This window comes from Talpa occidentalis, unplaced genomic scaffold (genome assembly GCF_014898055.3).
Source record: "Talpa occidentalis isolate TD23 unplaced genomic scaffold, MPIMG_talOcc4v2.1 talOcc4.2, whole genome shotgun sequence".
Classification (NCBI taxonomy): Eukaryota; Metazoa; Chordata; class Mammalia; order Eulipotyphla; family Talpidae; genus Talpa; species Talpa occidentalis.
The window spans coordinates 17,379,747-17,449,676 of NW_023602073.1; the positions used below are offsets into that span (position 1 = coordinate 17,379,747).

At 43.7% G+C, this 69,930-nt stretch overlaps 9 protein-coding genes across 9 annotated transcripts in view; 3 read left to right on the forward strand and 6 right to left on the reverse strand.

The window, feature by feature from the left end:
- Positions 1-5,926: 5,926 nt before the first annotated feature.
- H1-1 (H1.1 linker histone, cluster member) lies at positions 5,927-6,710 on the reverse strand. The gene has a single exon (XM_037520754.2). The coding sequence runs from the start codon at positions 6,653-6,655 to the stop codon at positions 5,999-6,001; it is 657 nt and encodes a 218-aa protein (XP_037376651.1). The 5' UTR covers positions 6,656-6,710; the 3' UTR covers positions 5,927-5,998.
- A 2,349-nt stretch (positions 6,711-9,059) lies between these two features.
- On the forward strand, positions 9,060-9,554 carry LOC119251782 (histone H3.1). The gene has a single exon (XM_037519048.2). The coding sequence runs from the start codon at positions 9,078-9,080 to the stop codon at positions 9,486-9,488; it is 411 nt and encodes a 136-aa protein (XP_037374945.1). The 5' UTR covers positions 9,060-9,077; the 3' UTR covers positions 9,489-9,554.
- A 7,373-nt stretch (positions 9,555-16,927) lies between these two features.
- Positions 16,928-17,340, reverse strand: LOC119251781 (histone H4). Its single transcript, XM_037519047.2, has one exon. It carries the CDS (start codon positions 17,297-17,299, stop codon positions 16,988-16,990), a length of 312 nt encoding a protein of 103 aa, XP_037374944.1. The 5' UTR covers positions 17,300-17,340; the 3' UTR covers positions 16,928-16,987.
- A 3,956-nt stretch (positions 17,341-21,296) lies between these two features.
- LOC119251763 (histone H3.1-like) lies at positions 21,297-22,193 on the reverse strand. Its single transcript, XM_037519033.2, has one exon. The coding sequence runs from the start codon at positions 22,185-22,187 to the stop codon at positions 21,558-21,560; it is 630 nt and encodes a 209-aa protein (XP_037374930.1). The 5' UTR covers positions 22,188-22,193; the 3' UTR covers positions 21,297-21,557.
- Positions 22,194-22,837: 644 nt separating this feature from the next.
- Positions 22,838-23,384, reverse strand: LOC119251773 (histone H2A type 1-B). The gene has a single exon (XM_037519040.2). The coding sequence runs from the start codon at positions 23,323-23,325 to the stop codon at positions 22,933-22,935; it is 393 nt and encodes a 130-aa protein (XP_037374937.1). The 5' UTR covers positions 23,326-23,384; the 3' UTR covers positions 22,838-22,932.
- A 6,956-nt stretch (positions 23,385-30,340) lies between these two features.
- On the reverse strand, positions 30,341-30,837 carry LOC119251778 (histone H2B type 1-B). Its single transcript, XM_037519045.2, has one exon. It carries the CDS (start codon positions 30,770-30,772, stop codon positions 30,392-30,394), a length of 381 nt encoding a protein of 126 aa, XP_037374942.1. The 5' UTR covers positions 30,773-30,837; the 3' UTR covers positions 30,341-30,391.
- A 219-nt stretch (positions 30,838-31,056) lies between these two features.
- On the forward strand, positions 31,057-31,550 carry LOC119251771 (histone H2A type 1-D). Its single transcript, XM_037519039.2, has one exon. It carries the CDS (start codon positions 31,095-31,097, stop codon positions 31,485-31,487), a length of 393 nt encoding a protein of 130 aa, XP_037374936.1. The 5' UTR covers positions 31,057-31,094; the 3' UTR covers positions 31,488-31,550.
- An 8,640-nt stretch (positions 31,551-40,190) lies between these two features.
- H1-2 (H1.2 linker histone, cluster member) lies at positions 40,191-40,976 on the reverse strand. Its single transcript, XM_037519032.2, has one exon. It carries the CDS (start codon positions 40,942-40,944, stop codon positions 40,303-40,305), a length of 642 nt encoding a protein of 213 aa, XP_037374929.1. The 5' UTR covers positions 40,945-40,976; the 3' UTR covers positions 40,191-40,302.
- A 16,615-nt stretch (positions 40,977-57,591) lies between these two features.
- The window catches only part of HFE (homeostatic iron regulator), a 14,373-nt gene continuing 2,034 nt past the window's right edge, over positions 57,592-69,930 (forward strand). Inside the window, exons 1-6 of the mRNA XM_037519029.2 lie at positions 57,592-57,792; positions 64,671-64,934; positions 65,140-65,439; positions 66,196-66,471; positions 66,597-66,707; positions 67,618-69,930. The exon at positions 67,618-69,930 is cut by the window's right edge and continues 2,034 nt beyond it. Of these exons, the coding sequence (XP_037374926.1) occupies positions 57,717-57,792; positions 64,671-64,934; positions 65,140-65,439; positions 66,196-66,471; positions 66,597-66,707; positions 67,618-67,658 (1,068 nt within the window). The 5' untranslated portion in view covers positions 57,592-57,716 and the 3' untranslated portion in view covers positions 67,659-69,930. The remainder of the gene's footprint in view (positions 57,793-64,670; positions 64,935-65,139; positions 65,440-66,195; positions 66,472-66,596; positions 66,708-67,617) is intronic.

Here is a 69,930-nt window from a genome sequence, read left to right on the forward strand (position 1 = left end):
ACTGGGAGTAAAGATGGATTTTAAAATAAAGTGTTGAGACAATGATAGACAAATAGATCAAAGATTTAAAGTAGAAGCACAAAAGCCCAGAAGCACTCAAGAAAACAGGTGAAATGCCCTGATTCTTGAAGTGGAAAGACCTTCTAAGTATTACTCAAAAGCCATGTAAGAAAATATTGATAGATTTAATTACATAAAAATTAAAAAGTTGCATAGCAAAACTTATCATAAGGAAGTTAAAAGACAAGTGACTTTCTGAAAAAAATATACTTTGCCACTCATATTACAAGGAGTTGATTTCTAATTATATAGAGAGATTCTGGATCTGGAATAAACCATTGTCCCTCCGCACTATATATCATGTATCTGTGGAAAGAAATGAGGAAGACTCATGTGTCCTGGTCCAGGCACAGCTCCAGGACAGGCTCAATGGTGAACAATGAGAGAAAGTGTGTATGTATTATCCCATGAAAGAGGGAAAAGAGTGTATATATCTATATCTATATCTATGTATAGATAGATATATTTTCTGTTTGTTTGTTTCTATTTATATAAAGAAACACTGGAAGGGGAGAGTGTGGATGGGAACAAAGGTGTGAAACTTGATATGTTAGTGTCATGTGGCTTTGATTTCGAATCATATTATTAATTAAAAATGAATTAAATAAAAAGATAGGAACAATGATAGGGGAGTTCTAGTAACATTTTGTCTTTAGTTATTTATATATTTTTAAGATCCAACTATTATAATTTTACCACAGCCTGTAATTTGCAATGCTACTTTTTACCCTTAAAATGTAGAAATCCTACTCCTGGGAACCTATTCTGAGACAAACGTGAAAATGACTGTAATTTATGTTAAGTACAGTTTAAAAAATCCAGTAATAGGTGAATAAGTAAAATAAAAGATGCAGCAAATATGGAATATTATGAATAGTGGCTAGGACTCCATTTTATGAAACAGTTATTTAGTATTTAACCCTCTGTTTTAATCCATTTCTGTTTTTATATGCAGAAAATATTTTTTCTAATTTAGATTTATATGTGCACATTGCCAAAAAACTGAAAGATATTGGGTGAAGGAAAAAAAAAAAAACCTAAATTCCCCTCTCCTCTATCAGTATTCCCCTTTTTTTTACTTTGACCATATATATATATATATATATATATATATATATAGGACATAGTAAAAGGGAAGCATCAAGATGAGAGATTTTCTCTCTCATCTCTTTTTTCCAGCTACATGTGATTGTTTTATGACTTAGAAAAATCCATTATTTGTCATGTATCCCTTTGTAAAGAGGCCTTACTGATCTTCAATCAATCCTGGAAGTCACGTACCTTTTGTACTTTTCTCAGTCTCTCTCTCTTCTTTCCTTTTAAAAAACCCCGCCATCAGGAACAATCAAACCTATGAGGAGTGAAAAACAGAATTTCTATGTCACTGCTGTTATTACCTGTTTGTCTCAGGGAGATCTGAGACCATTAATGTGACTGATTTCAAGTCTCTAAGCTTTCAATGAGGTGTTAGATCAAATATATTTCTGTGGCCAGAATATTAATTAAAACAATACATTCTTAGAACTGTAACATACCACAAAGAGCATCTTATCTATTGGTTTTCAGACATTTTTGACTCTTTTTCATGACCAAGAATGTGCATTCAAAAGCCTAATAACACAAGTGCCTTGAAAGAGCAATTAGCAAAAGCTAATTCCAGGAAGCTGTATAGTCTATGATCTATTTTATTCCTTAAGTCATAAAAACCAATGGCCTCATTCTATCCCTCTGCTTTTGCAAATGGAAGCACAATAAGGTAGACTAATTACTGAAGCTTACCAGGTCTCCTCTGCCACAGATGTTGGATACCTCAGGACTCAGTCCTTTTACCCCTTTCTATTTACTCTTCTCTACCTCTGTCACCCCATGGTGACTTTATCCAGTCTCATGGCTTTAAATGCCACCCGCATACAAATGAGGCCCCAGTTACATGGAGAGCTCCACCTCAGTTCACTTCCATCTTCCCCAAACTACTCTAGTCAAATCTACCAGTGACTTTTTTTACTGCTAAACCAGGGACTATTCCCAGGCATCTACTCACTTCATTGAATCAGCAGTATTTGAACCCACCTCATAAACTCTGAAAACTTCACAACAGGGTATCTAATTCACTTTCTTTCAACTCCACCACAGCACACCTGCTTCTCTCCCACCAATAACCATCTTAGAAAAAAAAAAATCTTTCTTCTAGCCCATTCTTTCAGTCATATTAAGTTTGAGAGCTAAAAATCTAAGAAACCAATGGATAAATTAAAAAAGTCATATGATTATTCAATATATGAAGAAAATCTAATCACCATTTCAAAAATGTAGAAAAGGTAAAATAGAAATGAAGGTAACCATTTAAATATTATATAAGGGAGATTTCAAAAATTAGTAACAAATGGTATCTTAAAGGATAAACACAATACCATGCTAAAATACAGAACTAAAAAGGGGGACTAATTGTTGATAGTATAATAGGTAGCTAAAATTATTACTCAACTTTACTTTGGAAATTCCTAGCAAAAGCAGTACAAAAAGAAAATAAAATGCCTCATTTACATTGAGGAAAACGAAAAAAGAAAATCGTTTACTATCTATGACTAGAAAAAAACTCAAGAAGTTCTAGCTTAAAGAGTAAAGAATACAAAGTAGATTAATTATAAATATTAAGTCTACGAATACAATTAATCAATACATTTGTTCCTAGCAGTAAGATCTAAAAAAATGAAAATGAGAAGTCTTCCATACACAATAGAAACAAGCCTATAAAAAACTAATTAGAAATAGAATTATGAAAGGTATAAGACTTACATGAAGAGATCAGTAGAAAAGGATAAGAATACAGAAATAGATCTCATTATGTAAGAATTTAATAAATAGCAGAGATGCCATATATCAGTTCAGTGGAAAATAGCACTTAACAAGTGGTATTAGGACAATGTGTCATCCATCTGGGAGAATGTGAACTCTGATTTTATCTTAAACTACATACAATAAAGTAGAGATGGATTAGAGACTAAATTATTTTTTGTTTATTTTTTCTTAAAGATTTATTTGTTTATACAAGAACCAGGGTACAGGCCAGATACCTGGGAGAGTGAGAGGATTCACCAGAGACAGAGTGGGGAACAGAACAGGCAGACTGACTGAAATACACTGCTGAGGGGAGCAGGGGGCGAGACAACCCTAACTGAGAAGCAAAACAATCATGTATGTGTACTGCTAGATGTACTTAAGCCTGAATGAAAAGGAAAGCAGTTTAGGGATGTACTATTTCTAGTTTGGGGAAGGAGGAGCAGGGATAGGAAATGTCTGTCTGGCAGACATTAAGGGATGGAAAGAACTGCGCCATGTGGGTATCTCTGCGGCCGGCGGGGGTCGGACACACGCTGAAGAGGATGCAGACAGCTTCATAGCGCAGTGCTCAACTGCCTGCTCCACCAGAGAGGCCCTAAATCATTTTTTAAAAGCAAACATTTTAAGAAGAAAACCTAGGAGGCTGAATGAATAGTGATGTAGGGTTAAGTTTTTTATCTAAGAGTGAAAATCAAGATGCTACAAAAAATACATTTGTGGTTAGAACATTTAATATTAAAACTTCTATATCATAAATTACGTATATTTAAATGGAAAATACACCACACAGAAAATGTAGGAAAAAATGCAAAAAAATCAGAAAATTTTCTCTATTAGATAACAAAATCAATGGGCCAAGAAAAAAAAAAACAAAAAAACTGTCCAATGGAAAAAAAGAGCAGGAGGTAGAGGCTGGAATCCCTAAAAGAGATATGCCAATCCAAGTGCCAATAAATCTAAAATAAGCGTTCACAAAGGGCCACAGAAATGCAAGTCAAAGTGACAATGTGAAATAATTTTACACCCTTCAGACTGGCAGAAATGAATGAGGCCCCATTCTAATGGTAGGAATGGAGGAAGGAGAGCTGTTTCCAGTGCACCTTGGTAGCTACTGACATTTGAAATGTTCTGTTTTAGTAATCTCGGCATAGGACTCTTGTTTATTGCACCATGGGGAACATTGGTAAATGGAATAGAAAGCTTATCCACTGGAAATTGATGAATAAATTGTTACTTTGCATGCACTTTAAATTATTTTGATTTGTAAGAATCTTCAAAGATGTTTTGTAAGCAAAGAGCATTTGTAAACAAAGCAGCATTTTGTAAACAAGCCTAACTGAGAAGCAAAACAATCATGCATGTGTGCTGCTAGGTGTACTTAAGCCTGAATGGAAAGGAAAGCAGTTTGGGGGTGTACTACTTCTAGTTTGGGGAAGGAGGAGCAGGGATAGGAAATGTCTGTCTGGCAGACATTAAGGGATGGAAAGAGCTGAACTAAAAAATGGAAAAAAGAAAGACTATTATTAGAGTTCAGTGCCACAAATCAATGTACTTAAAAAAAAGTAGATTAAAGAATTTTAGGACATATATTAAAAAAAAATTCGAAGTGATTGGAGCTGCACTAAAGTAGAGCAAATCTTTTTCTTAGGTGTGAAAAAAAATGACTACTAAAATTGAATCCCGAAATAAAAGATTCAAAGCTTAAAGGGGCAATTTAGGTGCCGACTTTAAATTTTTTTTTTTTTAAAGATTTATTTATTTATTTATTTATACAAGCACTGGGTACAGTCAGAAGCACGGGAGGTTGAGAGAATTCACCAGAGCCAGAGCGGGGAGCAGAGCAGGCAGAGGGGCCGAGGTACACTGCTGAGGGGAGCAGCGGGCGGCAGGAGAGGTCTGGCACCATGTGGGACCCTTACCCGGTGGCCGGGGAGCAGCGGGCGGCAGGAGAGGTCTGGCACCATGTGGGACTCTTACCCGGTGGCCGGGGAGCAGCCAGGGATCGAACCGGCGCTGCAGAGGCTACGGGCAGCTTCGCAACCCAGCGCTCAACCGCTGCGCCACCGGGAAGGCCCACCAACTTCAAATTCTTAATGTCGTGTAGCGCCACCAGAGTTGCAAACCCTGCACACGAGAAACTACGGTTAGGCCTGGAGTGGGATGTTTTTTGAAAAAAAGATTTATTTTTATTTGTTTATGCCTGCAAGAACCGGGGTGTAAGCCAGAGGTGCGGGGAGGATGGTGAGGAGCCTGAGAGGAATCACCAGAGATAGTGAGGCGCACTATCTCACAGTAGATAGGCGGATCTACTGAAATACACTGCTGAGGGACACAGCGGTGAGTCAGGAGAGGTCTGCTGCGCCATGTGGGCATCTCCCTGGCCAGGGATCGAACTTGTGCTGGAGGCTGGAGCTAACTTGATAGTTAACTCCAACCCCTGTGCCACAAGGGAGGCCCCTGGAGTGGGATTTTTCAAAGTTCACCAAAATCAGTAGTTCTGTTTATATAAAATCTATTAAGAACTTCTGGTCTTTATAGTTTTCCAACTTCCCGGCACCCAAGCTCCTCGTCCTGACCCTGCCCGCGAGGACGCACCAGTGGGTTCCCCCACAGACACCGGCCGGGACGCCCCGCGCTGGCGGTCCTTGTCACCCCAGCCGGCCGCCCCACATCTGAGGGCGCGGCCACGCCAGGTGCTGCCGGCCACCCCAATGTCAGCGATACCAACCCCCGCAGACCCCCAAGCCAGTGCTGACCTTGGGGACACAGCAGGACCGAGCCCCAGGCGCGGCTGCAGGCACTTTACTACCTACTACCGTTGGTGGGGACTCGCCTTCCCTCCCCCGCCCCCTCGCTAGCTTGTGGGGGTCTTTGTGAGGGAAAGATCCCCACCCCAGGACACGCTCGCGGTCACCCGAGGCAAAAACGCTCACTTGGTGGCCAGGATGGAGGCGCCACCTAGGCCGGACCAGCCTGAGAGGCGGCGCGGAACCAAGACCGGCCTCAGGCTACGCCAGGAGTGTGCACTAGCTCTTTCCTTGAGAGATGTTGGTGGCTCTTAAAAGAGCCGTTGGGTTGTAGGAATCTTCCAACTAGCTTACTTTCTCTTGGGCGCCGCCTTCTTGGGCTTGGCGGCCGTTTTCGGCTTGGTCACCTTCGCCTTGGCCGCCTTGGGCTTCACAGCCTTGGCCTTGGCGGGGCTCTTGGCGACCTTCTTGGTCTTCACAGCCTTGGGCTTCTTGGGGCTCTTGGAAGGCTTCTTGGCCACCGCGGGCTTTTTGGCCTTTTTGGGAGTCTTCACCCCCTTTTTAGCGGCAGCCGCCCCCGTGGCCTTTTTAGGCTTCTTAGGAGCGCCGGCCGCCTTGGTTTTCGAAGCCACCTTTGTGGCGCTGGGCTTGGCGTCCCCGGAGGCCGCCTTCTTGTTGAGCTTGAAGGAGCCCGAGGCGCCGGTGCCCTTGGTCTGCACCAGGGTGCCTTTACCTACGAGGCTCTTCAGCCCCAGCTTGATGCGGCTGTTGTTTTTTTCCACGTCGTAGCCCGCGGCCGCCAGCGCCTTCTTGAGCGCGGCCAGGGACACGCCGCTGCGCTCCTTGGAGGAGGACACGGCCTGCACGATCAGCTCTGACACTGAGGGGCCGGCCGGCTTCTTTTTGGCGGCGGCCACGGCCTTGACGGGCTTCTTCGCCTTCTTGCCGGCCATGGGCTTCTCAGGGACCGTGGAAGCGGCGGGAGCCGGCGGCGCGGTCTCAGACATGGCGAGACGAGAAAGTAAACTGCTAGCGCCTAACTAGGCAGCAGGACGCCGAAGACCCCAGCGCCGCTTATTTATAGGGCGGGGTCGCGCTGTGATTGGTGCGCGCCAGACACGCCCCCTGGCTCTAGCGCCCCCAGAGGTGAGTCCCGCTTCTACCAGCCTCAGGCGATCGCCGCGGCCGCCGCGAGCTGGTGCCTCTCGCCTGGGCGTGCGCGCGGATCAGCCGCCCGGGTGAAGACCGAGCAAGCAGGAAAAGGGTCGCCCTCTGCCCCCCCGTTCACACTGAAGGGGACTATTTCCCTTTCAAAAGCCACGTTCCTTACGGGGGGGAGGGAATTGCTTGTAAATAAAGCGATCACATTATCCAAGGAATTTTCACCTCTAATTTGGGGACATTCATGTCTTAACTGGTAAATGTGAAAGGTGATCTCTTCAACCTCGCGGGGCAGAGACGAAAGCGACAGGGTTGTGCAGGGTTTGCCGTCTTGGACAAATTCTCCTCAGTGCGTTGCCCGGCAACACCGGAAAGCGACGTCTGCAGATCTTTTATATATTTTGGTCACAAGAGAAATTTAGAAAATTAATTTAGCTTACACAGCAATTAAAACAAGCTTCGCATGTGGAAAACTTAGTGTGCAAACAAGTCCTTAATGTGCTCCTTAGTTTTGTTTATTCAGTCCAATGCACTTCATGAATTTTGAACACTTTCCATTCCTATAACACATCCCAAACAGGTTGCGCTCCGCCAGCATATCCACTTCAACAAAGATTCATGAAGCTCAGGAGCTAGCATAGGGGAGATTACATGCTGGGTGGGCTAAACGGTTCCCTGACACGAATTTAAATTATTTTAGGAGTTAACCGAGAGGGCAAAGCACCGGGGTAACATTCTAGGGCAATCTTCATTTATCTGCCGCTGCAAAGAGGACTTAAAAGCATCAACAGCATTATAAAGTTTTCACACTATGACTCTAGTTGTAATTAAGGAAGTAAGCACTCGTTCACATTCCGGTTTCAGGTAAACGTCTCGAGTTGCTGTGGGAAGCTGCTTCGCGACAGGGAGAAAGAGTGACGTAGCATTCCCGCGCGCGCCTGCGGCTTTCAAACAGGTCCGCAGTTCTAAATCCGCGGTTACACTTTTCCCTAAAATGACATTAACAGCGATCAGTATCCTCTCCCCAGATACACATTTTCTCTATCTTCGCTACCATTTCGACCATTTTTTGAATGTTTTCAAAAGGCAAGGCATCATCTGACAACTTGGAAGAAAATCTGCACGTTTTAATTTCAAGAATGGTCACCTATAACAGGTAAACAGTTTCTAAGGGAGATCTCATAAAGTGAACTTTTTCTGAAAGAAAAGGCATACAGATTAATGTACTAAATAAAACAATGCATCAAGAACACAGCTTTTAAAACAAGTCCTGAATTTGGGAATTACTTAAACATTTCTGCTTCCTGTGGAGAAGTCAGGCTTTATGCAAATGAAGGATACTAGATGTGCTTTCTCATTGGCTGTTTTATACAATTTACTCATCCAATCAGAAAGTAGAGTCTGTGCTCCCTCTTTGCAGTACAAAAAGGTAACGTGGAGAAAGCTATTTATCTAAAAGGTTTCAAAAACTTGTAACAACAGATCTTGTGTTTGTAAATTGCTTTTTTTTTTTTGGCCCACAGTCCAGTTCCCGGGTGCAGTCCGTCGCCCGCCGCGCCAGGGCTATTCTCACTACAGTGTGGTGCTGGTTCCCTTCTTGCCTGAGAGCAGTGTTGGAGAAGCCAGATAGCCGCCGCCATTTTGCGCTCGGTTAAAATGGCTCTCTAGGGAAAAACATAAGTTTCATAAGGCTCCATGTGTACAAGGCAAAGCACATCGTTTAGAAGGTACCTGATTGCAAGGGATTTTGTGTGTGTGTGTGTGTGTGTGTGTGTGTGTGTGTGTGTCTGATTATACTGTTTGCATTATGTATTGTAGGTTTCAAGGAAATTCCTTAGTCATTTTAAGAGTTACAAAATCTTGTTTTTGGAAAGGCTTTCGGAAAGGACATTGAGAGAGTGTGTGCAAAATACATTCAGGAATATGGGGACAATACCTGTTTTTTTCTCCAAGAAAAATTACAGAATTGTAGTGCAATAATAATTATATTCATGGCGGTAGGTTTATGAAAAGATAAAGTATTGCATCAAGATTAAATCGATTTTGGGCAGGATCAAAAGCAAAAAATTTTCTTAAAAGAAAAAAAGGAAAGAATAGAACGTAGTAGCCAATGAAACTGCTCAAATGCCGGGAATTTTGAAAATAGGCCAATCAGGTTGGATCCTCCTGTTTTTTTCTTCCAATCACTAGACGTAACGTGCTCTAAATACTGGTAAAGATCCTACCCGAGATATTTAAGCATCTTTTTATGTGATTCTATCATTAGTCATGGCTCGCACCAAGCAGACCGCTCGCAAGTCCACCGGCGGCAAGGCGCCGCGCAAGCAGCTGGCCACCAAGGCGGCCCGCAAGAGCGCGCCGGCCACGGGCGGCGTGAAGAAGCCCCACCGCTACCGGCCGGGCACCGTGGCGCTGCGCGAGATCCGCCGCTACCAGAAGTCCACGGAGCTGCTGATCCGCAAGCTGCCGTTCCAGCGGCTGGTGCGCGAGATCGCGCAGGACTTCAAGACCGACCTGCGCTTCCAGAGCTCGGCCGTGATGGCGCTGCAGGAGGCGTGCGAGGCCTACCTGGTGGGGCTGTTCGAGGACACCAACCTGTGCGCCATCCACGCCAAGCGCGTCACCATCATGCCCAAGGACATCCAGCTGGCGCGCCGTATCCGCGGGGAGAGGGCGTAATTGCTCTGCCGGGTTTCATTGAAAGTTCACCTAACCAAAGGCTCTTTTCAGAGCCACCCACGTTTTCACGCAAAGTGGCTGTAAAGAGCAGCTTAATGGCGGCTTATAATGGGCAACAATGTGCTTTAAAAATGAAAGGTTGTTCCGTATCAACAGCACTTTGATTCGGGCTGCATCTGCCGAATTAGGTTTACATGCGAGTAACTAGGAGTGGGTTTGAAGGACGCGAAAGCATTATTAAGCGTATTAAACAATGCCCCTTGCTTCAGTTAAACACGAGCATGACTAGTGTAAAGGCCCTAGAAAACAATTCGCTGTGGATTTAAAACCGAAACCCATTTTGTCATTAAGCTGCAAGTAATTTATATTGATGTATTGGCGATTACAGGAATTTGCTGCGAAGCGAATTTTTTTGCCTTAATTATTTAATGTACTTAAAAACATTATTTAATGTCATGTTTGGAATCATGACATGAGTTTATTCTAAGCCTAATTTCTCCAAGCAGTTAAAACAACCAAGCACAGCGGCGGCAGAGGCGGGACGACCCCCCGCGAGTTCCCGGATCTTGGGGGGCGGGGTTAGGGGCGGTGACTGTGGCGTCATATTTCCCGCCGGCGCGTTTTTTTCTATTCTCTTTATCTATTGGCTGGAAGCGGGCAGTGGGCGGAGAAAGTGCGGAACTGGGCGGAGAGTAGTTATATAAAGCTCGGCTCTCCGTTTCTTTGTCACTAGCTGCTCACTCGCTTCAAGACTGACCATGTCTGGCCGCGGCAAAGGCGGGAAGGGGCTCGGCAAGGGCGGCGCCAAGCGCCACCGCAAGGTGCTGCGCGACAACATCCAGGGCATCACCAAGCCCGCCATCCGCCGCCTGGCCCGGCGCGGCGGCGTCAAGCGCATCTCGGGGCTCATCTACGAGGAGACCCGCGGGGTGCTCAAGGTCTTCCTGGAGAACGTGATCCGCGACGCCGTCACCTACACCGAGCACGCCAAGCGCAAGACGGTGACGGCCATGGACGTGGTCTACGCGCTCAAGCGCCAGGGCCGCACCCTCTATGGATTTGGCGGTTAAGTTTTCCGATTTAGCTGCCAGGATCTTTTATTTCTCAACCAAAGGCCCTTTTCAGGGCCACCCAACTACTCGAAAAAGGAGCTGTTTTTGCTTAGCAAAGGTACTGAGCTTGTACAGGTTTACGCTGTATTTAAAATGGGCTGTTAGGCAAGTCTCGTTGCAGAAGCATTTGGTGGGGTGAAGTGAAATTATGTACAGAGCCTGGTAACTGGCAGTGTAGGCCCCAGTCGACTCAATTCTGCTTACGGGTAGGGGAGGAGTAATTACAATACGGAAAATGGAGATGAAAACCCAAGTACGGTAAAGAACTTAGTAGCCTAGCCAGGAACAAAGAGAAGCGCCGCCCAATCAGCCAGACCGCCCCGTAATTGTGAACCAATGGGAGCTGATGATCTCATGTGGGCCAGATGGGGGAGGGAGGGTGAGGGCGGTTCGTGGATGAGAAAGCGGGTGAAAAATCACAAAGCCCTGGGTGTTGACAATGTATAATTTGTTCTTTTTACCAGTTAAGGCTTCTGAATAATAGTGATTTGTCTCGGTTAACAATCTCTGAAATAGTGGAAAGAGAAGGAATCCAGATTCAAACTTTCCAGGAAAACACAGGTACTGGATTTACAACATGAAAATTGGCTTTATGGTCCTCTTTCAATGTCATCACAACCTTCAGTAATTAGCCATCCTTTATTTCCCCCTTTACAGAGGCATGGGAAATAGGATGATAGAGACGTTCTAAAATTAGTGCTGATGGTTGTGCAACTAAGTAAATAGTACTAAAATAAAATTGACACTTAAATGTGAGTTTTATATGTAAGCTGTCTTTAAAAAGTTCAATTATACGTTTATGGGGTGGTCAGTATTCTATATAGGGTGGTAGGGAAAGTCAACGTTTGTATGTTATATGCACATATACATGTATATAACATAATATACAGGAGGCTTCCCTGACCACCTATTTGGACCCCACACATGTGGCAGACGAGGTTAGTAGGTTAGATTTGGTCTGTAAAGGGCATCTCCAGCTAGACTTGGATATATGGGCTTGGTTTAGTTGTGTCCATAGTTGTGTCCATAGAAGTTTTTTAAAAATATGCCTCTGGTCCAATTATGTGTTAAAGGTGTATATCCAAACTTCAGAAATCAACTAGAGAAGACTTGAATTCATTTGGTGGTGGCTAATAAAGTTTATTCTCAGCAGAACAAATTTTCGCAAATGCTTGTGCTGTTGGTTCATTTTAGTATACTTTTCATAGAGTGCTGCTTTCATTGAGCCTCTATGTTGGCTTCAGTGTATCTGCTAGCTTTTTGAGTTCTATTCTCCACCTGATAACTGTCCTCCAAGAGGTCCTGAATAATTAAAGTTACCTAAGCTGGCTCAATTTAAACTGATAATGCTTCAGAGTTACATACTAAATGGCCAGAGGTGCAAAAATGGGCCTGGTTGGGAGGGTGGCCATGTCCTTGATAGCCAGTGTTCCTTTAAGAAATACTTGTTTACCTCATGCCAGATATTGTGGTAAACATTGGAGTATATCAGTGAACAAATTAGTCAGGGTTCTCTGTCCTCATTCTAGAATATATGTAAAGAGGTGTGTGATTATAGGTTTCCTATATGGGAAGCAATGTGTGTTGCCACACCATAATCCTAATTAGCTTCAGCTAGAGTTGGCCTGGCATCTTTAGGGCATAGCCTTGTTGGTGTTACAGGGAACATTATCCCTACACCACTGGGTTCTTCGGGGGCTGGGTGAACAAGTAAACATCAGGCAGATTAGTGGAGGAAAGACAAATTTAATAACATACATTGGAGAACTTACATGGCTGTAAATTCTGAAGTAAAATGGGACAAGCCAGGAGTTGAATACAGTACTGAGGAACCTGGGGCATGAAGGAGAGAAGAGGGGCCTCACAGGATGAGGAAGTCAACAAAACCTTACCTCTGGATGTGTATCAGTGATACCGAATGCCGGCCTTAGTTTCCCTCAGCCAATAAAAGAAAGAGTTTGAGGAGAAGGAAAGTAGTTTAATTTGCTGACAAACTGAAGAGGGCAACAGACTGAAAGACTGCTGTTCTGCTCTTTGGCAGAGTGCAGGGGTATTTATACAAAGGAGTCAAACAAAAGGAAGATGGGCAAAGGTCAGCATGTCCTTTTGATGCAGGCCTGTGAAGATTTCAGGTGGGCGCCAGCTTGCTTTGCTAGTACCTGATGTTTACCATCCATATTATCCTCTTAGGGATGTTCTTCCTTTTCCTTAGAAGGCAAGAAGACAAACTTATTAAATGCAACAGATAGGAATGCTTATGTGATGGGGCAGGAAGACAGACCTGTACTGTTTCACTATATCACCTTAAAATAATAAACTTATTTCTGGATATACTGCTAAATCTGCATTTTTCAAGTAATAGTAACAGGTTCACAGGACCTCGACTGAACTTAATGCCTCATCCCAAGCTGACACACATTGGAAAAGACCTACTCTGGACATCCTGGACCTTTTTAAGGGGAGGCTAATCTCATAATAGTATCATACTCATATACTCATAGCCACCACCCTGGGTGGAAATCTCAGCCTTTCTCAATCCTACCACACGTGAAATCCTTGTTCTGAACAAAGATAATGCCCAATTTGTCACTTGTGCATCATCCCTTAGATCTTCTAGAGAAAAACTGTCATGCTGATAGATTCAGGCAGTGTCAGGTCAAGGAATTCTAGATGGGGAATCGATCATGGGGGCGGTGGGGACCTGGTGGGCCTGGGGGTGGAGGAGGACCTGGGTGTGTAGAAAGTTCACACAAGCACTCATTAGACAACCTCTGTTGGTGACCTCTTGGAGTCATCCCTATTCCAGGTGCTCAGGGTACCCCAGGGACAAAACAAGGTCCCAACTTTCAAGGAATTATATTTGAGCTGGAAACAGAACAACAAACAAAATATACACATACATAGTTAGAAGTGGGAATATATATGTACTATTTTTTAAAAATGGCAGAATTTCAGAGGGTGACCAGGGAAGATCTCTTTCATAAAGGGGGTGTGATTGAGCTGAGGCCTGAATGAAGTGAGGTCTAAAATCAAGTATAGACTCATTGAAATGTAGCAGAATGTCACCCCAAATGTGCCAGTTTGGCATAAAGATTAATTTGAATGGACACTTGAAAATCAGTAGGTGCAAAAAAGTCATTCTGACCTTTCTTTTTCCTCCATGAAATTAGGAGATAAAATCCGCATATAAAAGATGTCTTTCCCATACAGATGAAAGTAATGTTCTTATCACCAGGAAAGGGGAGTAGAGGCCCAGAGCAATCTGGCAAACCAATTTGTAAACTAACCCTGATCTTTCAAGTTACTTCTCCATGATTAGTTACCCTAGTCCAACCCCTGGCCTTGTATTTTCACAATTTACTGCTCTTGGTTCAAAGCGGTATATAAATGCTCAATTCTAACTATTCTTCAGGTCTTCATTTCCTTGTGAGTGTATCTGTGTCTCATAACACACACACACACACACACACACACACACACACAATGTTTTTCTTCTATTAGCTTGTCAATTTAATTCTTAGACTCACCCTGCTGAAAACTCTAAGAGGAGAGGTACATTTTTATTCCCTATAGAAAATAAAGTACAAGGTCTCCCTGATGGACAAGGGGTTAAGATGCAGCACTATGAAGCAATTCACAGCTACTGCAGCACAGAGTTTGAGCCCCAGCCAAGGAGCTACCCACATGGCACAGCAGACCTCTCCTGTCTCCCCTGCTGCTCCCCTCTGCAGTATATTTCAGTCCATCTGCCTGTTCTGCTCCCCTCTCTGTCTCTGGTGAATCCTCTCACCGCCCACACCTCTGGCCTGTACCCCAGTTCATGTATGCATAAATAAATATTAAAAAAAAAAAAAAAGTAAAGTACAAAACCTCTGACACTGGTACATGCTTGGTCCATTCCAGAAATAGCCAAGAGGTCGGTAGACAAAGAAATGTGATGGTGAATGAGGTCAGACAATGGCCAGGGGTGACCTTCTAAAACCAACTCATCCTGTTTGCATGTAACTTTTCAAGTTTTAGCACTGAGAGTTCTACATCCACAGAAACCCCTCACTCAGGCAAACTGGATTGTTGGTCATCTTACATCTGCCCTGTCGCTTCAGGGTAGAGAAAAAGATGTAGGGGATATCAAGAGTAGAAGCAGAAAGACTACTTAGGAGTCATTATCATTCTGGACAATAGGTGATCTGATTGATTTTTTTAAAATTTATATTCGAAAGGGCAGGTTTATTATAAAAAGAGAAGGGAAGGAAAGAATGTTTGCATAGACAAAAGTGGGCAGAAAGAACTGCTCCTGGAAGGGACAGGTTTGTTACAAGAGATGCCTGTATAGTCCCAGGCGGGCAACCTTGGAAGGAAAGCTGCCTCTGCCTCTTTGCAAAGGGAGAAGTTTGGTGAAGTGAAGCACCTGCATAGTCAGGCCAGCAGCAGAGTCGCTGCCATCTGAATGATTTTGAAGATAGAACTGACTGGGTTGGATGAAAGTTTTAAGAGGTCAACAGGACTGCGAGGTTTCTGAACTCAGCTACTGGGAGATTGGAATTCCATTAATTTACGTGAAGAATACTGCAGAGAGAACAGATTTGGTATTTGTGTCAAGATATCTATTTCACACAAGTTTGAAATGCCCATTAGATATCCAAGGACAAATATCAAATACGCAGTTGGATAAGTCTAGAGATCAGGGATGAGATTTTATATCTCAAACATTATTTTTCTTGGAGTGTATGTATGTTTTGCTATGAAGACTGAAGTGGGTGGAAGGAAACATGGATTTGAGAAGAGATTAATACCATCCTCTACAAACAACCACTGGGAATGAGAAACTGCTGGGAGCAGACCTAACAGGCCATAGCATTCTCTCCTGTTGAATATCAACTGTTTCATAGAACATATGGAGACTAGACAAGGCCAACAAGAACAGAAAGGGTCCTGAGAACTAAGTCAAGACCCTGGAGAGTACATTATGGAGTACAGCTTCCCCGTTTCTTAGCAAGGCTGTGAAGTATCCTGTTGGTTATATCTGTACTCAAAATTTATATGCTGAAATCCTAAGTCCCAACGTGACAGATGGTATGAGGTGGGGTCCTTGAGAAGTCATTATGCTAGGAGTTTAGAGCACTCATGAATAGGATTAGTGCTTTTTTATGAGACCCCCCCGCCCTCCCCAGAAAGCTCTCTGGTCCCTTCCCTTCTGCTGCAGAAGGATGCAGTGAGGAGAGGAGTCTACAGCAGGAACTGGGTCCTCACCATACACTGACTTTGCTCTGTTTGAATCCTTTGGCATTCTGACCATGGACATCTCAGCCTCCAGAACTGCGAGAACTAAATGTTATTTAAGTCACCCACCCTATGGCATTTGTTACAGTAGCCTGAACTAAGACAATTTTATGAATACATTTATTCAACTCTTTCTGATGAAAATTTATTGTCTCTCATTTACTATTATAATGTGCTGCTATAAATGGTTTTTAGTTATCTCCTCTAATCCCACCATAGATAAACCAATGATCACCAGAATCTTACTTTTCCACTTTTCCTCTCTAGTATCTGAGACAAGTTAGCAGAATAACAAGAAGCAAACTTCGTTTATACTACTTTTATGAAGCATTAAAACAAAGCTAATTAATCAGTGGGCAAATAAAGGTATGTTTAAAGAGGTATTAAAACCTTTTTGTAGTTCTACTGTAATGTTTAAAGAATTCATAAAAAAACAATCTTACAATTTACAGCAGGCAGAGAAAAGAAAATGAGCTGGGACAGTGGTACAGACTCCTGAGAGCCACTATGATCAAAGAGAGGGGAGCTTCTCCCCCAAAATCTCAAGTTAGGAAATGTCAGAGGGCCCGGAATTCAAAGAAAATTAAAGATTTGAACTATAACTCACTCCCCTAATCCAGTGACTAGGAAATTGCAAACCCTACTTGGCCAGAGTCCCGAGCTTTAGGACGCAAATCAGCAAAGCCAACCTACCTTTAAAACCGAGACCACCGGGTTTAGAAGGCTGGCAATCACCGTGCCTGGACCCAAGTGCAGACATCAAACACAGGGGCGTGGGGCTTTCTGTAAAAGTAATTATGGCAATGTCCTACCTTAGCTTCCCGGGAAGAGCCGAACGCAGGAATGCAGGTCCAGACGCCACTCACGGGCTTTCGGGCGTCACCCTCCGTCCCCCTCCAAGCAGCCCCTGCACCCTGATTGGCCGATAGCGGCTGACGGTGACTGGCTGAAAAACTCCGCGCGAAAAGGGCCAGTAACTGCTCAATTGTGAGACAAACCGAAACTGTAACTATACTACTCACCCACACAAGTCACGCACAGCTCTTTTAAGAGAAAGTGGGCGGCTCTGAAAAGAGCCTTTGGGTTGAAAAAGGAAGAAAAACAGATTTAGCCGCCGAAGCCGTAGAGGGTGCGGCCCTGGCGCTTGAGCGCGTAGACCACGTCCATGGCCGTCACCGTCTTGCGCTTGGCGTGCTCGGTGTAGGTGACGGCGTCGCGGATCACGTTCTCCAGGAAGACCTTGAGCACCCCGCGGGTCTCCTCGTAGATGAGCCCCGAGATGCGCTTGACGCCGCCGCGCCGGGCCAGGCGGCGGATGGCGGGCTTGGTGATGCCCTGGATGTTGTCGCGCAGCACCTTGCGATGGCGCTTGGCGCCTCCCTTGCCGAGCCCCTTCCCGCCTTTGCCACGGCCAGACATGATTACTGCAACACCGCTAAGTCGCAGCAAGTGCCGAGACCGGGTGCTGGGTCACGTATAAATACAGGCCGTATCGGACCTTATTGAGAACCGAAAGCGCCGGCGCGAAAGGCGGAACCGCAGCCTGTCCTCGCTCCGCCCCTGTGAGCACAGAACAAGAATTTTGTAGGAGGAACATGGTGTAAGTAGGTTCACTTGTGACCGCTCATTTTTTTTTTCTCCTCCCTTTGCTGTTTGAATCTGAAGCTGTATCTTCGGGTGATAATTTTAACTGGGATTTATGTCTTATGGCAGAAAATCTCTGTGCTTTCTCATTCAGGAAGGAATGAGTGTGAAATGTAGTTGAATTTGCCACTCCAAAACACGACCATAGGAATTCAGACTTGGTCTCTCAAAATACTTACTAATTTGGTCTCAAGGGTGGCACAAGGAACCACCCAATAGTCCAATGAACCACCCATCAGAATTATTTTGAGCTTATTACTTTTAAGAAACACCAGGCACAGGAGAATCTAAAAACAGTAGAATCAGTCTTTTGTAAGACACATTTATACTTTTAAAGAACATTGCAAATTTTGTGTCTCCCTCTATTCTAGGAACATTGTGAGTCACTGAAACTTACTGTAAATGGCAGGGTCTTAATTTTCCAACAGCCTTACCCTGCTTAACATGCATTTCCTGATTACCTCGTATACCTAGCTACAGTACTGCTGCCCCTAACATCTTTCTTTTGTCTTTAATTGAAGATGGTATTTAGAGTGGGGTCTTGAGTCAATTTGGGGAAATTTTACTCAGTTTTCCTGGTTATCTCCCACCTGTATGTAAGGTATATGTTAATGCATTTTTAAAAAAAATTAATATGTCTTATTACTGCGTCTCAGTTAACAAATTAGAGGGTAGAGGGAAGTGTATTATACCTTCTTTACACTGTGTGACCTTGAAACCTGATCTTCCCCTTCTTCCTCTGCAAAACTGGGAGAACCAGAGTAGTTATGGGAACTTTTGTGAAGATTTAGCTAATGTAAGTGATGAAACAATGTAGAAAATTTAGGGTAAAAGGTCTCACAAGGACAAACCCGAGATCGGAATGATTAATAGAGCATAAACTACCTATGGAAGTTTCCAGAAATCTAAGGTGAGGTTGTTATAGGACAGGGAGAGGGGCAGCACAAGCCCCACAAACCTGCCTATTCTAAATGGGTTCTGCCATCCGCCGCATCAACACAAAACATAGGAGACTTTAATGGGAAGGAACTTTAATTAAACTAGGAAACAACACAGGTAAGGCAAAGAGTCTAGTTTCTAAATGAAGCACCCAAAGTTACCCATCCCCTCGTGGGTAAAAGTCCATCCATATGGGATTGGCCCAGAGCAAGGCCCCAAGGCCTGCCACAAGTCTAAAGCATCTTCCAGTGGAGACCCACAGAAAAGGGTCACAAACAACTGGACAAGCCCGGAAGGAAAAGAGCAAAATCAACATCAAGATAAAAGCTGCCATTGTCACCTCCCCATGGGTCTCACCCACATCTGTGTCACCCCGTCCACGACCAAAAGACAAGCGCAGCTTCTTCACGTGTCTCTAGGCTCCATGTGCCTCCTCCAGGTCTCCTGGCTCCATCCTGCTTCTTTCCTCAGTCTCTTCTTCAGCTTCTCCTCTTCCTGCTCAGCTCCACCCTCCCTTGGGTGGGGCAGGGAACCTCCCCCTTTCCTGGGGACTACCCTGTTACAAGGTCAGAAAAGAATATCATCCAGAGATGAAGGCAGAAAAGATTATTGATCTTAGAAGACCAACCCAATCTGACTACAAGGCAATAATTTCCACAGTAATTCCATCAAAGAATATTATACAATAATAACCTTTGCACTGGCAAAATCTAGCAGATAGAAAGGAACTCTGAGAAACTGCACATAAGGAGACTTTTAAAGCCATAAGGGAGCAGAAAAAGGAAGTTATACTTGACAAAAAAGTTGGTTGTTTATGATAAATTTACTTTTCTTTAGGGGATGTGGTGGGGCTCTATCAGGCAGATTACCTAACTAGTACTGACGGCATGCTTTCTGATTGACTTGTTTAAATCCTTTCTGGGAGAGATGGAGTTGTAATTAAGTCTCAATTTGGTGACATGAGGCTTAGCATAAACGACTCCATTTTGGGCCTGTCCCGGTCTTCTGGCTTTATCTCCAGTAACTCACTAACTCAATTCCACTGATAGGATTGGAAGGACTGCTAAAAGTTTACATATGAAAAATACATGCTGAAGTGGCTTCCTCCTCCACTCTGAGTCTGGGTTGTTTTTAGTCAAGTCTGTAACAAGCCAAACTAGTTCTAGACTGCAACTGCATTAGCTGTACACTTAGAATGTTGCTTAGCATCACTCCATGGTGCTTGTGAATGGAAAACTAACAGAAAAACCTTCAAAAGCCATTGAAAAATACAGCGTGTACTTTCAATACCTCCTTTTCCTTTTCAGCTCATCACTCCCTTAATGTAAAGTAATAGAAGACTGATGCGCTGATATTAAGATGTTAGTAATATACTCCTGGCAAAACTTGTCAATATATATTTTCTTCACAAATATGAATTTCTTCCATTCTTTAAAAATATCCGGTTTTATTAATAAACTGAGGAAAATTTAGGGAATTAAGTAATGTGAAATGAAAAGGAAATTTAGAAAGTCAAGTTTGTTTTCATTTTAACTTTTGAAAAATGCAGTGATATAAGGGAAAATTGTACACAGTTCAGGAAAATTAGCAGCATTTCTAAAATGCTGTGTCAAAAAATCATCTCATATCCCAGGTTTACCTCTATCTTTTCTGATGAGATGATTTGTCTAAAATGGCCCAATATTTGGTAAAGCTTGGGTTTGAGCTCTGAAAGATAGTATCCCAATGCCTGTGCTGCCAGCTTCCACAGTATTTCTCTAAGAGATGAAGCTAATCTGTTTTTTCCTAGACACTGGGGAGTTGTTTTGTCAAATGGCTGAAGCAAATGCAGACTTTAAGTTCACAGATTTGGGGTGGGTAGGGAGGAGGAACAGCCAATTTGAGTCACATTTTACTCATACTACGCACTCACACCCATCTGACCTTGTTAGTAGTAGGCCCTTTCATTTTTTAAAAACTATCTTAAGTCTTGTACCTTTAAACTACTCTTCCTATGGATACAGAAAATATTTGGGGAAAAAAGTCAAACACTGAACATAAGAGCAAACATAACAGTAATGATGAAAAAAAAAATTGCACTTCAGCTGCAAGTAAAAGCAAGGGCCCAAAGTAACCTAGGTTTAAGTCAAGGGTATGGGAGCTTCTGACAGACACTTCTCCGGGTGACAAAGGACTGTTCCAACCTGGAAAAATGTTAACAGTGAAACAAAACAGGCATATATTGAACCTTAACTTTTAAAACTGTAAATATTTGGTAAACTAAAAGCTGATTTAGGGGCCTACCCGTGGTGCAGCGGGTTGAGCACAGCGCTGTGAAGCTGTCCACAGACTGCAGCGAGGGTTTAACTCCAGGCCAGCCAGGGAGATTCCCACATGGCACACCGTACCTCTCCTGTCTTGCAAGCTCCCCCCCTCAGCAGTGCTGTTGGTCCTTCTGCCTGTTCTGTTCCCCACTGTCTCTGGTGAATCCTAGCCCCTCCCCCCACCCCGCATCTGGCCTGTCTGTACCCCAGCGACTGTGTAAATAAAAAATAAATCTTTAAAAAGAAAAGAAAAAAGCTGATTTAAATTTAAAGCCCAGGGATGCAAATAAACCTAAGGCATACAATTTTTTTATTTTATTTAAAATCATCCCCATGATTCTACCAGGTTGCAAGATTCACATCTCTGAGGTTATTGGGCACCAACTGAAAAACCTTAAGGCACAAAGGTGTGGGTGAGGAATAAACAGGCATTTTAGAAATGAAGGATGATTTGTACTTTAACACTAGCTTTTATTAGTTATCAGGCTAAAGCAATTATTAAATGTAATTTTTCCTCTCATAAAGACAATGCCAAGTTTATCAATGTCTTTGGAGTACTGAAACCTCAACTTCGCCAAAACCAATGTAAGGAATATGATTGCAAGCGGGCACATGAAATATAAGCAAGCAACATAGCATCCCATTCCATGGCTCATGCTACCGAAGCATACAACAGGACAGATTACAAACGGGGACACTTAACCAAAGAAATCACAGCTGCTTTTGTTGAAATAATTGGGTGGCTCTGAAAAGAGCCTTTGGGTTTCAAGCTGGCACTCACTAGGTTCAATTTACGCCCTCTCACCGCGGATGCGGCGCGCCAGCTGGATGTCCTTGGGCATGATGGTGACGCGCTTGGCGTGGATGGCGCACAGGTTGGTGTCCTCGAACAGCCCCACCAGGTAGGCCTCGCACGCCTCCTGCAGCGCCATCACGGCCGAGCTCTGGAAGCGCAGGTCGGTCTTAAAGTCCTGCGCGATTTCGCGCACCAGCCGCTGGAACGGCAGCTTGCGGATCAGCAGCTCCGTGGACTTCTGGTAGCGGCGGATCTCGCGCAGCGCCACGGTGCCCGGCCGGTAGCGGTGGGGCTTCTTCACGCCGCCCGTGGCCGGCGCGCTCTTGCGGGCCGCCTTGGTGGCCAGCTGCTTGCGCGGCGCCTTGCCGCCGGTGGACTTGCGAGCGGTCTGCTTGGTGCGGGCCATCCTTACAGCACGGCAATCGTCTTTACTGACGGGTGTGAAAGACACTGAGCAGCCACCTTCATTTATAGCCCCAGAATAACAACTATTGGACACAAGGACATTCAAAAATCCCCGCGCTTTGCCCGGATTGGCCCATCTGCTGGGAGTGCCCGGATTAAGAACTGCCTTTGGATTGGTGAATGGGCCCTCAATCCTACCCTTCACCAGCATTGACGTCATTTTATTTACCCTGCCCCTTCGCTGTGGACAGAAATCCTACACTGCAAGCTTCGATCTTAAAATTTAAGGCTAGGTAATCACTTCGCTTCGCGGAAATTCCCAATGGGTGATTTCACTATTCTAATGAATAAGCTAAGAAAACTATTGATGGGTGCTTAGAAACATTTACGTGTTTCCTCAAGGGATTTCAGAATTTTCTTGGGTGTGGCACGAATACTGTGCACAAACAGTAAAATTATCTTGATCTATAAGTGATAAATATGGGATTTCAAAGTTTCTTTGCAAAGGTGTTTTCATAAACTTCAATGTAGAATTAGCTTTCATGAGAATCTAGAATTAGACGAGTATTCCTAAACATGTTGGTTAATCCTTCAAAACTCAGTGACCGCCACTTTCATGCTTTCCCATGGGTCCATAAAGTGAACCTGGTGTTGCAAGAAAATCTTTATGGATGGAACATTAAATTGTTCCTGTAACTGGGACTAAAACCCACAGGTTAAGGACTGTAGTAACCACACTTCTGTTATTAAACTCATGGAAACCCCCGTTCTTTTTCACCCTGAGGGTTTTGCAAAGTATGCATCTCACTGGTGTTTTACCATTAGTGACATGTCACCATAAAGCCCCGAGAAGCATGACAGCATGACAGCTCTGATACTGGAAAAGGTGGGTGGCTCTTAAAAGAGCCTTTGTACGTTATGAGAACTTTTGATGCTGGAGAACACAAAGCACCGTGTAAAAGACTTTACTTGCCCTTGGCCTTGTGGTGGCTCTCGGTTTTCTTCGGCAGCAGCACGGCCTGGATGTTGGGCAGAACGCCACCCTGCGCGATGGTAACGCGGCCCAGCAGCTTGTTGAGCTCCTCGTCGTTGCGGATGGCCAGCTGCAGGTGGCGCGGGATGATGCGCGTCTTCTTGTTGTCGCGCGCCGCGTTGCCCGCCAGCTCCAGGATCTCGGCCGTCAGGTACTCCAGCACCGCGGCCAGGTACACCGGCGCGCCGGCGCCCACCCGCTCGGAGTAGTTGCCCTTGCGCAGCAGGCGGTGCACGCGGCCCACGGGGAACTGCAGCCCGGCCCGCGAGGAGCGCGTCTTGGCCTTGGCGCGAGCTTTGCCTCCTTGTTTTCCACGACCCGACATCTTGAAAAGAGAAAAGTATTAAGCGCCTCAATAAAGAAGGTAACCTGAACACATCAGAAGCGCGTGTGAGCGCATTATTTATACTAACTGGAGGTAGGCTGTGAGGCATTCTCTTATTGGCTAACAAGAATAAACCAATGGGAAACCAGAACTTGCATTCTTCATTTGCATATAACCCTTAAGTCTCATGTGAGGGGTTTGTTTCCTGTATCTAATCTGATCTAATGGGTTTATGCTTTTTTTTTTTTTTTTTTTTTTTTTTAAAAAAAAAGGTTTATTTATTTATACAAGAACCGGGGTACAGGCCAGATGTGCGGGAGGGTGAGAGGATTCACTAGAAACAGAGTGGGGAGCAGAACAGGCAGACACTGCTGAGGGAGACAGTGGAGACAGGAGATGTCTGCTAGGCCGTGTGGGTTTCTCCCTGGCAGGCCGGGATCTAACCTGAGCTGCAGAGGCTGCAGGCAGCTTCACAGTGAGGTGCTCAACCGCGTGTGCCACCAGGGAGGTCCTAATGGGTTTATACTTTAATCCTGTAAAGTGGATCAATTTGAGTGTTTTGAAATACTATTTTTAAATGAAATCAGAAGTAAAAGTGATGATCTTTGTTGTAACTTTTGGTCACTGGCACTTTTTGGGTAGTGTGACTCATGATTTTGGGCAGGAATGAACTCAGAACAAGTTCCACATAGGTAGCGTTTAACAGGTACTGTGGTAATTTGAGAGATTGCAAAGCTGACAAACCTACAGCTATTATTTACCTTCCCCTTGAAACATATGAGTTAGAGACCAAAGACTCCTAGCTTATGAATGGAAGTCTTTCTCATCATTACTCAGTATTATTCCCAATCCTCCTACCTTCCCTCTTTTTTCTCATTTGCCCAAAGCACACGGAAATTCTAGTTATTCCAGAATACTACAGTCACCCTCCATATCTCACCGCATCCCTCATAGTTAGAGGACTAAGAATATTGCAGCATACAATCACAAGGAATTTTAAGACTCTTAGGAAATGAGAGACCATTCATCCCATAGCAGAAAAATTTTCGAAATTACTGTGTACATTTTAAAATACTATACTAACGTTACCACCGAGTATTTACCTGGTTGTAAGCAGTCACATGGAGGAATATAAAATCAAGAGTGCTGAGAGAAATCTTGTTGTTTTCCTATGATCTCTGAGATAGCAGTAGAAGGTGCCCATAAGTAGGTAGGCAATTATTGGGGGACTTTTGCAGGCTCACGCCTAAATGTCAACTGATTCTAGATAGAATGGTGGAAGGAACAAGAGCTGAGTGTGACAAAATCGGATCCTAAACCATCTCTGTCAGAAAACTTTGTTTTCATCCAAAGAATCTGGACATGTATTTTTTCCTTTTGCCTTATTTAGAGGGTTTTTTTTTCTTTTATTAATTTTTCTATTAAAAATATTCAAACTCCTTTTCATCTTCTATCAAAATTTTCATCACCACTTATAGCAATTAACATCAATAACCACTGACAGTGTCGTTGAAATGTTGCTACAACCATCATGAAGTTGTTAAAAAAAAAAAAATTCCCAGATGCCATCTTAAAGACAAGACTTTTAAAGAGGAAGACTTAAATGACTGATGATGAAATAGTAGTGCATAGTCCTGCATCCAAAAATAAAGCTTTAATCAATACATTAATGCGCAAGGATGAGAAGAGTGAATCTGAAGGATCTGTAAATCAGAAGAATCAAGAGAGCTTGAGTTGGGAGAAATGCACCCAGCATTTACTCGACATATAGTTACCAAGCACCTGATAAAAGCCAGAATGTTCTAGGTCCAGGGAACCTACCAGTGAGTGAAACAGACATCTACCAGTGCCATTGTGATGATTTCATAGTGGTAAGAGGTGCACAGAAAACTAAATTCATAGTAAAAGCTTAGAGTATATTTTTTGGTAAAGAGTGCTATGAAGGGGAAAAAAAGGAAGGAAGGAGATTATGTGACACAGAGATGGGCAGGGGAAATGTCACCAGGAGAGTGTCATTTTGTAACAGGGTGGTCCCCAGGAAAAGGGGAGGTTCCAGGTTCCCTGCCCCACCCAAATGGAGGGTGGAGCTGAGCAGGAAAAGAGGCTGCAGAGGAGACTGAGGAAGGAAGGAAGCAGGATGGAGCCAGGAGACCTGGAGGAGGTGCGTGGAGCCTAGAGACACATGAAGAAACTGCGCTTGTCTTTTGGTCGTGGACTGGGTGACACAGATGTGGGTGAGACCCGTGGGAAGGTGACAATGGCAGCTTTTATCTTGATTTTGATTTTGCTCTTTTCCTTCCGGGCTTGTTTGGTTGTTTCTGACCCTTTTCTGTGGGTCCCCACTGGAAGATGCTTTAGACTTGTGGCAGGCTTTGAGGCCTTGCTCTGGACCGATCCTATATAGATGGACATTTACCCATGAGGGGACGGGTAACTTTGGGTGCTTCATTTAGAAACTAGACTCTTTGCCTTTCCTGTTTTGTTTCCTAGTTTCATTAAAGTTCCTTCCCATTAAAGTCTCATATGTTTTGTGTTGATGCGGCGGATGGCAGAACCCATTTAAAATAGGCAGGTTTGCAGGGTTTGGGTTGCCCCTCTCCCTGTCCTGTAACAATTTCAGTTCAGACCTGAAGGAGGTACGAAGTAGGAAGAATAAACACTTCCCCAAAAAAGCCAGAGGCATTCAAAGCTGGGAAATGTGAAGTCAAGGGCCCCCAAAGTAGAAATATTCTCATTTCCTGATCAAGCTGTAAAACATTTTGGATGGAGCACTGGGTGTCTAGAGGGCTAGGTAAAATAGAAGCTGTTGAGGTGCAAAGGAAATCACTCCATTCCCCTCAGGGTTCTTCTAGGCAGGCAAATAATCTAGCATCAGACAGGTTGATAAGAGAAATAAAGCCAAAAAGAAGCCTAAAAGTAACACATATGTGTCTTGTATACACGGGAGAGAAACAGTATGACTGAGTATCTCACCCAGGTGGCAGTAGATGCCATCCTAAATAGTTTAACTAAGACAAGGAAGGTTGAAGGGAGAAAGGGAAAAGTCAGTTATGGCAATTACTAGGGAAACAAATAACAGGTATGCAAATATAGTTCTGTTTTGGGGGCATGGAGATGGCAAAATAAATCATCCCTTATGTATGCAGATTTTACATGATTATAAATTTTAAAGAATAATGGAGCAGGTGAGAAATATTTGTTCCGTGTTTTGGGAGCTGGAACATGAAGGACAATGAAAAGAGACTTCACATGACAGATAAGAAGGGAGTGGCCTCATCTTTACTGACAAAAATGAGATTCTCAGAGAACATGTTTACTGATAAACCTAGAACTGGAAGAGATTCCAAACTACATTCTTCCAGGTCATAAAAGTCAGAGGAAATAAATATTCCAATTATAAAATGAGCAGAAGCTTAGGACATGATGATTTGTTTTTAAATTTGGGGAGGGCAAAGTATTTGGGCAACAACAGAAGATTCTCTTACCCTTCAGGGCCCTCACTGCTCTCAACTCAAAACAATTGGTCTTTTTAAAATGATGGTCATAGACATTGAGAGGCTCACAGTGCCTCCATTGACCTCTAGTTCCCACACTAGGATGACTAAAAGACTACTCTTGGCCTATTGAGGAATGTCTAGCTGACCCTTTTGGAGAGATTGACCCCACACTCCCTTCTCCATTGAAAAGAGTAGGGCTTCCAGGGAGAGGTCCTTACAGAGAAAGTATAAACATAGACTGTAAATTCTAGCCAGTCTTTAGCGCCCCTCCCATAAAATAAACTTTTTGCAGAAAAATTTTTTTGCAGTGTAGAGTTTTACTCCCTTACAAAGTCAAGATTAAAACCTACTTCAAAAAGCCAGAAGCAGGATTGAGATGGTCACAATATCAAGAATCTAAATTCCATTGAACCACGGATGAGAATAAATCTAGTCACCCTGAGTCTTGCAATTCAATGGGCATTTGGCATACACTGTGAAAATGGTTTGATGATGAAATCTTGTCAGCAAGTTCTCAAAATCAGTAAATTCTAGGTACTTCACTTTGACAAATATGTACAAGACAGAGGTTGGGTAGGGAGATAAAGGGGATAAACTCTTACATATAAATAGGATAGGAACAGTAGTTGTTCCCCCAGTAACAATTCAAACTTCAGGAGCAGTGAAAGTAAGACAATCTGATGCCCATTGGTCTGTATGATGAGAAAAACATGTCTGCTTATAAATCACAAAACTATAATGTGACTTCAATATACTTGAGGGAAAACTAGCAATGAGGTTATTGTTGAAGAAGCCTGGAAGACACCACCCTAGAATATATTGCTCTATCATATTAACAATTAAAAAGAAAATTTACCTGAAAATCAGTGGCTACAATAGAATATCAGCTTCTTTCTTTTCCTTAAAAGCATGAGATGAAATTCCCATGTGAAAAATGTCTTCCCTATACCTGAAAGATGGAAAGGTGGGGCTGAGAGTAATCTGTACAAGCTAACCTTGTTAAACCATAGCTCAACCCCTTTGCCTTGTTACAATTTACTAGTTTGTCCAATTCAGTTTATAAGCACTCAAGTAACTGTTTTTGTGGGTAATTTTTCTTGTGAAAACTCCCGTCTACATGTAAAAAAATAATTACAATTTGTATATTTTTGTTCTTGTGTAGATTTCCTTCAGCCCAGTGCAATGTGTGTGTGTGTTGACTTCCCCACACCAACAAGCAGTGTTCCAGATTTCAACTCAATTTTCACACTATCTGCCCAGATCGAGAACAGATTCTACAAGGGCATAACATCGCAGACTGTTCTCTACTTCTTAGGCCAGTCATAAACCCAGAATCATCTATAGTAACCAAGGTAGGCTGTGTGAAATTTTCCTACTGGCTATCATTAACTACCCAATAGGAAATCAGAAACTGCATCCTTAATTTGCATATGTAGAAAGCTATTTTCTGGGCATCTGACACCTGACTGCGGGTTAGAGATTCCCATAAATGCCTTCTTATGTTCAATTACATTTTTAGAGCAGCTCACAAAACTCAAGAGATCCGGTTGCTCACCAGATAATTCATTTATTACAAAAGACAAACAAATGTGTAAAGAATTGACAAGATAATGGGGTTGGGCCTAGAGGTAATAAAAAGTGAAGAAGTAAAAGACTTGTTCCCTTGGGGCACAAGGAAGATTTTATTGCCCATGTCTCAGGTGCGAAATGATTTAAAAGACTGACAATATCTATCCACTGTTCAAAGGGAATTTGTACAAGTCTGCAAAACAGTATTGATTAGCGTGTAAACATTCATTGAAGGAGGCACTTTAGGAATATGTAGTAAAAAACAATATATATAGCATAAATCCTATGTATTTTTTGTAACTTGGTGTGATGAATAGAATGTTCATACCCCCCCAAAACGTATGTTGAAACACTAATGCCCAATGTGATGGCATCAGGTGGGGCTTCTGGTAGGTGATTAGGTAGAACAGATACCCAAGTGGGCTCTGCCCTCATGAATGGGATTAGTAACTCTATAAGACACCACAGAGAGCTTGCTTGCCCCTTTCTCCCTGTAAGAACACAGCAAGAAGAATGAGGAAACTGGCTTGCACCAGACACAGAACCTTTAAATGCCTTGATCTTGTTGGACTTCTGAGCTTTTAAAACTATGAGAATAACTTTATTGTTTAAGCGCCTCAATCTACACTATTTTTGTTATAGCAGCTGTAGAGGCCGATGGGGAATTTACCTTTACTACCTTCTAGGTTCTTCTTGGGTGGATGGAGCAAACAATTATCACACAGATCAGTAGGAAAAAATGAACAAATATAATTACATACGTGGAGAGTTTACATAACTGTACATTCTAGAGTAAATGGGATAAAGGAGAGTTGAGGAAGACTCAGAAACTACATGCTGTGAAATAACTTGTTCCGCCACAGGGATAGACTACTATTTCTGTAATGACTCTAAGTCTGAGAAGTCTTCACTCTTTTTGGTCGTTCAGGCAATGGTAAGAGTTTCTCAGGTAGCTCAGAAGACTTAAGTCAATGACTTTAGCTCTAATACTACTATCCAGATCTCTTCCAGGGAAGAACCTCAACTTCAGTGATTTCTTAAACCGTGGCCTGAATTCGACCCTGCCTGGAGGCAGTGTGTCTTTTTACAATCTATAAAATACGTATAATTTTAAAGACAAGCCTTGCTTTCACACTTTATTTTTGGATATGATGCCATATGCATCATAATATTTCAAAGTGGGATCTGGAAAAATATGCTTTAAATTTTCTCTTAAAATATTCCTCTATGAGGAATTCTACTTTAAATTTTATTCATCCAAAGATATCTTTGTCACCTCCACAGATGCTCATAAACCAAAGGAAAACCTTTACTCCTTTGTAATAGGCAGTCCATATATGTTGATCTCCTTCACCTCTCCCTAACCCGATTTAGACTTGTCCCCACTCTTTTGCCTCAACCTGTCTTTCTTGTTATGCGAGTATTTTTGGAGTCCCCAGGTTTGGGGGAAAAAATACAAAGAAAAAGCAGTAAATAAATCTTTCTCCTCTCCAAAGGGGATTCTCCCACTCAGCCAGGAGGTGGCGCTAGATGTCCAAGGGCGGGAAATTCAAACCCTTTGTCACGGCCAGAGGTGCAGGATCATTCTTCCCTCCCTTCAAAAGGTGAATTACCCAGGAAATCGGAGCCCTGCTTTCTGAGATGCAAGAACATTGAAAGGACTTTAAACTCACTGTTGTCATCCGTAAGCAATTTTATTAGGAAATTAGAGGGATCGCTTGTGCAAAAAGAGCTGATATAGTATATACCCCCAGAGAAGTGCCCACAGGAACAGTGGCGATTTCACTGTAAACCCATTATTTTTAGCAATTAAGAGCTCAGGATCCGGGAGAAAGTGCCCGGCCCGGCCCGGCCCGGCCCGGCCCGGCCCAACATAATAACACTGGTAGTATAGGGTCTTCCAGTTACTCCGCTAAGAAAAGGCAGTTATACAGCTCTCTTGTAACACAGTAGGTGGCTCTGAAAAGAGCCTTTGAATCAATCATTGCCTACAGAGGCATTTACTTGGAGCTGGTGTACTTGGTGACGGCCTTGGTGCCCTCGGACACGGCGTGCTTGGCCAGCTCCCCGGGCAGCAGCAGGCGCACGGCCGTCTGGATCTCCCGCGACGTGATGGTCGAGCGCTTGTTGTAGTGCGCCAGGCGGGACGCCTCGCCCGCGATGCGCTCGAAGATGTCGTTGACGAACGAGTTCATGATGCCCATGGCCTTGGACGAGATGCCCGTGTCGGGGTGCACCTGCTTCAGCACCTTGTATACGTAGATGGAGTAGCTCTCCTTGCGGCTGCGCTTGCGCTTCTTGCCATCTTTTTTCTGAGCCTTGGTGATGGCTTTTTTAGATCCTTTTTTAGGAGCCGGAGCCGATTTGGAGGGCTCAGGCATGATTTTTATTAAGAGATAGACACAATGACAACTTGTGTACAGAAAAGGGTGACATGAAGAAGTCACAGTCCAAATATATACTTCGTCAATGCAAATAAGGAATCAAGATCTGATGCTTCTGATTGGATAACTTTAGGCAGCGTTGGGTAAGGGGAGAGGTATATGTAAATAAGGGCTTCACATTCTGTTTTCCTATTGGCTAGAACGCAAAAGAGTTTGACCAATCAGAGAGCTTACTGGTGTATCCCGGCACTGTGTATAAAAAGGCTTTTGGAGACAGCAGAAAGCACAAATTTCGTTTTTTAGCTATCAAGTAGCAGCTATGTCTGGACGAGGGAAACAGGGTGGCAAAGCTCGCGCAAAGGCCAAGACTCGCTCCTCGCGGGCGGGGCTGCAGTTCCCCGTGGGCCGCGTGCACCGCCTGCTGCGCAAGGGCAACTACTCCGAGCGGGTGGGCGCCGGCGCGCCGGTGTACCTGGCCGCGGTGCTGGAGTACCTGACGGCCGAGATCCTGGAGCTGGCGGGCAACGCGGCGCGCGACAACAAGAAGACGCGCATCATCCCGCGCCACCTGCAGCTGGCCATCCGCAACGACGAGGAGCTCAACAAGCTGCTGGGCAAGGTGACCATCGCGCAGGGCGGCGTCCTCCCCAACATCCAGGCCGTGCTGCTGCCCAAGAAGACCGAGAGCCACCACAAGGCCAAGGGCAAGTAAACCTACGACTGAGCATTATCTCAACTACCAAAGGCTCTTTTCAGAGCCATCCACACGGTCACAAGGAAAGCTGTTGATCACTGCTTGTTTGTAATAGGTATTTAATACAAAGTAAATCTAATAGCTGAAAGGAGGCGGTGCAGGAACGTCACACTAGCACCAAGATAAAAAGTAGCAAGGCAGTTTTTGTTTCAGGGTAACAAAAGGCCCCGGTTGGTCATTTTGAATTAGAATACCACCTTAGCCACTTAGTCTAATAAATGTGCGAACATTCTAAGTTCGGTGTGTTCTACCATGTCCCACTATATAGTTTCCAAGAAAGAAAAATAGGTTTTGAAATACAAAAGGTCAAAGAGCTGGAGGTGCCAGTCCAGTGGGTTCCAGATTTAATTAAAAGGAATCCCAGTATACTGGAAACATTCCAATTTGCTGTGCAGACGACCACGATCAGTAATTATGAGTTCATCAAGAATCAGGCCTCACTCAAAATTACTGAATCAGAAGTCATGCTTACCTTGGTCCGGGAATAGCTCGTTATGCACACTACTTAACAATGAAACAGCAGTTGAAATTCCTTCAGTTTCCAGTTACCAAAAAAAAAAATAAATAAGGGTGGACGGTGTAATTCGTCCAATAGGATTGTCTAGTAATGAACCAATCAGACAGGGTCAGACTTCAGCCAATAGTTTTATCGCGCGGGACTTTTGAAAAATTATCAACCCAATCAGAATGCTTCTAACTATATTTAAGGGCGACTTTGCTTCTCTTGCCACAGACTACTACTACGTCTGCAGTGTTTCCAGATGGCTCGTACCAAGCAGACCGCTCGCAAGTCCACCGGCGGCAAGGCGCCGCGCAAGCAGCTGGCCACCAAGGCGGCCCGCAAGAGCGCGCCGGCCACGGGCGGCGTGAAGAAGCCCCACCGCTACCGGCCGGGCACCGTGGCGCTGCGCGAGATCCGCCGCTACCAGAAGTCCACGGAGCTGCTGATCCGCAAGCTGCCGTTCCAGCGGCTGGTGCGCGAGATCGCGCAGGACTTCAAGACCGACCTGCGCTTCCAGAGCTCGGCCGTGATGGCGCTGCAGGAGGCGTGCGAGGCCTACCTGGTGGGGCTGTTCGAGGACACCAACCTGTGCGCCATCCACGCCAAGCGCGTCACCATCATGCCCAAGGACATCCAGCTGGCGCGCCGCATCCGCGGGGAGCGCGCGTAAAACAAACACATTTGCCTTGTACTTGAAAAAAGGCTCTTTTCAGAGCCACCCACAATTTCACTTGAAAGCAGTTGTAACTTGACAGGTTATCAATGAGGTAACAGTAACCACAGGTTATCAATGAGGTAACAGTAACCCCTGAGGGTACAGAGTAAATTAAGCATTTGGGGTATTGTGGTTTTTAAATTTAAGATGCTACATTTCATGCTAGCTATGTCTCTTAAGTACAAAAATCCTCTGATACATATTGTTTGTGCTTACGTAATTCACAACTAAATATAAAATAAGCGCCACTATACGTATATTACCCCATAGCCCTACTATATTGTGGTTTCACTTTACGTGGAATTGTAGCTCAGAAGAAAATGACCTCTGTACTCAAAACAGGCACAACGTTTTGCAGAACAATGTCCAAGTTCCACTCACTATCAATGAGGTTTAGAGAATAAAGGATAGGAATTACAGAGCTGTTTTACCCCGTAACCTCGACATAAAAGTACAAATTTAAGGTGTTTATTTTTTTAATTTTCTAAATGTAGTATAATTAACTGACGAGATATATATATATCGGTTTTCTAAGCTTAAAGCTTAATGAGCTGCACCTAAAACAACAGAAAATTGCAAATATAAAACTGGGTATAAAGTAAATGTAGCAGAAAACAAGTCAACAAGTTCTAAGTTTTCAAAATGAATTATAGTCACAAAATTCAGATAAAATCATGTTTTATTAACTTTTGTATTGTAATATATTTTTCTATAACTTTACATACTCCATCTTCAAGTAAAATATTTTTGTCATTTCAGGTAGTGGGTAGAGAATTTACAGCTGATCACAATTTGTTTTAATGTGAAGTGAATTTTTTGGATTGTTTTCAAATTTGGGAAATCTGTCAATATGTTTTGACATGTGAGTTGTAAAAATTGGAAAACTTCTTTGCAATTTGGCTTCTGGTTTTGTAACAGGGTGGTCCCCAGGAAAAGGGGAGCTACCTGTTTCTGTGCCCCACCCAAGGGAGGGTGGAGCTGAGCAGGGAGAAGCTGGAGAAGAGAAAAGGAAGCAAGGAGGAGGCACATGGAGCAAAGAGACGTGAAGAAGCTGCGCTGGCTTTTTGGTCCTGGACTGGTTCGGAGAGATGTGGGTAAGAGACCCATGGGGAGGTTAACTATGGCAGCTTTTATCTTGATTTTGGTTTTTCTCTTTTCCTTCCAGACTTGTCTGGCTCTTTCTGACCCTTTTCTGTGGGTACCCACCAGAAGGTAAAGCTTTTCGGCCTTGCTTTGGGCCAACCCTGTTTGACGGGACATTTACCCACGAGGGGATGGGTAACTTTGGGTGCTTGATTTTGCAACTATATTCTTTGTCTTTTCTGTATTGCACACTAATGGTGTTAAAGTTCCTTTCCATTAAAGGTCTTATATGTTTTGTCTTGATGTGGTGGGTGGCAGAACCTATTTAGAGCAGGCAGCTTTGGGGTATCTAGAATGCCCCTCTCCCTTCCCCTGTAACGGTTCTGGACATTTCAAATCTTGGTTCTTTCCTAACCATTCATTCCCAGTGCTGAGTGCTGTGAACATGAAGGATAGGCCTCCCTAAGATGTTCAAATAGGCCTTCCTTAAAATGTTGAGGATATGGTTCCTTAGACGGGTCACTTTGGCATGCACACTATTCCAGCTGAGGTCAACTGAGACCCTGTAGCATACAAGAGGAAAATATACCATTCCCTTAAACTACTTAGAAGAATAAGTATTGGGGGTATTACCCAGAAGTAGGGCTATTACTAGAAATAAATTTTCTATCTCAAAAACTTTTGTATATGGGCAAACATCTAATTACAGAGCAACTGGTCTTCGTCCTGAGTCACCCTTCTCAAGATGTGGCCCCTCTCCCCTCTCTTTGAAGTCCCAGGCCTGCCCCTATCCCATTCCTGAGCTCAAGATAGCCCATTTTTACTCACTTATGTTGGATATTATCTATGTTGAATCCCTGACCAGATATAATTGATTTTTTTTCTCCCACTAATCTATCTGATGTTAATTGAGTACCCCAAAAAGAATGCAAAGGGGAACATTTTCTCTCCTCCCCAACAAATACATAGATGTCATCATATGACATCTAATCCTGCATCATCTTGCTCAGAATCCAGATGAACCTGTCAGTGAGCATACTTTTCCTTGAAGTCATTCTTAGCAACAATTGAGTTATATATGAACACGTCTGCCAACCACATTATACATTTCAACCCCTAACTAAATATATATTTAACGAAATTTTTTCTTATTCAAATCCCAGATATGCCCAGTAGGATCCCAACATAATCAGAGAAAAGGTGAATTATATTAGAAGACAAACTAGAGAAGAAATAAGTTTTAACAAGTTATTATTTAAATAAAATTAGAATTTTAAGAGACCATGTAGAAATACTAGTAGGGGCCTTCCTAAGGCCTTGGGGTTAGGGGGCCAGACATTTGAGTTTTGTTAGCCTCAAGGTAAGGTATATCCGACTGTGGATACTGGCTATGCTTTTCCACATTCTATATGGTCTTCTCTGTCCCTCTACTCTTCTAAAAAGCCTTAGCAGAGCAAACTAGGGGTTTAGAATCACTGGCCCTGGACAGTTTTCTGGCCTGAGATAGACTCTTACTTTGCTTGATGCTTTGGATGATAGAACCAAGCTCAGAGAGATACCAGCAGGAAAAATCTTGGGGGAGGATACAAAGTCTACTCTGAGCAAGTTGAACACTTTCGCCATCAAGGTGAACTCCCTGGGATAACTTTGTGGGGTGTTATATGTCTGTTCTGTACTGATTATCCACTTCCTTTACAGAGGGTTCCATCACAGAAACTAAAATCATGGATTCATTAGAAAAGTGAGTACAATAGCTGACATTAATAGTTTTCCATTGGTCAAGTACCATGTGAACTGATTGGCCTGACTTATATGCAATTCTCGTAACTTTCTGAAAGGACATGTTTTCTCACTGTCTCTATTCATAAGCCCACACTCTAAATGTCTTCTCTTCAATGAGATTGATGGAAAAGGCATGAATGAACAGATCTAATTTTGTCTTGGGTGGCTACTAAGTCACAGCAGTAGGACAGCCTCAGAGGGGAGGCTGGTTAAATTCTGTTATCAGAGGCCTCCTGTTAGAGGCCCAACATGAGACAAAGGTAAAAGGACCCTAAGAAGCATCAGGTCTTAGAGATGCTGTCTAGACCTCAGAACCAGGCCAGAATAATCCTTTCCTTGGAAATCTCTGGATTTTGCTCCAGAGCAAGTATTTGCTTGTGTCTTCTCCATAGCATTTACTACAGAGCTGCCCCGCACAAGGCTACTAGCAATGCCTGACTATTAAACACTTAATACAGAGCTAGACCAAATTATGATGTGCTTTATGTGTAAAATACACACTAGATCTTAAAGACGTAGCATGAAAAAAAGTAATTTTAAATCTCATTAATACTTTACATTAGGTTACTCATTGAAATAATAATTTGATCATAGAAACTAAAATATTACAATAGATTTATTTTTTATTTTTAAAAATGTGGCTACTGGAAAATTTTAAAAAGGTGGCTACTGGAAAATTTTGAATTGCATAATTGACTCACATTTCTGAGGAATAGCACTAGTATAGAGAGAATAATTATATTGGATCTCTGATCAGGAGTTAGCTATATCCCTAAATCACCAATTCTCAGTAATGATCAAATTTTCAGTAATGGTTGCACCATCTCAAAAGTGCTATATCCAGAATGTGTTTGAAAAGATGTAAAGCAGTTAGCAGCAGTGTTTGCCACATTCTAAATTAGTGCTCAAAGAAAAGCTAACCCAATGCTGTTATTGCTACCTTTCTGCCCTAAATCCCTGTTCCCTTCTGAAATCCTCTAATGGTGTAATCCAGTCTTGCACTGGACCTGTTCATCTCTGGCATGGATTTCAACCACAAAGTTACTTTCCACATTTCCCCAGGCATAGAAGAAATGATATTAGAGCTTTTCCTGTGTCTATACAGAAAAGATTCAAATCATGCATTCCTAGCAGCCTTTAATTTCTGTTATACTTTGATCATACACAGACATTTTATGAATTTCATGGTTGAATTATCAGTCAACAATTTAGCTTATGCAGTATTCGTTGCCATTTTGCCTAATGAGCCATGTTGGGGCAATTATTTTAATGTTATTGCTATTGTCATATTTTATAATAAATGAGATGTAGAAATGTCAAATGTTGAGATGTTAATGTCAAAGTAAAATGCAGGTTTCATGAACTAAATATAATTGAGACAAAGATAGTTTCCTAACATGGTTAATGTTTCAAGTCAAATGAACGACTCAGACGAAAGCCAGTCAATGATCTGAACAATTGTGAGGTAATGGAATAAAATTAAAAAATATGGACAACACTGAGAAAACATTCTTGAACACTAAAGCCTCGGCAAAATTAACAGATTTTTATATATTAGATTTTTAGAACTACTTTTCATTTGAAAGCAAAGGACATGCTTAATCTATGCAAATATATTTGCAGGACACATTCAACTTGGGATCAATTGTACTTCCTATAAATTGACATCCCAAAGTTTGAGGGAAAATTAGAAAATCACCTCTCTTTGCTTAGTTTGATTCTACCACTGTCTAATGCTTAGCTTTGGTGCAAAAATCAACCAGATGGGTGGACTTGAAAATATCTGAAGGAGAAAGGGATTCTAGAGTATGCATGGCGCTCTCACCATAATTGTGAGTACATTGGGAGAGTCTTAGTCATTTTGTAGCTTGGCCCAATCTGAATTAATAAGGCAGCCGCAGTGGCAGACATGCAGATGGTTCAAAGAACCAGTAACTAGGGAGATGTCAGGCCCCAGACATTGCAGCTCTCCGCTGTTCTCTGCACGTTGGCTCCATTCTAGTCTTTTTCTCCACCAGATCTCTTGGTTTCTCCTACACAGTGTCTAAGAAGGCAACTCCCAGCCCTTACCATCAGTACACTCCAGTTTCTGTAACTAAATTGCAGTTTTTGAACAGAAAAATTTTAATAGGTTCATATTGGCCTAGTGATCTCTGGACCAATCAACAACCATTCCTTTTTCAGAGACCTTCCTTGCTGAAATGTCACTCCACAGATGACAGTGGCTATTAAGACATACTGGTTAGCAAATTTTAAACCAAAGATGAACACCAGCCTATTTGAGATCACAGGGCATTTTAGTTTCATTCTTCATGTTGTCCAAGAGCCAAATACACTTTAATTGAACTCTCGAAATGGGCTAGTGGAAACAGAGATATAAGCTGTATATGCAAAAGACACACATATTGCAAAGACTTCATGAGAAACAAAAAAAAGATGTTAAATTTAATCTCAAGCATTTTTGCACTTATTTTGTGTTGAATCATAATATTTGGGGTATATTGGGTTCATGAATTATATTAGGAAATGATTTCACCTCCTATTTCATTTTTCCTTCCATATGTGGCTATTAACAACACTGTTCTAGAAATTATTAGTTCACTCATGCATAGATCCCTTAATTAACTGAGCATCTTGAAAGTACACTTTAAGGGCTAGTGGCTCAAGGAATCTAAAATCTCATAGGTGGCGATTTCCAGCAGCAACACAGAGGATAGGATAGGATATCTGGGAATAAAGGTAATAAAAAATATGAAGACATATTTGGAGAAAAATTAAAATATCCTCAACAGGTATACAATATATGAACAAATTGAAAAGTATAAAATTTTCGTAAGAAAATGCATCTCCCCAAATAAATTTCTAAATATGATACACTCCCAATAAAACTACCAATAGGGTGGTATGGGTTTTTAAATTAAGGAGCAGGGATGGAAGGGGCATGGTAGGGAGAGGGAAGTATCTTAAAGTACATAAGGAAAAACAAAACTAATTGAACAAAAAATAACCAGGAAATTCTGAAAAAGAAAGGTAAGAGAGAATTAGCTGTATCAGCTATTAAAGTTACATTATAAAATCTGCTTATTGAATATTCAATTATTTGATTATCTACAATGGATCGTGTATTCTCAACATTGAAGACAGAACTGTAAATATATTTAACATACTTAAAATTGAGATTTCATCGTAGAAATGACCAAAGACCAAAAGAAGAAAGTAGAAAACCAAGAACTAGTTCACTTACCTATGGAATTTAGCTTATTATAAAGGAGGCATCGCATATGATCATAAAGAAGGCACCTCAGGTTGGGGTGGGGCGGGGATTAAGAGGTAGAAATAGAAGTTATAAATGGTCTTGGGGAGTGGGAAGATGGCTCCCCTATATTAAACAGCAAACACAGGACTTTTACTGTAAATTTCACGACAAATTACTGAAGAAACCATGGAGCTAGTGCCTTTCTTTTTGGATGTTGTTTTCTCAAAGAAGCTTTTTCAATTCCTGATTCTGAAAAATACGAAGATTAAACTTTCTCAGTTCAGCTGAGGGGGTGGGCGCCGCGCAGGGATGGAACTCCAGGTCTTAGGAATCCCCTAGAACCTGTTTCAAGAAAATCTGTGTCCGCCAGGATCAAAAACAGGACGCTGGACTTCCTCTATCCCGGAGAAACAGTGAAATGAAGAACGCACTGACAGCGCTACGAATGGAAACTGAAGCCCTTTATTAGACATCACCTTCACCCAAACGCATTATCAGTCCCCTGTTCTCGTGTAGAAACATTTGGAATGAACAAGGCATTTCAAGCACCCTGAATGTTTCAGTTTTTCTAAATGGAGCACTAGTGACCCGCCTGCCAGGACAAAATGGCCGACTAAAGTTGTGTTTGCGTTTTCAAACCCGTACTTTACTCCAAAGCTGCCCGATACAGGATCCCTGGGATCTAGTCTCTCCTTGGCTGTAAGTTTCCTTGCTGCTGCTGCAGCTGCTTTAAAGTGAGTTTTGCTGTTGCTGCCAAAGCAAAGGGGAATTAATAGAAAAAAAACAAAACAGGGCAGAGGGCCGCACCCACTTGCCACCCCCACCCCCACCCCGGACGGGATCCTAACGCCGAGACTAGCAACCTGATTTTGAAAAACGTTAAATATTAAACACACGCCGTACACTAAAGTCTGGAGAGAAAAGGACCAAAACTCAACAGAAGCAAAACAGGAGTGTAGCAGAGACGACAGGGGCCCTGCCACTCACCAATTGCGCACAGGCTGGGAGTGACGGGCTGCACGAGCCGGCCAACCCGCCAGCGAGGCGGGACTTTTGAAATGAGTCTTCAGTCCAATCGGGATCCCAAAGAACTGGCTGGTTTCACTAGTGAGTTTCTGCCATTCCCAGCGCGGGGCGGGGCGGGCAGACGGCCCCAGTCCACAGACGCCGCCAGCGCCCCGCTGCGCCCGCCCGGAGCCCCGCAGGGCGAAGGGCGAGCTGCAGGGCGCGCCGGGGGCCGAGACGCCGGTCTGCCCTTTCCGGGGTGTTTGGCGCCATTCCCCGTGGCAGACGGCCCCGCTTATTTTCGCAAAGCTCGAAAGGGCTCTTGCAAAGGAGGGCAGAATTATATAATGCGTGTTAAGCTCTTTTTCTTGAGAGAGTGGTGGCTCTGAAAAGAGCCTTTTTGGGTTTTAGAAGCAAGCGTTTTGGCAGCCTACTTCTTTTTGGATGCCGCCTTCTTGGGCTTGGCAACCTTGGGCTTGGCGGCCTTGGGCTTCACTGCCTTAGCCGCGCTCTTGGCAGCCTTCTTGGGCTTGGCAGCCTTCGCCTTCTTTGGACTCTTGGCTACTTTCTTGGCCACAGCCCCCGCCGGCTTCTTGGCTTTCTTTGGGGTCTTCTTCACCGCCTTCTTGGGCGTGGCCGCCCCCGCGGGCTTCTTAGCCTTCTTAGCCGCCCCAGCAGCCTTCTTGGGCTTGGCCGCGCCGCCCGCCTTCTTGGCCTTGGGCTTGGCGTCCCCGGAGGCCGCCTTCTTGTTGAGCTTGAAGGAGCCCGAGGCGCCGGTGCCCTTGGTCTGCACCAGGGTGCCCTTGCTCACCAGGCTCTTGAGGCCGAGCTTGATGCGGCTGTTGTTCTTCTCCACGTCGTAGCCCGCGGCCGCCAGCGCCTTCTTGAGCGCGGCCAGGGACACGCCGCTGCGCTCCTTGGAGGCGGCGACAGCCTTGGTGATGAGCTCGGACACCGGGGGCCCGGACGCCTTGCGGCGCGCCCCGGCCGGCTTCTTGGTCGCCTTCTTCTTCACCGGGGCCTTCTCCGCGGGGGGCGCGGCGGCGGGAGCGGCGGGAGCGGTCTCCGACATGTCGAAGTCTGGACTCGGGTGCAAGTGGCGAAACGCCGATGTGCTGCGCGGGCCGGGCGCCGTATATATAGAGCGCAGGCGCGCGCTGATTGGTGCTCCGCTCGCCCGCCTGGCTGGCAGGCTCCGAGCCGCCGCGGTGCGCCCAAGTTGTGTTTGTTCCACTTCACAAAAGGGGAAAAATATGAAAATGCCCCGCACGAAATCACCCGCGTTTGGTCGGGAAAGGATCCGAGAAGCCTCAGGCTTCGTGTTCTCCATTTAATTTTTCTGCAACTGCAAAGACAAAGCGCCCAGGCGTCCCCAATTCCCCCAACTCCAAGGGAAGTCCAGGGCACTTGGAGACCACTTTCTGTTTTTCTTCTAAATTACCTATTCGCTCCTTTGCCCCTGAAAGTTCTTTTTCTCAGGGGTGGTAGGGTACATGCTTCCCTTCTTTTGGGGGCAAAACTGAAATGTTTTTCTCCTAAATTTTCACGGCAATTCTGTTTCTTCGCAAAGGAAGTAACACAGGTCCTCTGTGAATTCTGCGTACAGACACGCAGGAACTGTGGACTGGGACGAGGATTCCCGGGCCGGTCCAAAGCACTTAGGACAGCTTGGGTGTGGGTTCGTGAGCCTTGGCGGGGGTCCTGGATGGTGGGCGCTTTGAGACTTAAATCTTTGATTTGAAGTCACTGAAACTGTCAAATCCTTCTTTTCATAGTTGGGGGCGGGGCACTCTTCACTTCTCCACAGGCGAGAAATTGGGCTGTTTTTAAAAAGCTCACGGGTTCCCCTCTGGGTTGTGCAAGGCAGGGGGTCTGGCCCCAAAGAATAGGGATAATTAGAGAAGAAGGGAGACCTCCTAAGTCTGCAAAGAACCCTCCAAAGACTTGGCAACGGGAGACATGCAGATGATCCGTTGTCAGAGAAAACAAGCGTTTATTTATTTATTTTTGCGCGCTGCCCTAAAGAGATGAATTTCAGCACATGAAAATTCTTGCTTTTTTCCAGTAACAAAACCTAACATGTCATAGTAGAGAAGGGCACTTTGGAAATGGGAACGCAAAGATAGTGATGGAAATAAAGTAACTGACATTAGCTTATATCTTTTAAGACTTCAAAAAGGAATTATAGTCAGAGATCTTTAATAGAAAAAAATTTGATGGCAAAATTTTCAACAAAAAGAGAAAAAGTGCTAGAATATATACATTATGATACCGCTTTTGGTTGGTGAGATCATTTCTCATTTCCTCTAAAGATGGCCATATGTATTCTATCCCCAAGTTTGCTTAACTACTTAGTTTGTACTTCGTATTTTACCCTTTGGTCCTAAGCAATTGCAGTTCTTTTCTTGAGAGAAAAGGCTGAATAAACATTCTGCTCATAACATTTCATATAATCGTCGATTTATAGTTTGTGACAGAGGAAGTGGTCCATCTCACCAGTAATTCCCATTCAAATGTGTGTCTTCATGAAAAGATGCATTAAAGATGCGACTCATGTTGTGGTAGTCAAAATGTGTTATACAAATTAAGTTCAAAGGAGGTACCTTCTTTTAGAATAAGGATAACACCATGGTTTCATTGAATAACAGTCATTCAACATTTGGAAACTGTGTCTACTACTGGGAATTAACAGCCTAATACGATTAGTAATGGATGAGTTAGCAGCAATAGAAAACCACTTTAGACCTGTCATCCATCAGTGTGACTTTGGGTATGGGAGATCTCAGAAATGATTGAAAGTGTACAGACAACTAAAGCACCTTCATCATACTAATATGTTTAGGTAAATAAAAATAAAATAGCATGCCACTTTGTTCTAATTCTGTGTGCAGTGAGACACCCCCTATCCCAGATCTTCAACTGCGTGGACTCTACATTTCCTTCAGAGTACGTAACATTGAAAGTTCACTTGTGCAAATGAATTCTTTCCAGTAGAAAAGGTAATTCCAAAAGTTGTGATTGCATTGTCGAGAAGGACATTAGGACATAAAGCAGTTTTGTATCTGACTTTTCAGCCTTCTAGTATTCTTTCTTTCCTGGACTATATACAAATTTCAATACCTCTTATTCTGCTTTGACCTGGCTTTTTCAATCTCCTGGCTCCCTCATTAATGACTTTAGTCATTCTTTGGCCCATGCACTAGCTCTATATAATACTTGTATGAGAGTCATTTTAATTGTCTGAAAATTATGCTTCAACACTTGGTTAACTAGTTTATCGTAACAGCTATGAATCAGACTTTAGACACTTCTAAAAATTGAAAGATACAAAACTTTTAACCATAGATATGGTAAATGTCCCTAGAAGTCTCATGATTTGAAATAAGATTGAACAAACGTTTGTTAAAAGCCTATTAAAAATTAGCTCCAAGGGAAAATTCAGATGAGAAGTGTGACTCAAAATTAACAGACTCAAGATAACCAGCAGTAAATTGAGGACATGGTTAAATATTACAATGCAATATATCATATATCTTCTATTGACACAAATCCTGAATGTGAAGCATTGGCTAATTTTGCTTCATGGTGTTCAGGTCTGGAGCTGGTAGACAAAGTTAAATAAGCAGAACAGAATGTCAAGTCAAAAGACTGTCCAGGAGCTGGAGGAACAGCGAGACCCACACAAAGGAGACTGACAGGAGTTGCTGGGACAGGTAGAAGGATGCAGAAGGGGACTGACAGTTGAGTGTTCTTTCACTTTCTTATTCTATCATGGCCAGAATAGGGTCTGTCTGCTTTAGTAGGCAGCAAATCTAATATTAATAACCTTTGTTACAGGCTCTAACTAGGAGTGATTGAAACCTCTTTTTTCCTGACTCACCAAAGAATGAAGCTAATAATAGCAAGTGCTTCACTGGCAAAGCATCAGTGCTTCGATCCATGACCAGATCGACAAAATGGGGAGCCTGCGAAGAAACATGTGAAAAGAACAAGAGATCTGAAGCCTAAATAAAATTGTAAATGCTCCAGTCCATGTATTTCCTAACAAACCTTTCTTTCACATCATTCAGGGCAACTTTTCTGTTTTCAATCTCTGCAGGCAAATGGCCAACATTTAGGCAATTAGTCCTGAGCCAAAATGTCCCCTCCAACAGCCTGTGGGTAACTCAAGGCCTGAGATTAAAGCGTCCATAGCTATATTCCTTGACTTACTGCCAAAGCATCTTGGGGAAACCAAAAAGGAACATAGCAGTACAGCACTCAGAGCAGGAGCTTAAAAATGCAGAGAGTATCACAAACACAGTGACTCATGGCAAAATATATGTATTGCACATTTTGGAATTGCTTTTAGAACCATATGAAGAATTCAGGACACTAGCCATGCTGTTCAAGCTCTTTTTTAGATGGCTTCAACAGTTTCAAAAAGTTAAACTTACCCAGAAGGAAAGTATTTATCCATACTAAGAATATATTCCTTTTTACACCTTCCTAGTCTTGGTCTATGATGAATGCAATTATAAAGCACAAGATGCAAACATTTATTAGGCAATAGTTTATCAGAATAAGTATAGAGCCTCACAATGGCTATTTTGGAAGGAATATGGACAAAGGAGGTTTGATAGATTCATTAACACAAATAGCTTTTTGAGTCCTAGTCCACTGCTAATCCATGCATTAGCATTTCACATGCTTGCTGAATACCCATTAAACACAACACACCAGGAGATCATTAAATAGTGGTTAGCCAAGCAAAGTGTCTCCTCTCAAGAAATTTGTACCTGGTGAGTCCAACAGAGACATGCACAACTCATTCAGTGTGATGAGTCTCATGGGAAAGACACAAACCCTGAGAGAACAGAAGAATAAAGAAATTCAGCTGTTCATGTGCTGGGTAAAACTTTACCTTCAAGCACTTCCCAGTGCAGTTTGGAAAGCCAGAAAGCTTTCAGATTTCAGGACCACTTTACATGCCTCAGACTTAGCATGGGTCTCCAAAAGTTTTACTCATGTAGGTTACATGTAGAGAGAGATATGAACTGCTTTAGAAATTAAAACTGAATATTTAATTAAGTAATTTAGTAATAATATTCATCTTTGATAATATTTATTAAATTTTATAAAATCAATTACATTCATTTAGAACCATATAATTAATATATAGCTGATAGGTTATAAATATATATTCATTTTTATTATATACTATATATTTGTATCTATAATATTCATGATGTATGTAATATCTATGTACTATAAAACATGTCACACATACAATGTATACATACATCTTGTACACTGTAAGCTTATATATACATGGATATATATGTACACACATATTATATACATATATATGTAAATGATGTAAGATGAACTGAGAGTTCTTATTCCTGGCAACCCCAGGTTAATCTGAGACTCGTAAAGTTGCCTGCAGGTAAAACACAGTGGAGCTGTTAGTGCAGTGAAGGCTTTTGACCCCCTCCTGCCCTGACCCCTGCTGAGAATTCCTCAGTTCTATGGTCAGCTTGCTAGTTTTGTCTTTTTTCCAGACCCGACCCTTTGTTTGGTTTCTCTATAGTCCGCATATAAGTGAAACCATCCAATATCAACTCCTCCACTGACAAGCTGGGTGGCCCTGCCAAGAACTCAGCCTTCTCTAACTTTCATTTCCTCTTCCAGGAATAACACCTCCCTTAGGAAAGGGTGAAGGTTCAATTAGATAGAGTCTGCATATATTTCCCGGGAGTGGGCTGAGCACACAGTAGGCTGTAATTGGAGTTTTATTTCCAGTAGTCCCGCATACAATGGGACCTTTCCATTTAGGGGTGATTCTGAAGTAGCTGGTATTCTCCATATTTTAGAGGATGGGTGACAATAAACCACTTTCAACAAATTGGTTCACTAGTTCTAATTATGGGTGGTGTTCCCCTGGCCACCTCTGAAATGTCACAGAATCTGGGTACTAACCTAAGAAAAGTCTAACAAGAAAAGGAACTGGACCATCAGAGAAGGGAGGGTGTGTGTGTGTGTGCGTGTGTATGTAAACACATGAGCATGTGTATGCTCATATGCATGAGTGACTGTGCATGCATGAAGTTGTGTTGGGGAGTGGTGTGTGCATAATCCAGGTCCATCACTGTCACTCAGAATGTACCCCCAAATTGCTGCGCTTAGATCTCATTTCTTGCTCACCACTCAGTGAGAAAAGATGATGGTTACACTCTCATAGTCTTTCAGTCTTTGCCTCCTGCATACTGGTATCTGCATACTCTCAATGGTAGGTATGGCCATCTGGGAGAACTGGGCACTCCTTTACCCTATAATTTTTACTACTGAGCTCACTTAAACCTGCTTAAATTAAACAGTATCTTTTGATTGGAACAAAATTCTTATTAGGTTAGCTTACCTAAGGGTATATAGTTATGCCTCTGTTAAAATATAGATTTCTTACACTTTTCATGGCTAATGGTAGAGTACTTCCTCTTAATTGTGTAGAATAATCCAGGAAAAATACAAAAGACTGACTCAGAAACTATAATCCCTGGATTCAAATGTAGCCTTGCCATTTTCCAGCTGTACAATCTCGGGCAAGCTAATTAACTTCTCTATACCTCAGTTTTCTCATCTATAAAGTGGCACTAATAATACCTATTTCATAGGTTATGACAATTAATGAGTTCATATTGATATACTTCTTAAGATAGTACCTGCCATATCATAAGTATAACATTGTATGTATATACATATATGTATGTAAACACGTGTATATGCGTGTCTTGAGTAAAAATATTAAAAAAAAATTTCCATACATACTTTAAGCAGGTTTAAGTGAGCTCAGTAGTAAAGGAGTGTCCAGTTCTCCCAGATGGCCATACCTGCCATTGAGAGTATGCAGATACCAGTATGCAGGAGGCAAGGACTGGAGGCAATGACCACATCTGCAAATGTTGATTTGAGAATGTCAGTAATGCTAAAAAGACTACAGTTAACTGAAGGCATTATATGCACCAATTTCATTCTTTTCACCACCATCCTATAACTTCCATTAAATCATTGGCATTTCACTAATAAGGAAATGGAGATTAAGAATTCAAATTTGCCCTACAATAGCCTTGCCAACTGATTATAATCCATGTACCCTTAAACACATACACAATATGAACTGAAGTCGAAGGTGAAACTTTTGTCCTTTATTTATAAAAAGCAAAAAATTGGGCCTCTCCTGGTGGTGCAGCAGTTGAGTGCTGGGCTGCGAAGCTGCCCGCAGCCTCTGCAGCACCGGTTTGATCACCGGCCATTGGTGAAGGTCCCACATGGCGTGCAGACCTCTCCTGCCATGCCCACTGCTCCCCTCAGCAGTGTATTTTGTCAGTCTGCCTGTTCTGTTCCCCACTCTGGCTCTGGTGAATTCTCTCACCCTCCTGTGCTTCTGACTGTACCCAGTATTTGTATAAATAAATCTTTAAAAAAAAAGCAAAAAAAATTAAAAAAAAAGCCAACTTTTATCTACTTACTAATTCTTTTTTTTTTTTTTTTTTTGTGAGTTGTGGATAGAAGGTGTTTTCACCTTGTAAATGTCAATACATCCTTATGGACCTCACAATTCCCCAGCAAAGATGTTTACAATACATTGTGCTATTTGTTATGATGGGCATTAGATGGCGCTCTGAACTAACCAACGTTTACTTTGGAGACTGAGTCTCTGGCCTTTTATTTAATTATTGACTTCTAGTTACACATTTAAATATTTTCAGTCTTTTGGTGGACAGAAACTATTATTCCCATTTACTGGATGATGAACTGGTAAACCACAGGTAAGACCTTAGACTGCAGCAAATCCACTGGCAGACAAGCACATGGGAGGAACAAAGGCTTGGTTTTTTGTCTAAAAGGTTCAGAAAAATCATGCTAGATGATTCATTCATTTCATAAGGAATTAATAAGCACTTTCTATAGGCCTAGCACTGTGCTGGGTTGGCAGATGAGAAAGTAAGAAGATTTTGGAGGCTGAGACCTAGAAATTTGTAGTTAATAGTATTAGCGAAGACAAGGTCTGCTGGACCTGAACAGGAGAGGGCAGTCCATTTACAGAGGTGGACGTTAGACACTTTTACAATGGCAACTTTTAAAAGATGAAATTACTTCTCCTTTGAAAGTAAAGTCACCACAGTGAGAAGGAAAATAACAAAAGAGAACATGGCTGTGCTAAGATTATGACACTGGAAAAGGCTCTTTCCCAATAGCAAACAGAAGCATGAAATTATTGGTTTAGGTGCATGAATTGTGACAAGGTTGACAGTAATATAATAGTGGTAATTCATTTAGAAAACAGTATGTGCTAATAGGGATACAACTATTTCAGGGTTTTGTAACTTTGCCATATGCTAAAATCAATCTAGCACCTTGATTGTAACAAATGCACCCCGAAAAAACCCCAAAGTAGTTTGGACTGAAGGGTAGTTTGTCCAAAAGTTCAAGAGTTGAAAAGCCTCCCTCACTGTTACTTTGCCATTGGGGAAGACAAAACAAATGAATTAATTAAATTTTAAAAACTCAATTGTTAAGTAGTCATTTTTTTAAATTTTAGGTGAACAAGTGAGTATAAAGATTTTTTTTTCTGCCTTAATGTTTCCAACGCTAGTTGAGTTTCTAAAGAACAGTTATTAAGGTTTGCTTCACAGCCCCAAAGTATTTACGAAGTAGGATGTTGTTTGTGCCAATAGGCACTAGGTGGCGCGCCAAATCCAAACTGGCGGGACAGCTGATCAGGCTGCGGGGTGTCATTACTCATTTTGACTTGACATTGTCTTACCTTTGTCATAGACAGTCTTTTAACGGACAGAAGTGATAATTACCCATAATTCACGATGAAAGGATTGAGAAGCTGTGAAATTGGAGAAAGGACCCACAGCTGTCAAGTAGTGAGGCTGGAGGCCAGGACCTTTGAAGTCAGTACCCTCAATAAAGAGAAATAAAATGTCAAATGGACAAGAAAGTCACTTTTGTGGATTAAATCACTCCCCTAAACAATTATTCAGCAAGGGAGATAAAGATCATTATCAGAGCCTACAGTTTAAAATACAAGGGGGAACACCGGGAAGAGAAGGGGCGGGTATGTTTTAGCCTCAAGATAGTGTGGGGTAAAGACCATAGGAAGAAATGGCCAATTTACCGAATGAGTGAATGGAAATAGTCTCTTGGAGAAGCCACTGTAATTGGGCCTTTAAGGTGAGTAGCAAATTAGTTCTAAAACCCCAGGAATTTAGAGAGATTGTATATGGTTTATATTTAAAATTTTTTTTATTAAATATTTAATAGTGAGATAACCACATTATAGGCCACTATCTGAGGATACTGACCTGTCACCTGGGAGAGAGCACCTCTTCAGATAAACAATGTCATTGATAACAATAATATTATTGTTATTGCTACTATTTTATTAAGCTATATAATAATTATAAACATGGTTTGTCATAATTTTATATCAGGTACTGTGTTGAAAGTTCCTTGATCAGTTTTTTAAATTTTTCATTTAATTCTAAAGATCATTTTATGAGACAGCTGCTATTATCACTTATTTATGAATGAGAAAATGGAGGCAGAGATTTAAGTAGCTTTACAATAGAACTTTGCCTTGCAGGCTAATTCTAATTCATGTGTCATTGAAACACACATACACATACATATGCTCAAGAAACCAGGTACAAGTGACAGTTTACAAAAAGCCAGGATGTACAAAAATGAGAAGGATTAGACTGTTGCTTTTCTCATTAGTAATGAAAAAATATATGTGGACTGTTTCCATCGACACAAATTAAATATGGAGAACTTTTTGCTCTCTTAAACATTCTCAGGCTGCAGAAAGATAACTAGTAACAAGAAATGTCATTGCATCCGCCTCAACTTTTCCGAGCTAAACTAGACATTGACCCATCATTAGATTTGATGGGAAATAAGTGACTCTCTAAATTAAAATGTACTATATACAGTTTATTTCTAATCTGTCAGGTCTGTAATTATTACCTGCTATAATTAGTGATGTCTATACATTAGTGATGTATATGTTAGTCTATACATTAGTGATGTCTATATCTGTTAACAGTTGTAAGAGATCATTCATACAAAGTATCATTTGGTGATCCAAAATTTTTGCCCCCATTTAACATATGAGCTATTTGTGGTTCAAAGGAGCTGGAGTAAGGCCATAGTTCACAAAAGGCCAGGCACAAGGAATCAGTCTTGAAATGCAGCCATATAAATTTGCACTAAGAAATGGAATTGTCAAGGGGACAAGACAGTTGTGGAGCCCTGTTACCCTCATTAGTTATGGACACGATGGGGTTCCAGGACACTGCTTGTTGGCTCCTTGTTAAGGCTTATCTCTTCAATGTGACTAAATTCATTGCTACCAAGATAGTTTTGACAATGAAATGAGAGAAAGTTTGCATAAAGTTTAGTGTGGTTCCTAGCAAACACTCTTTATTCCTGCTACTATCAAAGCTCATTATATTTTTTACTATTATTTAAAGGAATAAACTTGCAGTTAAGTATGCTTATTGAACACATCTCACTCGCTGCTCCTTCTCCAAAACTCACCCAGTGACAGCAAAAGATTTCACAAAGAAGGCGTAGCCCTTCAATGATAAAAGGAATGGGAGAAGAAACAACTCAAGAGAGATGCCAACAGTATATTGGAAGCTGGAGGAGAGATGGATGAATGCTAAATGGCCAGAAAAGATTTAGTCCTTTGAGACACCAGGTACCTCTGAGGTCGTGGCTATAGGCAGGACTGAAAACTGGCAGGTTTGTTAGAAATCTGTGGAAGAGGCCTTCTAATGCTCAGATTACCTAGCCCCAGGTGACTGCCAACACCCAACTCAGTAGAAGCCTGGGGGTGTGCCTCTTTGGTGATGTTGAATCAGATCAACCCTGGACTCAGAGGTCTCAGCCATCATTGACATTGAGGGTGCAGGGTGCAGTGTGAAAGAAAAAACAGGGTTTTAAAGGATAATTTGCACATTTAAACTGTCCTAGCCCCTCCCTTCATTTGTCTCCCAGAACATTAAATCTGGTCTCATTTCATAATTCAATCAATTTTTATTGAGGATCTGCTATGTACAATGCACTGAGCCAGGCACTAGGGAAGCATGTGTTCTAGAGCTGCTGTGACAAAGTACCAGACACTGGGTGGCTGAAACAACAGAAGCCTATCGTCTCCCACTCCTGGGGGCTAATTCTGTAATCAAGGTTCCAGCAGCACTGGTTCCTTCCAAGGAATGCTCAGTCCTTGGCCTATCTGGCCTGCCCCTGAATCTCCCCACCAGCTGCCTGTAAACTTCTCAGTGTCAAAATCAAGTCATACTGCATCAGGGCTCATCCTAATGACTTCACCTTAGTTGATCATTTGCTAAGATTCTATTTCCAAATAAGGACACATTCAAGGTACTGGGGATTAGAATTTCAACCACTTTAGGGGACATGCTTCAGACCATAACAACTACCCACCCATGAGGGTTTGCAGGGACATAAAGGGCGGAGGCTAGTTTGCAGAGTGGTGTCTGGGTTTCATGTTGTAAACTGACTTTTTAGGAGAGAGGCAGGAAGGCCTGTAAAGAGGACAGCCCAGGGCCCATTCCTTATCCCACACCTCCTCCCCAGAATGTCTTTCAGTGGAGGTGACCCACCATGGATCTTGTGGTGTTAATGTGTAGACTGAGGGGTACCCCGAGATCTCCAAACTTGCATGCTCTGAAAGGGTTCTGCCATCTGCCACATAAAGACAAAGCAAAATCTTCGTGTAAAAGAATTTTTAATAGGATACTGTGCATGGAGAGAGAAGAGAAAAAGGATTATAGTTTCCTAATAAAACACCCTAAGTTACTCATCCCCTTGTGGGTAAATGCAGTCAGACAGGGTTGGCCCAAAGCAGGGCTGCTAAAACATGAAAATGGCCAAAAGTCTAAAGCACCTTCTGGTGGGAACTATAGGAAAGGGACAGAAGAGGCCAGGCAAGTCTGGGATGAAAGGAGCAAAATCAAAATATAAATTAAGTTAAAGGCTGCCATTGTCAGCCTCCCCATGGGTCTCTCAGCCACGTCTCTTCCAGATATCTCTACATGTCTCAACTCCATTTGTCTTCCCATGTTCTCCAAGTCACTGATACAAGTCTGAAAGCAGAGTAACAAGTGTGCTCTGCTTCACACATATCTCTGCTCCTAGCCTTCTTCTCACCAATCAACTCTGTCCTTCAAAAGGTGGGGTAGGGAGTGTGGAACCTCCCCTTTTTATGGCCATTACATTTAGTAAGCATGGCAGAAGATGGGGTTGTGGTGGACACCCCTGTGCCACTGTGCTGAGTTTGCTAATGGGCCAGGAAGGTCTGGACTCAAAGCACAGAGGGCAGTGGCTCAGTGGGAACAGAACCTATCAGTGCTGGGTGAATGTGACCATCCCTCAGGGAGAAGAAGCCACACACTCCTGCCACAGAGCCTTAGTTAGGCCTCAATAGGACCGTAATTAACATGTGGGGCTGTCATTAGCATGTGGGGTAAGATCCAGACTGCCAGGGTCTGTTGCCCTCAATGGGTCTGGCCTAGTCACCAGAGGGTTGAGCCAAAGGACCCAGAATCCTTTGGGATTCTACCAGAGGGGCAGGGGAGAAGCCAGAGAGTCAGTCCTGCTGAACCCCAAACGTTGCATGTCATTTCAGAGTCTTTATCTGACTTCATGAACACCACTGTTGGAGTGCTCACGTTAGGAATTTTGACTGTGGCTGGAATTGGAGTTCTTTGGGAAAAGCTCATCTATCAGGTAAGAAAGATAGGCAGAAGGGTGGTGGCCTTGCTTTTGTTTGGGGTTCATTCACATAGGCCATCCAGATGCTCTCAGCAGCACATTATTATCTCAAGGCTAGTCCTTGGGGCAAGCTGGAGCCCATTCCAGGGACAGGGGGAGAAGCCCCACATGGACCCAGGTCAAAGGTCAATCAATAGTCATGTCCTTTCAATGACTTTCTTCAGCACTTCACCCCTCATGACTGAATCTCACATGCTCCCCACTTCTAAAGCAGTGTGCCCTGATGATCAGTGTGGGGATTTACTAGCACAAAGGTGGCTTATTTGACAGAAGGTGCCTCAGGAGCAGTGCAGGCCACCGAGACCCAGCTAGAGGCCGAAGACCAAGTTAGAAAGTTGGAAGAAATAAAGTTAAAGAAAGAGGTGAGAGGGCCTCTCTGATAGCACAAGGGGTTAAGCACAGCACTGTGAAGTTATCCACAGCCTCTGTAGCATGAGATCGATCCCCGGCTGGCCAGGGATCTACCCACATGGCGCAGCAGGTATTTCAGTCAATCTGCCCGTTCTGCTTCCCACTCTGTTTCTGGTGAATCCTCTCACCCCTCGCACCTCTGGCCCGCACCCCAGCTCTTGTATGCATAAATAAATAAATCTAAAAAAAAAAAAAAAGGAGGCGAGATTATCCACTATTACAGAGGCATCTCCTTGTAAGGCGGAGGTATCATGTTCCCCACCCCACTTATATGTAGCCCCCTTGGGGCAAGCTATTGGGAACTAGGGGAGAGTTGAGAAGTTTATTGAAGCTGTTTAACTTGGAAGTCAGGTGGACTCAGGGAAAAAAGAAGAGCTGGGGCCTGACTTGTACCTGGGTACTGCTGGGAAGGAGGTAAAGAAGGAGACACATGGAGGAGAGAAGCATAGAGATATTGGAGAGAAATATGTGGGTGAGAGACAAGGGGGGGTGGGGGGGAGCAGACAATGGCAGCTGTTATCTTGATGTGGTGTCTCATTTAGTCCCAGCTTTCCGGGACCTGCTTCAGAACCCTCTCTGTGGTTCCCCCGAAGCTGCCTTAGTCTTGTGGCAAGATTTCAGGTCTCAGCTGCCCCACTTAAGACCAACCATGTTTGGCTGAATAATTAGGGGTGTTTTAATGGGGCATTAATATCCTTTCTTCTCTCTCTCTGCACAGAAATAGCATGCATAAGCTGTGTGTGTGTGTGTGTGTGTGTGTGTGTGTGTGTGTGTTCATGTATTTTTTTCTGTTCCTAGATCCCACTCCTATTCCAACTTGCAGATTACCTTTCTCATGAGTTAAATACGTATTTTGGGTTGTCTGTGTATGTTTTTAATTAAAAGGATCTTGCGGACTTGTCTACACTGTGTCACCTCTCCACCCTTTTGGTTAAGGATACCGCATCTGCTTGCACTTCTGATCACTCACAGACATGTCCTTGATGGGATATATTTGAGAAATTTTTTTAAAAAGCATGCCCAGGAATGGAGTTAGAGTCCCAGGCTGCATTCCCATCAGCAGCAATTGGGAATCCCTGAGTCCTTGTGTCCCTGCAGACACTGGGCAGTGTTAACTCTCTAGTATGTTAGTGTTCTGGGATGCAAACCAACATATCACTTTGCATTACCTTTATTTCCAAGTACTTTGGGTTTTCAGTAGATAAAATTCTTATTCATTTTTTTCAATCATTTTTGGTTTGGAGTTTCCATCTTTTTGATTAACAGGTGTTCCTTGTATATGCAAATGAATAATCTTTTTGTGTGCTTCAGATATTGCATATAATTTTCCACAATCTGTCAGCTACATACTAACTTTATCCATGACATCCTTCATTGAACAGGAGTCCTTAATGTTGATATGAGCACTTTTATCAGTCTAGATCAATGGAATAGAGTCACAAGTTCAGAAATAAATTGACATCTAGTGAGAGTGCCAAATAACTCACTAAAGAAAGAAGAGTCTTTCTTTAGACCGGAACAACTGAATGGCTATGTTGTGAGATAATGGAACAAAAGACTCACCTATCTCCCATGTGCCCTGTGTCAAAGCCATATATGCAAGAACTAAAATGATAAACTCTTAGGAAAAAAAAAATAGGTGTAAATCTTTATGATCTTGGATTTGGCAATGCCCACTTATGTAAGAGTATAAATCGCCATAGAAAGGGACATTTCTGTGTTCTGTGACCCAAGGAAGGGTAGAGAGGAGGTGCAGGGGGAAGCCAGAAAGGACTTGGGAGAGAAAACTTGGAGAAGAGACTTGGAGGAGGCACGCGGAGCAGAGAGACAGGTGCAGAAGTCTCATTTCCTTCTCAACCTTGGACTCGGAGGACATGGAAGGAGATACATGGAGTCAAGACATGTGGAGTAGACACACTTGAAAGAGAAGTGGGTGAGAGACAAGTGAGGAGGCTGACAGTGGCAACTGTTACCTTGATTTACACTTTGATTTTGCTTCTTCCTTCCATAGTTGTCTGGCACCTTCTACCCCTTTCCTACGGTTTCCCACCATGAGGTGTGCTAGACTTGTAGCAAATTTTCAGGCCTTAGTAGCCCTGCTTTGGGTCAACACTGTTTGACTGGACATTTACCCACAAGGGGATGGGTAACTTTGGGTGTTTCATTGGGAAACTATTACCCATTTCTTTCTCCTCTCTCTAGCACTCGATAATAGGGTTAATATCATTTAATCCTATTAAAGTTCTTCCACAGTAAGAGAATGCTTTGTTTTTATAGGATGTATGACAGAACCCATTTAGACCCTGCAAGTTTGTGGGTCCTGGGGTGCCCCTCAGTCCACCCATGAACACTTAGATATGACACAAAAATAAAATAACTATAGAAAAATAGATAAATTGGACTTTATCAGAACTGACAATATCTGTGCCTCAACGCACAACATCAAGGAAATAAAAAGATAAAATTGAATTGGACAGAATATCTCCAAATCATAGATCTACTATGAAACTTATATTCAGAATATATAAAAGATACTTACAAGTCAATATTAAAAAGCAAATAACCCCAATTTTTAAATGGGGGAAGGATATGAATAGACATTTCTCCAAAGAAGGTTTATAGATGGTCAACCAGGAGTTTAAAAGATGTTTGACATTATTAGTTCTCAGGGAAATGTAAGTCCAAACCACAAAGCAGGTACTGCTTCACACTAGGAGCCTTCACTAAGATGGCTAGATTACAAAGATGGTCAGTTAGAAGTACTGGCAAAGATGTAGCAAAACTGGAATTGTCAAACATTGCTGCTGAGAGGATAAAATTGTGCAGCCACATTGGAAAACACTGTGACAGTTCCTTAAAAGATGAAACATAGTTACCATGTGACAGAGGACTTCCACTCCTAAATCTAATTTAAACCCAAGGGAAATGAAAACATAAAATGTAAAAAACATGCACATGAATGTTCAGAGTAGCATTGTTCCTAAGAGCCCCAAAGCAGAAGCAATCCAAATGTCCACCAACTGACTGGATGGATAAATAAAATACAATGTAGTATATGCCTATGACAGAATTTTATTTATCTACAAAAAAGATGATGAAAACATTATGAAAGAAACCAGTCACAAAAGACCACATATTACATGATTCCATGTATATGAAATGTTCAGTATGGGCACTCTACAAAGACAGAAAGTAGATTAAAAATTGGCTAGGATTAGGCGGGATTTTGAGGTGACCACTAACAGGAACGGGTTTCTTTGTGGAGAGGGTGAGAAATACTCTAAAATAGTGGTGGTTGCACACCTTTGTGACCACCAAATTTTATATTTTAAATGAATTAATTGTTTGATATGTGAATTATATCCCCATAAAGTTGTTACCAAGAAAAAAAGTACTAGTACCATCAATCCCCATGTACTCGTCACCAAAATTCTGTATTTTCTTAAACCTACTTCATATCCCCTTACAGCTAAGACCCTAATTTCCAAGTTTAATTTTTCTCTTAGATGCCTAAATATAGAATTTAAGTATTGAAAGTTTTGCATATAGGTATTGAAAGGTTTGGGTAAAATTAGATGTCAATATACTTTTGAAACCCTTAAGACAATAGTTCTCAAATTTTTGGTGGTGTTTATGTGGGGGAGAGGGGGTGCTTTCAAAATCCCAGTGACCTAGTGACATGGAAAAGCAATTAAACCTGAATATCTGGGAACAAAAGCAGGACATCTAAAGGTTTAATAATTCTCCAGGTAATTTCAATGTGCGGTAAAGTCTGTGAAAATCAATCAGTTATTAATTCATTCACTATGTAAATCGCAAAAGCTCTTTCAGTAAGACCTAATTTTGTCAATCTTACGATTTAATTAATTCTAATCAGAGACTAGGATGAATTTTAACACAAAAATCATTATATCCTAAATGGAAAAAAAAAATCTAAGTTGGACTTAAAAGTTTTGTAAATGTATAATTTACTTTTAAAAGTTCTAAATTTTTACATATCGAGTATTTAGATCAGAAAAAGGTTAGAATTACTTTACCTAATCAGAAGCATCCCTTTTAAGTTTAAAAACCAGAGAACAGGGCCTCCCTTGGTGGCGCAGCGGTTGAGCGCTGGACTGCGAAGCTGCCCGCAGCCTCTGCAGCGCCTGTTCGATCCCTGGCTGCTGGGCGAGGGTCCCACATGGTGCACAGAGACAGACCTCTCCTGCCCCGCCCGCTGCTCCCCTCAGCAGTGTACTTCATCAGTCTGCCTGCTCTGCTCCCCGCTCAGTGCTGTATAAATAAATAAATCTTAAATAAATAAATAAATAAATTAAATTAAAAACTTAAAAAAAAATAAAATAAAAACCAGACAACAGGCTGGGTCACTGAGTGGTTTCTCAAGCCAGTAGGCAGGCCTGCAGGAGAGGGAGTTCAAGTTCAGGAGATCTGATTCTTTTCGCCCATGGCCGGAAAAGGATTGCAGTGGGCAGGAGGTTTTATTTGCGAAGCCGGGAGCCATGGCAATGGCTCCGGTGACTTCTCTGGCCAATCCCGTTTCCCCGCCCTGCAGAAGCACTGGCACTAGCGGTCCGAGCCAGGGAAATGCGCCTGCGAGCTCAGCCCGCGCTGCTGCTCCTGATTCTCCTGCGGACTTTGGCCGCCCAGGGCCGATCGCCACGTGAGTCCGGGGGCCGCGGGCGGGAAGGGGGCGCGGCGGGGGAGGAAAAACCAAAACGGACTTCTTTTTATCTTCAGCATTTGGGAGTTCGCTAAGTTCCAGGCCACAGCTCAGACCTGTGCGCAGTCCCATCTCCGACTGCCCAGGAAAGGGACCCTGGCCACTGGGGTGCAAGAATGGGTTAAAGGGCCTTGAGCCCCGGGACCTTGTTGGCAATCCTGCCCCGCTGTCCCAGCTCTGCTGAGTGGCACTCACAACCACCCCTCCCCTCCCCTATGCTTTTAAATAGAAATCTTTTTTGTTTCTCAATAGTTTCTCTTTGAGGTGCAACTGGGCTTGGGGTCTTTGAACTCAGATTTCGGGTTTTGTCTTTTCTGTTGGTTGTGTCACCCCCTGCATTCCCTTCCCCCTACACCCACCATTCTCAGCCCCCTCCTCATCCTCCCCCTTTTCGGGTCAAACCCAAACAGGAAGTTCTTCTGACTAAGGGCGACGTTGGCCTCAGGGCCCCTAGGTGTTTCCGCAGGCAGCAGGGCAGCAGGAGGATTGTGAGACTTCTGGCTTACAAGAATCCACGGGGGGTTGGGGCTTCCACTTGGGGAACAGGGGTGTGTAGGGGTGGAGAGCGGAATCTGGGTTCTGCCCTACTCACTGCTTTTGGTGACACTGGGTGGAGGCCGCTGGGGATGGAAGGCTTCTGAGAGATACTGACTTTTGGCAATTGTTATTTTGCCCAGAAAAAATAACAGATCTGTTATTTTTGAACTTTTGAACTGAACGGGAATAGTTCTCTTTTTCAGCTCAGGATTGTTGACTTGTCCTGTTACTTTGCTGGGTAGAGTGAAGGGGATTTGCTAATGGTGGGTGCCAGAGTGCTAATAATCACCATTTATATGGTTACCCCAGTTTTAAATCATCTTCCCATCTGTGATCTTATCAGACTCCACTGTGTATTGGAGAGGTAGCAGATATTTTAAGTTGCTTTTACTAGAGGCTAACCAGCCCTCAAGTTCAATAACTTCCCCCAGGTAACAGACTTTAGCTAACTAGTTTTCTGCCTTGCCATACTTTCCCGTCCTTATAGTGGGTAGAAATACCAAGGTGAGGCTGGAGGTGTGGGTGTGAAAGAAATCACCAGAGACAAAGTGGAGAACAGAAGGGGTAGATTTACTGAAATACCCTGCAAGGGAGCAGGGGTCCAGATGGGAAAAGTCTTCCAGGGAAGGGGGATTTGAGGTTCTCTTTTATATTGTTTTTGTGGGTGCTCTAACTTGGGGCACCAGGTTGCACCAATTATCTGCTGAGATGTCTGGTCTCTGGCACTGGCCTGTGACACAGAAATGTGTCCTCACTCTGCTTCTGCACTTCTGGGGCTGGGCTGCTTTTTCTGGTTATGGGGTATGTATTATGGCCCAGTTCCCCTGGCATTCATATTAATTCTCTTATCTTTTCCAGCCTCCAAAACACACCTGCTGTGCAAGGAGCAGGTTTTTAACCTTATTAAATGGTACCGAACAATCCCAACAGTGAGTTTGTTATCTGAGCATCGCTCAGCGAGTTATCACTGGCCTCAGAACAACACTTTGAGGGCCGGTGTTATGTGTGTCCACATTTTGGAGATGACTTATTCTCTGGTAACTTCCCTTAATGTTAACCCAGGCTTTGGAGGTTGAGCCCAGTTCTCCCCATCATGGCTGTGATTCATAAACATCACCATTCATGCCTCAGAGGTTGAAGCATAAGATTTGATGTCGAACAGAAAAATTCATTGTTCACAGAGGTAGCAGGAATCCAAATCCTGTATAAGATTGTTCTAGGCTTAGGGGAGATAGCAGGGAGTCATGCATGCCCTCTGATTATTTTGCATTCAGATGTGGAGGGAATGCAAATGGGGGGGGACCTCAACAAATAAAAAAGTGGAACCTCAGGTGAGATCTTTGAGCTGAGACTGTAACAGGTGGTCCGCAGGAAAGGGGGAGGTTCCAGGTTCCCTGCCCCATGCAAGGGAGGGTGGAGCTGAGCAGGGAGAGGAGCTGAAGAGGAGACCAAGGAAGGCAGCAGGATGGAGCCAGGAGACCTGGAGGAGGCGCATGGAGCCTAGACACACGTGAAGAAACTGCGCTTGTCTTTTGGTCGTGGACGGGGTGACACAGATGTGGGTGAGACCCGTGGCGAGGTGTCAATGGCAGCTTTTATCTTGATTTTGATTTTGCTCTTTTCCTTCCGGGCTTGTCTGGTTGTTTCTGACCCTTCTCTGTGGGTCCCCACTGGAAGATGCTTTAGACTTGTGGCAGGCTTTGGGGCCTTGCTTTGGGCCAATCCCATTTGGATGGAGTTTTACCCATGAAGGGACGGGTAACTTTGGGTGCTTGATTTAGAAACTAGATTCTTTGCCTTTCCTGTCTTGTCCTAGTTGTATTAAAGTTCCTTCCCATTAAAGTCTCATATGTTTTGTGTTGATGCGGTGGATGGCAGAACCCATTTAGAATAGGCAGGTTTGCTGGGTTTGGGCTGCCCCTCTCCCTGCCCTGTAACAAGACCTGAAGGAACTAAGGGCCAAGAGGATGGGAACCCACTGCCCAGAGAAGGTGAGGGGGGCCTGGTAGGTTGGGTAGAAGCTGGAGTCTCATCCTAAGCACTGTGACGGTGTTTCATTGTGAGGACAGTCGAGCCTCGGGGGGGTTTAACAGCATCCCTGTCCTTCACTCACTGGGGGCTAGTAGCGCCCCCCTAGTTGTGATAACTGAAAATGCCTCAAAACACTTGCCAGATGTCCCCTAAGAGAAAACACCTTCCAACTAAGAACTGTTGGGTTGAAGGAAGAGTAGGATTTGGGGGGCCACAGGTCAAGAGTGGGTGATGGGCACTGCAAGTTCTCCTAGGGCCCCATAGGCTGCTGGTGGATTCGAGCCCCAGAGTGACCTGATCTGTCACAGCTGTGACAAAGATCACTCCAGCCTCTCTGGGGAGCAGAAGGAAGAGAGCAACTATAAAAGCAGAGAGAGAAGCCTGGATGCTGTGGCCCTGGTCCAGCCAAAGGTGATCAGCTGGGCCAGGAGGGATCATAGGTGGGGATGGGACATCCTTGGATTCCAGGTATAATTTGAAGGAGGTTTTTGAAGGATCTATGTGATAGGTGAGAGGAAGAGGTGGCTGTTATTTAATAATGTAACTATTTCATTTTTGACTTTTATGTGATTGGCGTGAATGATGGTATACCAGGCGATATCGTGTGTGAGATGGAATGGGCAGAACAAGGTGCAGTTGGGGGTGGGGAGGCCTCAAAAGCCTGATTGGGGACTAGTTAAGTTTAGGATTCCAAGCAGTGTTGTACTCAGTTTTTAACCGTATTAAAAAGCAGTGGCTGATGGTATTGTAACCAGCCAAACCAGGTTTTTCACTCACCACAAGAAATCCAAATTCTGAATCACAAGACTTATCTTTACATGAAGGAGATTTTTGCAAAATGGCCATTAAGGGAATTGGCAGCATAGGCAGTCCCAAACAACATGCTTCCTGAATGGAGGAAGTGCTGGGACCTTATAAGGGGTGAAGGAATGTGAAGGAGTCACGGTTTTACCTTTCCAAGTTCTAGGTGTTGCCAGGCAGTCTAGATGACAGGAGTCAAGGTGTTTGACTTTCCCAGCAGGGGTTGGTTGTCTCGGGAATCAGCAGGTGCTTCTTGTTCTGATGCCACTATCAACTCAGAGACACAGAGAAGATTATTAGGAATATTGTTACAGGGCAGGGAGAGGGGCAGCCCAAACCCCACAAACCTGCCTATTCTAAATGGGTTCTGCCATCCGCCACATCAACACATACATATGAGACTTTCATGGGAAGGAACTTTAATACAACTAGGAAATAAGACAGGAAAGGCAAAGAATCTAGTTTCTAAATCAAGCACCCAAAGTTACCCGTCCCCTCGTGGGTAAAACTCCATCCAAATGGGATTGGCCCAGAGCAAGGCCCCAAAGCCTGCCACAAGTCTAAAGCATCTTCCAGTGGGGACCCACAGAAAAGGGTCAGAAACAACCAGACAAACCCGGAAGGAAAAGAGCAAAATCAAAATCAAGATAAAAGCTGCCATTGACACCTCCCCACGGGTCTCACCCACATCTGTGTCACCCAGTCCACGACCACAAGGCAAGCGCAGATTCTTCACGTGTCTCTCGACTCCATGTGCCTCCTCCAGATCTCCTCCTGGCTCTCCATCCTGCTTCCTTCCTTCCTCAGTCTCCTCTGCAGCTTCTTCTCTCCCTGCTCAGCTCCACCCTCCATTTGGGTGGGGGCAGGGAACCTGGAACCTCCCCCTTTCCTGGGGACCACCCTGTTACAGTATAACACGATTTTCCAAGTTCTCAGCAATGGAGATGGAGCCAGTTAATGGTTAATCGGAAGAAGGGAATAGGAGGTTCAGTTCAGTGAGTTAGCAGTCTGAAGCAGGATTGCAAAAGGGTGGTTAGAGTTTAATCCACTTCCTAATTTTTATTCCAGGGCTGTTTTCTTTGCAAAAAGCAGGAGATCCAGCTACAGTACCCTGCAGTCAATTGAATTCAGAGCCAGAGATAAAAATTTAGTTGTCATCCTTTGTCAGCCAACAAGTTTGCATTAAACACTTTTTGCTTGAGTGTTGTAGGCACTGGGGGTGCATGCTATTTTTGAGGGAAGATGTAGGGAAACACTCACTTGCCTTTTTGGTTTACTGGGTTTCCTCCTATATTTGCTCTGCAACTGTTTTGCCAGGGGAAAAGCTGCCCTGAGTTACTACCAGCATTTAACAGCAACCATTTACACAGGAAAGAGTAGAGGTACAGTATGGGAAAGAAAGAGGAAGTGGCTAAAAAACAAAACAAAACAATGTACAGCAGATTTTTTCACCTCAGATCTTCTTATTTCTCTCTTTTTTAAAGATTATTTATTTATACATACAAGAGCTGGGGTACAGGCCAAAGGTGTAGAGGGTGAGAGGATTCACCAGAGACAGAGTGGAGAACAGAAGAGGCAGATTGACTGAAATACACTGCTAAGGGGAGCAGCAGGCGAGACAGGAGAGGTCTTCTGTGCCATACGGGTAGCTCCCTGGCTGGGGATTGAACTCGTGCTTACAGAGGCTGCAGACAGCTTCATAGGTAGCATCTTAACCCCTTGCTCCACCAGGGAGGCCCCAGATCTTCTTATCTCTGAGCACCAACACCTGAACTCAGTTGCCAAAGCTGCCCTAGGATCTTCTGGAGTCTACCGGCTCCAGAGGAGACTGCCTGATGGATGGTGGGGCAGAGGCCTGGGGCAGCAAGGCTGTGTGTGGCAGGCATGTGCGGCAGAGGGAAGCATGCAGGAACGCTGGCTATTCTTGCTTCTCTTGGCCAATAAAAGGAAACAGAGTCTGAGGAGAAGCAAAGTAGGTTAATTTGTTGATATAATGAGGATGTTACAGGGCAAACTGAAGGGTATCCCAGGAACCCTGTATTTACATGCTCTAAATAGGTTCTGCCACCTGCCACATAAAGGCTAACGTATGCCATTGCCTAGGACCTTCAATCGAAAAGAACTTTAATACAATTACTGTGAGACAGATAATTAGTGTGGGACAGAGAAAGAATGGAGCACAAATTGTTTCCATTGAAGCGTCCAAAGTTACCCATTCCCCTGTGGGTAAATGCCCAGCCAAACAGTGTTGCCTCAAAGCAAGGATCACTAAGGCCAGAGAGTCTGCCACAAGTCTAAGCAACTTCTGGTGGGGACCCATAGGAAAGAAGCAGAAGGTGCCAGGCAAGTCTGGAAGGAAAGAAATGAAATCAAAGTATGTGTCAAGATAAAGGCTGTTTGTTGGGTTTCCCTGGTGATGCAGAGGTTAAAGTCTCAGAGCTACCAAGCTATCAACAGCCACTGCAGTATGAGTTTCATCCCCAGCCCACCAGGTAGCTACCCACAAGGCAAAGCAGACCTCTCCTGTCTCACCTGCTGCTCCCCTCAGCAGTGTATTCCAGTCATTCTGCCTGTTCTGCTCTCCACTCTGTCTCTGGTAAATCCTCTCACACCCCACCCCCCACACCTCTGGTCTACACCCCCGTTCTTGTATGTACAAATAAATAAATCTTAAAAAAAAAAAAAAAAGATAAAGACTGTTATTGTTAGCCTCCTCAGAGGTCTCTGGCCCACATCTGGTCCAGGTGTCTCCTTCCATGTCCCCCAAGTCCCTGGTTCAAGTCCAAGGTCAAGACATAAGCACAGCTTCTTCACATGGCTCTGCTCCATGTGCCTGCTCCAGCTCTTCCTTCTTCTCCCTTTCCTTCCTTTCCAGTGCCTTTTCCCAGTCTTTTCTAGCTTCTTCTTGCAGCCCAGTGCCACCCTTCCTTCGGTGGGGCAGGGAACCTAGAATCTCCCCCTTTCTCTGCATATCACACTGTTACCAGGAGGGCAGCAGACTGGTGTCTGAAAGATGCCATCCTGCTCTTTGACAGAGGACAGGGATATTCATCTCAAGTTATATGTAGAAGTGGAAGACTTGGGACACAAGTGTCTGGGGATTCCATCTGACACCAGCTTGCTTTTGCCATCACCTGGTGTTCAGCTATCTTGATGCTATCTCTGTAGCATAGCTCTTTTTCCTTGCAATGTTAAAAAATAGGGTTTATGAAGCCTAGAGGGAAATGAAAGGATATGGGGAAGCGTATCTGGTGGGGCAGACATAGACTTTGCTGCTGCATCAGAGAGGCCCAAGGAGAGCACAGACAGACTGGGCCATGACTGGAAGGCTGGCCCTACATTTCACCTTGCCCATGGTGGTCCAAGACACAGCTGGGGGGACCATTTGACTAGCGGATGAGTGGAGGTACCGCCTCCCAAACCCCTGTGGCCTGTCACCCTCTCCCCAGGGTCACACTGTCTGCAATACCTCTTCATGGGCACCTCAGAGAGGGACCTGGGGCTGTCCCTGTTTGAGGCCTTGGGCTACGTGGATGACCAGTTGTTCGTGGCTTATAATCACGAGACTCGCCGTGCTGAGCCTCGCGCCCAGTGGGTCTTGGGTGCGGCCACCAGCCGCCTGTGGCTGCAGCTGAGTCAGAGCCTGAAAGGGTGGGACCACATGTTCAGCGTTGACTTCTGGACCATCATGGACAACCACAACTACAGCAAAGGTATGTGGCAGGGGGGGCGGGGGGGGGGGGGGGGGCTTCCATCCTGAGGTGGACCCAGCCCTTCCATTCCTGAGGAGGGAGGGAGATGGGAGTTTGAAGGTCCTGAAGGGAGTGAGCAGGGACAGGGGAAGGAGTTTGCTTCCTGAGGTCATTCAGTTCAGTCCCTGGAGAAGTTGGAGACCAGGATCTACTCTTTTGGTTTCAGTAACGAAGCCAGGGGTATTGCCAGAGTCCCACACGCTGCAGGTGATCCTGGGCTGTGAAGTGCAAGAGGACAACAGCACCAGGGGCTTCTGGAAGTATGGGTATGATGGACTGGACCATCTTGAATTCTGCGCTGAGACACAGGACTGGAAAGCAGTGGGGCCCGGGGCCCAGGTCACCAAGCTGGAATGGGAAAATACTAAGATTCGGGCCAAGCAGAACAGGGCCTACCTCGAGCGAGACTGCCCGGAGCAGCTGCGGCGCTTACTGGAGCTGGGGAGAGGGGTTCTGGACCAGCCAGGTATGACGGGAGCCCCCCCCAGAGTGGAGGAGATCCCTGGCCAGGGGTTCAGAGCCTGAGGTTATGTGACTATGAGAATGAACTGAGGTCTATGGTTTCCTCCCTGAGGTCTCATCTCATAATTGAAATGAAACACACAGCAGCCATTATTCACAGCTTTCATAGTTTTCTCTGTGCCTGAGGCCAAAGAGGTATCTGTGATCTATTCTTTGTTTAACCAAATGTCCTGTGTACATTTGTACCTTTTAGGAATTCATGATTTTCACAGGAATGCCCAGGTGAGGAATTACCAGTGAGGTAACTGATGAGAGTAGCAGAATCCTTTGGAGGTAAACGTTACTTTCCTAGAACATTGAGCCACCTAGCTCTCTGTCAAGGCCCCTTTTTACAAGAACTCTTACTGGATTGAACCAGGGGAAACTGCTGACAGTAGTTATTTGGTCATTTCCTATACTAGTACATAGCGATTCATTCTGATTGCACTTAATATATTAATGCGAAACAGGAGATGCAGGCAACAGACACAGCTATTTCCACAGGGGACAGAAAACAGGCTGATGTGACTGTTGCATGTGGGACCACCTCAGAGCTGCATTTGGGAATATAGTGGAGAACACACATTCCCTTGTAGCTGCCTTTGTCTAACCGGTGGGCTCCTCTCCCTCCTGCCCACTGGTAGGAGGGAATTGAAAGTTCTGGTCTTCCTGGCAAGGGGCGAAAGATCCCTTCTCCAGATGCTTCCTTCTTCTCGTGCAGTACCACCTCTGGTGAGAGTGACTCGCCACGAAGCCGCTACAGGAACCACGCTGCGGTGTCAGGCTCTGAACTTCTACCCCCAGAACATCACCATGGTGTGGTGGAAGGACAGGCAGCCGCTGGCCACTGAGGACGGCACCCCTAAGAACGTGCTGCCCTGTGGAGATGGGACGTTCCGGGCCTGGATGGCTTTGACCGTGCCCTTTGGGGAAGAGCAGAGATACTCCTGCAGGGTGGAACACCCAGGCCTGGATCAGCCCCTCACTGCCCGCTGGGGTAAGGCTGAGAGCCAGGGACTGAGCAAATATGCTGTGGGGGATGGAGGTGAGCCTTGCAATGAGGGGTGCCCGCTGTGCTGGGCCAGCAGTGATCAGAGGCTTAACTTGCTTTTGTTGTTTTAGAGTCCTCGCTGCCTGACACCCTGGTCATTGGCATCATCAGTGGGATCGCTGTTTGTGTCATCATCTTTATTGGGATTCTGCTCAGAATCTTAAGGAAAAGGCAGGCTTCCAGTGAGTAGGCAAAAGGAACTCTCTTGCCTCTGACCCTCCCTTCCCCCCACCCCCAATAATTCTCTTGCAGGAAGTGGGACGGAGGGAGGGCAGAGGGGATTTGGAGTCCAGGAGAAACCTTGTCGCCTCTTTTTTCTTTGGGGGCACCAACACCTCCCTGGAAGCAGGAGTTAGCTGCTTTCCTCAGAATGAAAGCTCCAAATTCAATGAATACCTTTGAGCGCCTATTATCTTGCAAGGTGTTGCAGGTCTACTACTACTAGTCTCCAAACCCAGAGCTAGTAGGGATTGAGATCCCTAACACAAGGGAATGTGGTTATAGATGACCCTGTGGTAGATACACTTTTGGGGGAGAGGGGTTAAATAAAAGGGAATGTCCACTTTCAGCTGGGGATCTGGAAAGGCTTCCAGAACTAAAGGAAGGAGGATTTCTTAGGTGAGCTTGAACATGAGGACAGAGCTACACAGGTGCTGTTGGGAGGCAGAGGGAGGTGAGGCCATATTCTCCAGCCTCTTCCTTAACTGTGCATAATTATCGGTGACCAATTCTACCTCTGCAAGTATGTGGTGTGAGAAAAGACAGGCCAACCGAAGCCAGCTCCTGCAGCACCCTGGTCACCTTTGGCACCTCATGTTTATTTACACTGGAGTCAGTGCAAGGGATATAAGCAGGGAGGGACATAATCTCGGTCTGGAGAATACACCATCCATAAGAAGGTGGGATGGGAAACAAGGAGACCAGTTAGAAAGATACTAAGTGATCCCAGATGTGGGATAATGGTACTTGAAATCCAGAGTTCTTTGGGAAGGGAGTGCTCAGAGTAGAGACGAGCAGGTGAAGGAGTAAGGGATAGGGAGGAAGACACCACCCAGGTCTGAGATGCTTCTTTCTCTTCTCTTGTCTTTACAGGAGGAGCCAGGGGGGACTATGTTTTATCAGAATATGAATGAAGTGACACCTGCAGGCCCCTGGTGGGAAAGAGAAACAGAGACTCAGAGAGAAGGGTGCACTGTGGCCTTCCTCAGGTTTCAAGACAGAGCTGGACCTAACAAATAGAAACCGCCTGTGGAACTCTGTTCTTAGCCTTCCTCTTCACCCACAAAAAGTTACCCCCATGTAGGTTTTTGAGTTCCTACATATTAAGGATTCCTAGCTGTGACCTCTCCCCAGGAACTCACTAGATCTCAGGAATCTCAAGCTGCATCTGGAGCCTGTCTTCATTGCCTGCATCACCTCAGACTCCATATGCCTACATCTCATCTCCTTCCTCTGGAGTAGGGCTTCTTAAATTTGGGGGGCCCTCATGATTCCTTGCAACAGCTGAAAATGCTGTGAACCTACTCATCAGGACATACACTCTCATACCCCTACCAGAACTTTGCACACCCATCCAGGCATTTCTTAAACACTCAAGTTTTCTTTGAATCCTTCCCCCTTCCCCTTTATACAGTAGTTCATTGACAAGCCCTTTGGTCTCTTCTAACAGAGATGTATCTGGGTCACTGTACAGCTGTGAAAGTTGTGCATTGTACAACCCAAGGAAGCTCCTTTTACAGAAGCATACTGTATGTTTGTGTTAGTGATTTATATAGGTTTATCCCAAGGTTGTCTTCTCTCAAGTTTTGTTGTCTTTGTTTAGTCCTCCTGGACTATCTGACTTCATCTCTGGAGTGTGTTTTGGTTAGCACTTCACAGAATTTACTAAGAAGCCTCTTTAACTCTCTTGAAGTCCCTGTCTGTACTGTCCCTGAAGCTGCCTAATGAACCCTAACTTGACCTGGGACTCATTAGGATAGTTTTTCAGAAAGTCAGTGGGATGTGTCTTGAATAATATTTTTTTTTCTAATTTGGAGAAAGGTGTCATAGATATTTCTTCAGTTTAGTGATGCCTTTGTATTTATCAATATAATGCCTCTCTGGTGTCAGACTAGAAGCACCGACCATAGTAATTTTCTACTTGATCTCTGCGGACCCTCTCTCCTTGTCTTGTTAAAGAAAATTATAATAAGGATGATGATGATATTAGTAATAACGTTGCTGATACTTATCCAAAAACACTTATCTGGTGCCAAACTCAGGTCTGAGCACCTGCTTATAGGCATTATCTCATGTAATTCTTGCAACAATTCTTTGATGTATCAATAGGTATTAGTATCAATATTAGTATTATTATTTTAGATGAAGGAAGTACAGAGTCTGCCACAGTTTGCCAGGGATAGAGACAGGTTTCAAACTCAGTCTGGCACTATGATCCAGCTCACAGAGCCCTGCATTCAGATGGTTTAGCTACCTGGAATAAACGGAGAAAGGAGGAGATAGCTCTTCTCTTGTTTTCTCCTAATTTTTCAGGAACTTGACCCAAATGCAGAAAAAACAGCAGAAAACAGTCTCAGCCATGTTTCCTTCCAAAGTCCCTAGAATGTGTCTCCCTAGCATCTCCTGGCATCTCTTTTAGGCACCCCCAGCACTGCGATTGGTGGTGTCAACTAATGGCTGTGTTGGGCCTCCCAGTGTCCTCCCTCCACCACAACCTCTGGAGTCAGGACCCTGGTGCCTTTATCCTCCAAGAACTGGAGCAATTTCATAATAAAGATGGTTAACCGGAAGCTACCAGGTGGACTGGCAAATTCCTGGGGTCCCTGTGACTGCTTCTCATCCCCTACTGGCACATTCAAATGAATCTAACTAGATCACTCAGGAATTGTTACAGGGCGGGCTGAGGGGCACCTCAGGACCCTCAAACTACATTCTCTAAATGGAGTCTACCAGCCACCATGTCAAGATAAAACATAGTCTAGTGTGTAAGACCTTCAATACAATTAATGTGCAATAAAGAGAAGAGAAAGAATATATATTGCTAGTTTAAAAGTTGTTTTTTTTTTTTTTTTCCATGAAGCACCCAAAGTTATGGGTAAATGCCCAGCCAAACAGGATTGGCTCAAAGCAGGACCACTAAGGCCTTGAAAGCTTGCTACCTTCTGGTGGGGACCAATAGGAAAGGGACAGAAGGGACCAGACAAATCTGGAAGGAAAAGAGCAAAATAAAATCCAAGTCAAGATAAAAGCTGCCAATGTCAGCCTCCCCACGGGTCTCTCACCTACATCTCTGCCTCTTTTCAAGTTCCTCCTTCCATGTCCCCCATAGTCCCTTCTACAAATCCAAGGCTGAGAAGCAAGTGCAGCTCCTTCACATGTCTCTCTGCTCCAAGTGCCTCTTCCAGG

Coding starts and splice junctions, on each gene's coding strand:
- H1-1 (XM_037520754.2), bottom strand. CDS start 6,655: ATGTCTGAGACCGCGCCGCCGGCTCCCGCCGCTTCCACGGTCCCTGAG.
- LOC119251782 (XM_037519048.2), top strand. CDS start 9,078: ATGGCTCGCACCAAGCAGACCGCTCGCAAGTCCACCGGCGGCAAGGCG.
- LOC119251781 (XM_037519047.2), bottom strand. CDS start 17,299: ATGTCTGGCCGTGGCAAAGGCGGGAAGGGGCTCGGCAAGGGAGGCGCC.
- LOC119251763 (XM_037519033.2), bottom strand. CDS start 22,187: ATGACGTCAATGCTGGTGAAGGGTAGGATTGAGGGCCCATTCACCAAT.
- LOC119251773 (XM_037519040.2), bottom strand. CDS start 23,325: ATGTCGGGTCGTGGAAAACAAGGAGGCAAAGCTCGCGCCAAGGCCAAG.
- LOC119251778 (XM_037519045.2), bottom strand. CDS start 30,772: ATGCCTGAGCCCTCCAAATCGGCTCCGGCTCCTAAAAAAGGATCTAAA.
- LOC119251771 (XM_037519039.2), top strand. CDS start 31,095: ATGTCTGGACGAGGGAAACAGGGTGGCAAAGCTCGCGCAAAGGCCAAG.
- H1-2 (XM_037519032.2), bottom strand. CDS start 40,944: ATGTCGGAGACCGCTCCCGCCGCTCCCGCCGCCGCGCCCCCCGCGGAG.